Here is a 72,089-nt window from a genome sequence, read left to right on the forward strand (position 1 = left end):
AAAATTATAACTACCATCGAGTCAACCCAAACACTTTCGGTATTTTGCAAATCCCCAACTTTACCCAATAGCTTGCACGATATTTGACCGTCACAATTACTTACGAAATAATTGCTCTTAATCTCACAAAGTAGTACACAAAATCTTACCCCTTAACGAATAAGCGTCCCTTTAGGGCCCAACTATTGCACACGCAAGGGACACCACTATGTACCAGCGACATGAAGACCAAAGCCCAAGATTGAATATAAAAATATATTTCCGACTAAATTAGGAAATCTTGTGGCTGACTTCTAAATTAAACGAGGAAAGTGGTTTTCTTGTTTTGTTAGGAATAGTCTTGGACTCTTTTAGCATGTCACGTACGAGAGTTGCACATCAGGTCGTATTTTCGCGCACTAATAGATCAGCTTTCATTCAATGGCTCAAATTCAATATATATTTTAACAATCTCTACATTGGTTCAATGTTTATGTCAAGTCATAATCGTTTCGCTGAAATCTAATAAGTGCTACTCTCCCACAGCCCCTCATGAGCTCAACTGCCATAGATATCTTCCAAGTCCAAGACAGTTGAATTTTACTGTAACTGTGGATTTTATGAAGACACCAACTCTACTTGCAACATTAACCACCGCACAAGAATTCATGGACACAACCACCATTGTATCAATAGCCATCAAAAGATCAAAAGAAGAAAAGAAGAAATAATCTAGTCAAACCGTTTCCTCCGTCCATACCTTCCCCACATCACGCACAGTTGGTTTCTTTCCATATATTCCAAGAACATCATCTCCATAAACTTCATACTCTTTAAGGACCTGAGAATTGGATAATTGTGAGGAGGGGAATGCTCGAAGCAAACAGAAGGCAGTGACTAAGCAGGTAATAATCATCCAGCCACATGTACAACTATACCTGACGGCGTGTGACACCACTGCTTGGAACATCATAAACAGCACTGTCTACATACACCAAAGTCTGCCATGGGCTGTTAACATTTACAATCAGTTTCATCAAATTTTGCAACCATGAAGTGAGCACCGCTCAACTTAGCTAATGATCTATTAAAGTATGATCTATATCATTGCATTTTATATCGTAAAACAAAGCAATACCTTTCTTCAATACTATAAAACATTCCCTTGGATTATTCATCCTGTCGCAGTATGGCCCTCAAATTTCAAAGATAAATGGCGAAGCTAACTGAAGAAATTAATGCAGAACTGGGAGCACCAATACATAAGAATTCGATAAAGCCCTAGCTGCTCATTACGTGAAGACATGGATGTACTTATTGTACGCAGCACGTCCAACCATTACACCATGACCTCCTTCCCTGAAAAATTGGTGAGTCACGATTGTCATTTCAAATGATGGTGCTAAAAAGTCTTACCAATCAGATGATTACACAAACTCAAAACAAAATGGCAGTTTCCCCATCCTAAGTATCACCAAATCAAGATCTCAATCTATCCATGAGCTACTCAAGCTCAGCTTAATTAGTTCGATTTCGATCGAGTTTGAACTGCTAGATAATTAAGTTGAGTCAGCTTGAGTTCAATTTTTGAACTCCAGTTAGCTCTTGAGCCTAATCTTGTAATTAAACTTTTTTTTTTCATTGCAAGACATTTAAACACAACAAATTATCAATTACATTGTAGATATAAAACTTAGAGTTTGAGCTCAAAAACTCGTGTTTGGGCTTAACTGAGCCGAGACTCATATTTCATAAGACAATTGACCGAGTCTCTATTATTCAATGCGAATTGAATAATATTAACAGTTTGTGTCAACTCAACTTCGGCTCCATTACACCTTAGATACAAACATGAATGAAAACACAAATACAAGTCGAACTTTCCATGGAGAATGTGAAGTGCGTAAACCAATAATCAGCAAGACGGCCGGCTGAGATTGTTCAGCTCGTTGCAACGCTGTTCCAATGGGTGTCTTCTCCGACAATCGAGCCCATGATTGATTCTTCAACTAAGAAGCAATGTAATTGCTCGGTGGCGGTAGCGATTTCGATAGGCTGGACGGAATAGTTGGGGAAGGGAGGAGGAGGAGGAGGAGGGGGAGGAGGGGGAGCGTGCAATGGATATCTAGTGATCTAAGATTTCTCAATGGGCCTCATAAATGAAAATCAGAAGATCTTATATATTAGGAAAATTTTTAAATAAAGGCCTGAAGTGAACTTTGTATCAAATAATAGCCTAAAGTGACATGTCAGTCTCAAATAAAGGCCTAAAATGGCCATGAGAGTTTCAAATAAGAGCTTGACCTGATAAAATATTCCGGCCAGTCAAGAGTATTTTCGTACAAAGATAATTTTAATTTTAAATTATTATTTTTTTCCTTTCCTTTTTCTGAGTTTCTCTTTGTTCTTTGCTAGTGGCATCGAGGGCAATCGCCTTGCCAGCTGCTGGCGAGAGATAGCCTCACTTCACTGAGGTGACCCTTGCCTTGGGCAAGGTCAAGCAAGGCTGGCCCTCGCCTGTGGCTTTCGAGGGCGGCCTCATCGGCAGCTGGCGAGGTGACCCTCGCTTAGCCCTTCCTAGGCTTCAACCGGCCATGGGTAAAGAATAAAGAGAAACCAGAAAAAGGAAAAAAGGAAAGAAAAAAGGAAAAAAAAGAAAAAAAAGGAAAAAAGAAAGAAAAAAGGGAAAAAATTTCAAAAAAGTTAAAAGACGAAAATGTATTTACCATTCTTAAAGTCGGGCCCTTCTTTGAAATAGACATAACCACTTTAGGCCCTTATTTGAATAAAATCCACTTCAAATCCTTATTTGAAAAAATGAGGGCACTTCAAGCCCTTATTTAGAATTTTCCCTATATATTATTTTGGCTGAAAAATTAATTTCGATAAAATTTACGACGGAAATATGAAAATCTGACACTTCATAAAACAAAATTTTGTAATATCCCGTCAGGGAAATCTTCCATGAACCTCCTCCTTTTTTTTAACCATGGCTAAAATAAAAAATGTTCCTTTTGCCTTTCAAACCAAATCAACAGATAACAATTCAATTTCCAATTGCTAATCTTTTCTATGAAATGATAATTGGTAAGGCGAATACGGTCAAATAATCCCAGCATCGCTAATGAAACATAATAAATTGTTCACATCTCCTCTGAATCAACAAGGAAGTTCTGTTGTAAATTGTGATTACACCCAAAAATGACCAATTTTTGGTTATTATCGATAAGTGATGGGCTTAGTCAATAAGATCAGAGTTTGCGGTCCTTTCTCAGAAATTTTAGTTTTGCGCCAGTTTGGGAATAAAGATCATAACTTTGTCGATACTGATCGAATTTACCTGATTATAAATCCAATAGAACAAAGACTCCTGGATCTACAACTTTTATGTTTTGAGTTTTCTGAGAAAATTACTGTAGAGTTGTCGATGTTGCAAGGAAGTGGACGGTCGTGACTGGTGAGGATGTGGAAATTTCAGTTCTGTACTAGTTCGAGAAAATGGTCATAATTTCGTCGATATAGATTGGATTGACCTGATTCTAAAGGCAAAAGAATGAAGACTCCTGGATCTACAACTTTTATGTTTTGAGTTTTCTCAGAAAAGTACTGTAGAGTTTTCGATGTTGGAAGTAAGTGGACGGCTGTGACTGGCCAAGATGCGGAAATTTCAGTTATATGCTAGTTCGGGAAAATGGTCATAACGTTGTCGATACAGATCAGATTGATCTCATTTTAAAGCCAAAAGAACGAAGGCTCTTGGATCTACAACTTTTATGTTTTGAATTTTCTCAAAAAAGCATTGTAGAATTGTCGATTTTGGAAGGAGTAGACGGTTGTGACTGATCAGGATGCGAAAAAAGCATAAGAAATTCAGTGAAGAATCGCCAACTTGGAGGAATCGACAAAATGTGGAGTCGACAATCTCGAATACAACTGTCGAAGAAGTAATCGTCAATGTAGTAGAGTGAGTTGAGAGTTAAAGTAGGACAGATAAAAAAAAAATGTAGTGGAGTCAAAGCAACTGCCAACGTAGTGGAGTCGAATAAACTGTCAAGGTAGTGGACTCAATACAAGTGTTGGAAACCGCTAAGGGGTATGCATGTATATTTTGAGAAAACAGTTACTTGGAAACATGATCATGAGGCAGTTATCACTTATAGACAAGATCGTGGGACAGTTATATTGAAAGCAAGATCATGGCATGACATGGACATGATGACAAGATTTTCCGAATGGAAGAACATGGGCACAATCGTTGGAAACCGCTAAGGAGCAGTTACCACACGACCATTATAAATATCACCGGCCATTTATTGGAGACCCCCCTCTCGACAAATCAATCAACATGTTATCTTTCAATTATTTTTACTTTCCCGTACCGCACACTACAAAAAAGCATGTTCTTTGAGACGAAAAAATCGCAAAAATCCGTCGCAAATCGATTTTGCGACGAATTTAGCGACGGAAAAAATTCCGTCGGTACTAGGTCATCGCAAATATTTGCGATGGAAAAAAAATTCGTCACAAATAATTCGTCGCAAAATTCGCGGCAAAATTCGCAGCAAAATTCGTCGCAAAATTCGTCGCAAATTTCATCGCAAAATTCGTCGCAAATTTCGTCGCAAAATTCGTCGCAAAATGTATTGGACGGAAATTAGGCACGAACTTGATTCGTCGCTACTTATTCGTCGCAAATTAGCCACGAACTGTAATGGTCGCAAAATTCGTATGTAAATTTTCGTCGCAAATTTACAGCATTTCGGCCGTCAAATCTTGTCCATATCAATTGCTACTCATTATTGAACATCATGTAATACATTGAAAACAGTCAAAGGACACGAGAAAACCGTAGATTCCGCTTCAGAAACATAAAACAAACAAACCAGACACAAAGCCATATAATTGAAAAATGTAACTGAAGGAAAGATGCTAGTCCGCAAAAAATAATGATATATGTCAAGTTGCAAAGCCTGACACGATGATATTTGATATCCAATCTTATAATACATTCGAAACATTCATAGGAGGCGGGACAACCATAGAGATGCTTAGAAAACGAAAAATCGACAAACCAGACACAAGATTGGGCAGCTGTGCTACTCGGCAGGACACCAAAAGCAGTCACTTTTGTGGACACCTGATGAAATGTGGATACATAAATAAAGATATTCAGTAAGTACAGAATATAAAAGAAGTGCTTATGCATGGATGTGGAACTAGGTATAAAAAAACAAGTAAGAGGGTTAACAAAAAAACGTTTCAGGACGAACATCAATGTTCTTACATATGAGTATGAGTAAACTTTGACATCCACTGTAGTTTTTTCACCCTTGTAAACCGTATTTCTGTCACATAGGAAAAATTAGATCCTTGAACCTAGTTGTGAGAAAGTTGTGCACAAAAAGTAATTGTAGGGCAGGAACAAATTGGGTGAAACTGCACTTATGTCATAAAAGAGTGTGAAGCAAGCTTACCCTCGATTTTGGCAATTTCAACTAGAAAGGACCGAGAAAATCATCAGCATCATCATCAATGTCGGCATCATTGTGCTCATCACCTATTGGATTAGCAGGAGGTACAGGAGGAACCTGACCGCGATTGATGTTGAGGTGTTGCATAACGATTTGCATTTGCTGTTTCAAGTCATTTATTTCTTTGTCCCTCTCTACAATTATATTTTTCAGGTGGTTCACTTCTTGGGTCAATTACTCATCATGTCGTGTCCTCCTTCGACCAGTCGCATTGGATGATGAAGTTCCAACTTGATTCAGCACGAACATCCTTGAAAAGGATCCCATCCCAAATATTTTTCCTTTTTTCACCCCACCCGTTGCCTCCACCCATAATGCCATACTGTCAGCTGATGGCTCAGACGCACTTGCAGAACCATCACTACCACTAGCATTGCCCATTAAAAGTTCATCATATTTTTCCTACATTAACAATATAGATGAAAATAAAATAACTTCATATATCTCTACCATAAATATTAAAAGCATTCACGGTTTTCATTCTAGTTTCCATAAAGCCCAAAGTATAACCTTACATACCTTAACAGCTTTTGCTCGATCGCCAATCCATGTCTTATCTTTCTTTTGAAATGTGCATTCAAATGTAGCTGCAAATGTCGGTTCTGTCCCCAATTCTTGTGCCTACAAAATGTAAACATGAGTAATTGAATTAAATTAACTTATAACTTATTTAACAGACTTACCAGTCGTTTGCGATGCTCCCCAATGTTGATACAGCCCCCAGCATATGTGGCAGACCCTTCACTAGAACTAGAAGATCGATTTTTTTTATTTTGGTCACTGATTTGCTGACTCTTCTCAGTTTCCCAAATTCTGTTAATTTCCGCCCAATTGTCAGCTGTAATGAAAGCCGGCTTCACTCTCCTGCTCTTCGCTCTATTCATCACATTTCGTATGTGATCACTGACTTTCTTCTGAAAAATTCTTCTCACTTCATTCTCGAGCTGGTCATCCCACCTGAACTTCCGCTGCAATCAATACAAGCAAAACTGAAAGTTATTATGATGGTCACATATCCATTACCATGCACCAGACAATTCGGCGATAGACTTTGTTAAGTTCATCTCGGGGAAAATATTCTTTCCCCTTTAGTACCAAAAACTAAAGAGCTGTTCTGGTCCCTTTATATCATTCTTGACCATCAATATACTACACCGAACTTAGTTAGTAAGAAAATAGAATATCTAAAACTTACCTTGAACTCATTCCACCACAAATCTTTCACCTCTTGTGGAACACTTCTATAATTAACATACTCCCCCATCCAATAGTTTTTTATTATTTTATTCAGTTCCCTCACAACAAACGTAGCATCCGTGAATCTGCAAACATACGGATATTGTGCAACATCGACAATTCAGTTGACATCCATATCGAAAGCCATAAATATTACATATACTAAAAGAAATTTGAAGTACTTACGAATCTCCAAATGGGCATATCAGGATTCGGTTATCTTCTTGACCTTCGTTTCCGTCATTATGCGAATGTTGCGCTGAATAATAAGGTGGAACGGAAGGAGAGAGAGCCAAAGGTGATTGAACTAGAGGAGATTGAGTTGGCATGTGGCCAAGTCCCATAACATGTTCTTGAGCGTTGGAGGAAGGACCAACGTGTCCATATTGTCCATCAGCATATCGTGATTGCGGGTTAGATGAAAGGACAAGAGACGAGGAAAGGGCGGGGGACGAGGACGCTGAAGAGGCTGGTCTTCTATGCACATGACCTCCACGTTTAAATTGACAAGTAGGAAGGTTAGACAAATATGTAAAAAAATATGAACACGTATTACGGAGACATAATGACGTACATGACGAAGCTTACCATTTTGATAGGCTGCAGAAAATGTTCCCTCTTAATTAGCCAATGCCGAGTGTTTATGACGTGCAATTTCCTACGAACAAATATACTATGAATCGCACTCATTTTGATATCAAACATCAATATATGAGCACGATATGCCATGCTAAGCCGACATTAGCCATAATTAACCACACGATCCACTTTCAAACCACACGATAATTCATCAAGTACAAGAACAACCATGAAATATCAATTTCAGCCACATGATCTTCGTTCTCGGCCACACGATCATCAATCAAAGTGGCTGGCCACAGGCATTATAAGCCTTTAATTTTTTGGGCATCTAAAAAAATTTAAATTTCACTCAAAGTGGGTGGCCACATGTATTATAAGCAATTCTGAGAAGTTTTCAAATTTTTTACATATTAATTTTTTTTTGGCCACCTAAAAAAATTTATTTTTCACTCAAAGTCGATGGCCACGTGTATTCTAAGCCATTCTGTGAAGTTTTGAAATTTTTTATTTTATTATTAATTTTACATTGTGCACCTAAAAAATTTACAATTTCTCTCAAAATGGTTGGCCACAAGTATTTTAAGCAATTTTATAATATTTTGAAAATTTTGAATTTTTTATTATTATTCTTTTTTCGGGCACCTAAAAAAAATTAAATTTCACTCAAAGTGGGTGGCTACAGTTATTTTTTGCCATTTTGTGATATTTTGAAATTTTGATTTTTTTAATTAAAAAAACATTCACCAAATTTAATATTTTCCCAAAATATGACTTTTTTTAAATTTTCACGAAATTTTTCGGAATTTTTCTAGAATTGTTCAATTTTAATGCATTTTCAGAATAAACGTTTAATCAATCACCCGATGATCATTAAACGGTTAATCAATGATATAATGAACAAATTAACCAGTCGAACATCAATCAAAGCCACATGCAATCCTCAAATCGACTCCTAACTTAGCCAACCAATCAGACACTAAACAATCCCTAAACAAGTCCGATTAATACTCATTATAATAGGTAGCATTTAGAGAGTGGCTTACTTGGTTCAAGGCCAAGAAAAACCCAACAATAATTAGATTTTGCTGGGCAGCAACGGTTGGGCGGCGGCTGGGCGGCGACGGCGAGCTCGGCGAGGCTGGTCGACGACGGCTTCAGGCGGCTGCGAGGCGGGCCGGCGAGGTGCACGGGCGAGCGAGGAGGCGACGAGCAGAGACCCCACGCTCGGGCAGACGACAACGGGGACGACGGAGAGGGCGACGGCGACGGCGGATGCAGCGATGGAGCAAAGAGACGAAGAAGACGGCGGCGACGGCGACGGTAGTGCACTCGGCGAAGAAGACGAAGAAGACGAAGAAGAAAAATAAGAGGCGAAAAACAACAAAAAAAGTCAGAGAGGAAAAACTGACCGGGGCACGTGCGCGTTCAGGCGGGAGAGCGAGATTGCGATGGACGGTTTCGTCCGTCACAAATTTGCGACGGACCACTCTCGTCCGTCGCAAATTTGCGACGGACATTTTTCGTCCGTCACAAATTTGAGTGGGAATTTTTTTCCCGTCCCAAATTTACGACGGACAAGAGTGGTTCGTAACAAATTTGCGACGGACCACTCTCGTCCGTCGCAAATTTGCGACGGATGTTTCGTCCGTCGCCAATTTGCAACGGACTCAAATTTCCGGGCAATCCGTCGCAAATTTGCGACGGACTATTTTGTCCATCGCAAAATTTGTGACGAAAGACTCTCGTCTGTAGCAAATTTCCGACGGACCAAACAGTTCGTCGCAATTTTGCGACGGACTGTTTTGTCTATCGCAAAAGTTGCGACGGACGACTCTCGTCTGTAGCAAATTTTCGGTAAGTCCGTCGCAAATTTGCAACGGACATTTTCGTCAGTCGCAAATTTGCGACGAACTATTTTTTTCGTCGCAAATTTGCGACGGACAAAACAGTCCGTCGCAAATTTGCGAGGGAATTTTTTGGTCCCAAATTTGCGACGGACATGTTTTGGTCCGTCGCAAATTTGCGACGGACATTTTTATCCGACGCAAATTTGCGACGGACATTTTTATCCGACGCAAATTCTTTTTCTCCGTCGCAAATTTGCGGGAATTTTTCCCGTCCCAATTTGCGACGGACTTTTTTTGTCCGTCGCAAATTTGGGAGGGAATTTTTTTTTCGCTTCCAAAATTTACGATGGACTTGTTTTTGTCCGTCGCAAATTTGCGACGGACATGTTTTGGTCCATCGCAAATTTGCGACAGAATTTTGTTGTGTTCCGTCGCAAATTTGCGACGAACATTATTTTGGTCCGTTGCAAATTTGCGACAGACATTATGTTCGTCCGTCGCAAATTTGCGACGGACTTTGTTATGTCTTGCAACGGAATGTTAGTTCGTCGCAAATTTGCGACGGACGGAATTATTTTCCATCGCAAATTTGCGACGGACATTATGATCGTCCGTCGCAAATTTGCGACGAACATAAAAAAGTCCGTCGCAAATTTGCGACCCATTTTTTTCCATCCACAATTTTGCGACAGACAATATTTTTCCGTCGCAAATTTCGACGGATTTATTTCGGATTCCAAAAATAAAAGACATTTTTGAATCCATCGCAAATTTTGTGACGGATTCGAACAATTGCCGTGAATTTGCAAATCCGTCAATAATTATTCGATGAACAGTAGCCACGAATAAGTTGTTATCGTAAAATGAGCAACGAATTTAGCGACGATCCAAATCCATTGAAAAATATAATATCGCAAATGTCATCGCACGAATAATATTTGACTTGTCGTCATTTAGCGACAAATTTTCCGACGATCAATTAAATTAAGAAGAATAAGCGACAACAACAGTAATAACAACAACAATAATGTTAATAACAATATCAATAATAACAAGAACAATAATAATAATTATGACAACCAAAATAACACTTGTCGCAATAATAATTACACATCATTAGTGTTTTGTCACAAAAATTTTAATCTTCGTCTTCGTCTTCGTCTTCGTCTGCGTCTTCGTCTTCGTCTGCGTCTTCGTCTTCGTCTTCCAATTCGTCTTCTTCTTGCTCTTCGTCTTCATCATCTGTCTCAAAATCAGATTCTGAACAGTCTTGTACATTTAATTCGCAAATTTCTGTTGGATCCACATCTATCATAGCTCCACATGGATCTCGTAAAGTTGGAATGTTATATTCCTCAATTTCAACCGTGTTAGAAACTTCCTCTTGTTGATAAGCTCTGTCCTTCTAGTGTTCCTCGATTTTTCTCTATACTTTGATTTTACATACAGCCCACCAATCAGCTTTATCACGTTTTAAACTAGGATATGATGCATAACATACTTGAATTGCTTGTTGTGCCAAGACAAATGGTTCATATTTCATATACATTTTCTTGTGATTTATTTCAACCAAATTAAACTTCGTATGCACCTTCATTCCTTTGACGGGGTCGAACCGCTTGCACTTAAATAACACAACCCGCATCATTAATGGTCTAGGGTACTCTATCTCTATGATTTCATCCAACAATCCATAAAAATCATCTTTTGAACTGCCACCATTGGATGACCGAACAGACACACCACTATTTATTGTGGCTTTTCCCATTCCATATTCTTGAGTGTGAAAATTATATCCATTTATGAAATATGCTGGCCAACTCCGCACTCTTAACTGTGGACCCCATGACAGATAATATAGCAATCCTTGCTCTCCAAGTTCATCATGATTATTGTGAACCTAAGGTTACACACGCAAAGTCAATAATATATATTTCAATAAATGATGTATAAAATTTTAATAAGGCAAGTGAACGGTCCATAGGCAACTTACATATGTTTTAAACCATGCTGCAAATTGTTCGTCGCACATACGGTCAAACTCATTTTGTGGTAGTCCATACATTGAAGTTTGGAAAATCCTAGTAATAAATACCATTTATATATTAGCAAATATTTGACACACTATACATATATTTGCAAATTTACACTTACTCGAAGTATGGCTCGACTTCTGGGCACTTCAGTAAAATGTATGTATGGGCTGCACGCAATTCTTCGCCTGTTAGGTAACGAGACTGACATGCGCCGCTTGGTCGATCCAGATAATTGAAAATAGAGAATGCTTTGCAATTGGGATCAATGGGGCCCTCAACATTTCTGCCTGCTCTCCACCTCTTGCACTGCACGTGCGGCTCAAAATAGTACGATGCAAATGTTGTCACTTCTTCCACAATATATGCATTACAAATTGAAGCTTCAACACGTGCCTTATTCTTCACTTTTTTTTTCAAATGATATAAGAATCTAGTTGCAATAGAAAGAAGTTTATCGGAACATAATATATAATAAAGTAATTTGAACTTTATTTAAAAAAAAAATTTACCTCTCAAATGGATACATCCATCGAAATTGTACGGGATCTGCAACTTTGACCTCATAAGGCAAGTGAACTAAGAGATGCTCCATCGAATCAAAAAATGATGGAGGAAATATCCTTTCTAAGTTGCAAAGAATAATTGGAATATCTCTCTCTAGTTTGTCCATATGCGATGCTTTTAACACTGTCGAGCAAATATCATGCAGGAAATTGCTTAACTCTGTAATGGAGCCCCAAACAAAATTCGGTAGAATTTCCTTGAAAGCTATTGGAATTAGTCTTTCCATCAATATGTGACAATCATGACTCTTCAAACCTGTCAACTTGCATTCCTTCAAATCAACACATCTTCCGAGGTTCGAAGCATATCCATCAGGAAACCGAACAGATTTCAACCATTGACAAACAACTCGCCTCTGCTCCTTATCCAATGTATAAACTACTTTTGGTTTTGGTCCTATGCTGCTTGCATCCACATCTAGTGTTGGTCGATCACAAATATCTCTCATATCTTTTCTTGCGTTCAAGTTGTCTTTTGTTTTTCCGGTGACATCCATCACAGTATTTATGACATTGTCGAAAACATTCTTTTCTATGTGCATGACGTCAAGATTATGATGAATAAGATGGGCCTTCCAATACAGTAGATCCCAAAATATACTGCGTTTTGTCCACTTATATCTACTTCCGTACGCAAAAGTCATACCGTGAGGGTTCTGAACAACAGTTGGAAAGTCCTGCACCCGCTCCCAAATTTGATCGCCGGTCAACCTCAATGGTGGACGTGTTCTTTCAGTCCTATTCTTGATGAACTCTTTTTTATTCCTTCTGAAGGTATGATTTATCGGTAAAAATTGTCTGTGACAGTCAAAATAGCTGGGCTTCTTTCCATGTTGTAATCTAAATGACTTTAATCTCTCCAAACATATCGGACATCCTAAGATCCCAGCCGTACTCCATCCAGATAACATTCCGTAAGCTGGAAAGTCATTTATCGTCCAAAGAAGAGCAGCCTTCATTACAAATGTTTGATCGGTAGAAACATCATATGTAAGGACACCTTCCTCCCATAGCCGTTGTAACTCTTCAATCAATGGTTGCATATAAACATCTATTAACTTTTTCGGATTTTGCGGGCCAGGCATGATCAATGTCAAAAACATATAAGGTGTCTTCATGCACATACCAGGTGGAAGATTGTACTGCGTTAAGATAACTGACCAACATGAATAACTTTTTCCTGATTTCCCAAATGGGGCAAATCCATCAGAGCAGAGACCTACCCTGATGTTTTGAGGCTCTATCGCAAACTCAGGGTACGTTCTATCAAAATGCTTCCATGCCTCTGCATCTGAAGGATGACACATTAGATCCTCTTCTGTTTCATGATTTGCGTGCCAAGTCATGTGTTCAGCTGTGGCTGGAGACGCATAAAGCCTTTGCAATCTGGGGATTAAGGGCAGATAAAACATTTGCTTGCATGATCTACGCTTTTGATTACGACCCTGCCTCCTGTTAATCTTGTACCTAGGTTGGCTACAGAATTTGCAAGATTCTGCATTTTCATCATCTCTCCAATATAACATACAACTCCTACTACATACATCAATCCTTACAACCGGAAGACCTAAGTTATCCACTAGCTTTTTCATATCGTAACAATCATTTGGCATGTTGTTATCACGAGGCATTGTTTCTCGCATTACTTCAACAAAAAAGTTGAAGCAATCTTGCGACACATTATGCTCTGCCTTGATATTTAACAGTCTTGCTGTCACAGATAACTTAGTATGGTTGTCACAACCTGGTCATAAAGGTTCATCTGCTGCTTTCAACACTTCCCTGAATTGATTATATGAAAAAGCTCCATTACACACATTCTCATCAAAACCCGTTACTCCCATGTCTTCCAATTGTGATGCATGACTAGTACCCACTTGTCCATGTGTAGGAGTAAAACTAGTACTTGCATGGTTCGAATCTGAAACAAAATTCTGACCAGCTGCATCAATCACTATCCTCTCGTATGGGTTCAATTGGTCATAATAACTACATTCTTCCCCTCCTAAAAATTGGTCACTTCTTCGATATCCTTCATCAGATATAAATGGTTCACCAAGGTAAGTCCAATTATAATAATTTGGAGTAAATCCAAATCTACAAAGATGTTCTCTAACTGTATTACACACATGAAATTTACCATTACTGCACTTTCTACACGGACACCCTAACTTAATTTTTGAACTCAAGTAGCTCCTGAGCCTAATTTCGTAATTAAACTTTTGTTTCGTTTTCATCGCAAGACATTTAAACATAACAAATTATCAATTATGAGCTCAAGCTCAAGTTTTGGCTTGACAGAGCGGAGACTCATCTTTCATAAGATAATTGATCGAGTCTCTGTTATTCAATACGAGTTGAATTAAATTAATAGTCTGTGTCAACTCAACTCAGCTCCACTACGCCTTAGATACAACCGTGCAAAGAAACACAATTGCAAACCATACTTTCCATTGGGAATGTGAAGTACGTAAACCAATTTCCACGTTCATAACAAATTGCTTAGCAGTTGCATTATATGATAAGCTGAACATACTGTACTGTTTCCCAAGCACCATAATTAAACCATTTAAGAAAATTCTCGGAACGAAAATAACAAACAACATTAAAAAAGAAGAAGAAAGAAACAAGAAAACAAAGAACTTTGGAATCCGACGATTGTTAGCAGGGCTGATGCCATCGAGTAGTGCCTTACGAGAATGTATAATCAAATGTCTTGTTGGCGAGAGAGAAGAAACCTTATAAATAAAATCACCTGTAGAGTAATCAAGCACCATAAAGATAAACATAAAAGCATCAGGACAGCTCATTTAAAGGTTATGATTTTACTGAAAACTATAGTGCAAAGAACTTATACAGCAGTTAGTCATCTTTGGTGAAATGCCCTTGAAAACAACTGAACCTAGTCCAAAAAGGAGGCAAACGATTGAAGTCGAGAAACTGTAAATAATTAAATATTTGTGCAATTAATATTGCTTTTGGTCCGTAAAAGCAGCCCTTTTGCAATAGTTCACACTCGTAATGGATAAAGCCATCATAGCCCCAGCCTAGAAAAAGCTAGTGCTTCGTAGTGGCGCTCCCTCTACCTTAACTCTAATCCTATAAGGAAGGCTCGATGCAAAGCAGTCGTAATTCAAATTAAACATCGAATTTCCTCTAAGTGACCTATACAATGCCCATAGCTGAAACATCAGCGATAAATGGCCTACACGTCTGGATATTAAATTTTTCCAATAATGTTCTTCGATGCCTCCAATTCCAGGCTCGGCCTCGCGCAAGCAGTGTTCATCTTGATTTTTCAAATTTCTCTTAGTTGTTGATCAGGTTTAGTGCAGAAGGTTAGGGACCGGATTTGCATTGCATCGAATCTGTGCTTTGTTTTGGTATTCTGTTCGCTCGCCATCTGAAGTTCTGAACTAGTGTTCGATTTTCTTTCATGCAATTCATTTGCACATTTGTCGTGAAGGAATGAAGCTACTACATTGAGGTTTGATCATGTTCTGAACTGTATTAACTCTGTCCATCGTGTGATGCTTTAAGATATATGATGTCCTTGCCTAAAAAGTAGTTGTGAGGCCTCTTGTTAGTTGTAAGACTTGGCTATTTCTCTTATTGATCAGGAAAGAATAGAACCTGCAAGACAATGAAAAAGAGAGAAATGTGAATGAGGCTAAAGCTAAAATTGGAATCAAACAACGTTAAAGCTCAAAGGCAAGAAGCACTAGATGACAAAAGAACTCTCCCTCTCTCTCGATCTCGACTTAAATGGCAGATCATCAGGGATGCTAGACAGTGACGGGTGCGATGACGATGCTTGAATGAGAAGAAAGGTTAATGACAAAGAAGAAAGGCCAAAGTGTGATAAAGAATAGAATGTACATACATCCCTGACAACAGCCAAAGTGCTCGAGTTTTCATGCCTTTAATTTACAAATTTCTATTTGTTGTTGATTAGGTTTAGTGCATAAGGTTAGGGATTGGAATTGCATTGCATCCAATTTGTGCTTTGGTTTGGTATCCTGGTTGCTCGTCATATGAAGTTTTGAACTAATGTTCGATTTTCTTTCATGCGACTAATTTGTGTAAAAGTTTTTCTAATGTGGGTTACGTTAATTTATATTGTAATTTACTGTTTTATGGAGTTGGTCTAATAAGGTAAGATATAAAGTTTCTTAAATAGTCTAATATGGGACTGGCTAGTGTGAGCTGAGTACGACTCGACTCGTGATGAGAGGACCTGGCTTAAAACTCTATAAATAGAGCTTAAGTCCCTCCCCTAACCCTAACACACATTATCTCACATAAGGAGCAAACGCTACTTGCACGTGGCAGTCTCATTGAGCTAGTGATACAGAGGGTAATAGAAAAGGATAGTCGCTATTCCGCATCAAGAATGATGGATTCCTAATCAGGTGCGCTAATCTCTTCCACTCGATGAATGTGTTCTAGATTCTACCAACGATGATCTTGGGTGTCGTTTTTTTTTCAACCAACAATTTGCACATATGTCGTGAATGAATGCAGCTACTACATTGAGGTTGGATGATGTTCTGAACTGTCTTAACTCTATCCATCGTGTAATGATTTAAGATAACAAGTTGTCAATGTCTGAAGAGTGGTTGTGAGGCCTCTTATTTTTTGTAAGACTTGGCTTTAGCTCTTATTCATCAGGAAAGAATAGAACCTGCAAGACAATGAAAAAGAGAGAAATGTGAATGAGGCTAAAGTTAAAATTGGAAACAAACAGCTTCAAAGCTCGAAGCAAGAAGCCCCAAATGACAAAAGACGACTCTCTCTCTCTCTGTCTAACTTCAAACTGGTAGATCATCTCCTGAGGGATGCTGGGCAGTGACAGGTGCTATGACGATGCTTAAATGAGAAGAGAGGCTAAAGAAAAAGAAGAAACGCTAAAGTGTGATAAAGAATAGACTGTACATCACTAACATCACCCAAAGAGATCTGGTCCTATATATATATATATATATATATACACGCGCAATCTCCACTTTGAATTGAGAGCAGCAGACAAATCGTGAGAGATGTGCAGGGGTCTAAATCGGTACTCTCTGCTGTTGCCTCGTAAAATTAGGATTTAACCAGCATCAGAAAAGAAGCACGAAGGAGAAAACTAAAACCGTGATTGTCCTCAACAGTGGATATCTCATTTAAGAAAGTCCAGCCACCTCTTCCTTTGACATGCTGACAACATTCCTTCCCATTGCTTTCTGCTCATTTCCTTTTTTTCAAAGTTAAAAAGCTGCATCCTATTCCCAAATTTCGAGAAGGAGAGGAGTTTTAGGAGCTGAGCCAGCCACGCCATCATCGACGGGATAAAGAGGCGATTCGACGGTCACCGATATTGGAGAAAATATCTCTTGACACCAAAGCAATTCCAAAAATTGTTCTCAATTAAATCAAGACCAGTCAAGCAATTCTTGTGTTATTGGCAAGTGCTATGAGAGTTTCCGAAGATGACAAATTCATTTTATCTTTCTTTGTATAGAGGATTTTATCTCTCTATTATATTACAGTTATTCTAGCTTGTGTCTTTCCATATACAATCAGCTACTTGTACTTTAAATACATGTAAGAAATAATAGTAAAACAATATCTTGTCCAATTCTTTAACCGAATTGGCAAGACGGCCGGCTGAGATTGTAACAGTCTGAATTTTCGATCCTTTTCCCGGGATTCATGAAATGAATATTTTGGCCAATGCACTTATAGTGAGATCTCACCCGGAAATGCGCATTCACGGGATGCTAACCTTAGGGGTAGGGCTATTACGGGATTGAGTTCGCACGACCAAAGAACTCGACCTAGGTTCGATCTTCGACCATATCGATTGACGAGGGAATGTTTTGAGCCAATCAAGGCCGATCTATTTGATTGATCGTGTCCAAAGGGCACTAGTGACAGACCCTCGCAATTATATGACAACCGAGGTCGTCCTGGGTAGAGTAAACTTAAACGTGATTTGACTTAGTGTCGGTCACGGGTCGAGAGCGCGTAATTCCAGAGAGCCACCCGTTAGCCAGAGATAAGCTAAAGTTGCGATTGCTCGATTTTAGTCATTTCTTGGAATTCGGGCCCGGGAATCGAGAATTTTGAAAGTGACAATTTTGGACGGCCGATGACGTTTTTGGCTTGGCCAACCTTGGGGCCAACCATTTCTGCAAAAAAAAAAATGGATTTCGGTTCGGGACCGGAAAAATTATGGTTTTGCCCCTGTGGACACCGATGTTGGATTTTGAGGCCGTTTGAGGTTATTTTTCGAGGCCGATGCCGTTTTTGGGTGGCCACGCATATCTGGAGTGGTTTCGGACGAAAATTGGAATTTTGGCTCGGAAGTGAAAAATAATATTATTTTATTCCCGGAACTTTGCAGTCGATTTTCGAGGGCTTAAGAAGCTAATTTCGCGATTCCGACGCCATATTATGTTGGCCACGCACCTATGGAACACGTATGTGCAAAAATTGGAATTTCGGTTCGGGATCGAAAAATTACGAAAATGCCCCTAGGCCATTTTTGAGTAATTCCGAAAATCGGTTAATTTTTGGGGTTTAACCAAGGCTGGTTAAGGCTAAACCAGGTCTGGTCAGCTTGGGTTAAGGACAAATGACCATTTTACCCCTAAATTATTGGATGAGAATGAAGGATAGCCCTTGGATCAAGGGCAAAAGTGTCAATTGGCCCATGATTTGGACACTTGGACTCCACTAATCTACCTTTGACCCCTTTGACCAGACATATCTCTCTCTCTCCTCCCTCTTCTGGCCAGAACCCCTCCCCCTTCCACGATCAGTTTCTCTCTCTCTCTCTTTCTCTCTCTCTCTCTCTCACTCTCTTCATCTTCTTTTCCTTCCATCACAGCTGCTGCTGCTGCTGCTGTTCCGCCGTTTCAGCCACCGTTCCAGCCCCGTTCTGTCTCACTTTTTAGGTAAGTGACCTCCCCAAATGTCGCCTAGGACCTCGGGTATTGTTAGGCTTGTTTAGGGCTCGGTTTAGGGTGAGTTTAGTGGCTGGTTTGCTCGGTGGTGTGTGTTGGCTGATTTCCAGTTAGGTTGCTGCTGCATCGCTGGTTTTTGTTATTTTTACTGTGACTTGTGTAGCCCGAATTTGAGAAATTGTTCTTCATGAAAGTTGTTCATAGCATCTTGAAGTATAAAATATTTTAATTTGGTAATTTTTAGAAATCATTTGATGCCATTCGGAAGTCCATCTTTGGACCGAAATAAAACTGCCCGATTTACTGTTCAACCGACCTTCGGGTCTGTTCGAATTTTTATAAATTTTTCCAGGCCTATTTTCAAAATACTTCCTTCACAAAAATTGTTGGGGACATTTGTGGCTATAACATATAAAAATTTAAAGGTTTTCCAAAATGATTTGGGTGCCGAATGAGTTGTATTTTGATGGCCTGAGGGGCTGTCCGAGCGAACCGAATTTCGTCTGACTTTGAGTGTCAAAACGAGGTATTTACGGTTAGAACTGGGTTTCGAGTTCTGCATGGAAAATGTTCATAAAGATGTTTGGTACAACATATCCAAATTTCAGAATTTTTGGAATTGATTTACTATTTATTTCAAATGGATTTCTGTCACGGTGTAACTGCCCAGTTTGGACCCGATTTTGTTCACTCTCGGTTTTTATCTCTCTCGGACTGATCAGGCGATGAAATTTTGAGGTTTAGGGAGCTTGGATTAGGGCTGTGATGTTGGGGTTTGATCGGAATTAATTTGTGCGATTAATTAATGGGATTGTGCCTTGAATGGAAATTTGTGCGTGGTTGTGTGATTGTGCTTGTTGGTTGGCTTGGAAATCATTGTGGGCTGATTTGGTTTGTGCATTGGGCTGAATGTGGTGTGGTGGCGTGCCGTGTTTGTGTAGCCGTGAAGTGTGGTGATATGGTGATGTGAATGTGCATTGAATTCGCGTGCCAAGAGCGTGTGGTTAAGTGGTGCGTGTTCGTGTGACGAGAATGCGAAATTATGGAATGTGTGTGAAGTGTGTATGTTTGGCAGTGTGTTTGTGTGGTGGCGTGGTACGTGTGGAGAGTGTGGAACGAAGGTTTGGAAATGTGGGATTGGTTGGAAAGGATCCGTCCTGAGGCGTGTTCGTTTACGCGGGACGATGCCGTCCCTGACGAGGTGACGATGCCCGGCCTGACGAGGTGTCGATGCCTGACGTGGTCAGAAGACCGTTGGCCTGATGCGTTTTACGCGGGCATGGTAGAAGGAAAGTGTGTGTAGGATTCCGTCCTGAGGCGTGTACGTTTACGCGGGACGATGCCGTCCCTGACGAGGTGACGATGCCCGGCCCGACGGGGTGACGATGCCTGACGAGGTCAGAAGACCGTTGGCCTGATGCGTTTTACGCGGGCGCGGTAGTGGTGGAAGGGTTGAGAATGAGTGAATTTGGCAAGACGAGTGAGAGGATTGTGAAAGGTGACGTGTGGTGTGAGTTCGTGTTGAGTGTGTTTGTATCGCGTGGTGTGATGCTCGATTATGGGGTAAAAACTGCTAGGCATGGTATGGGACGTGCCCAAGTGGGTTTGCTCTATAATCGGAGACACTGTAGCGGGTGATGTATTTACGTGGCATACTTGGTGTGTGGTTGACTAACGTGCGGGGACGTGCGTGAGGAATTTCAGGTAGGGTCGCGTGTGATTGTTAGTTTGGTTGATAGAATGTGTGTTATGCGTGTTTTCGTCTGGCGGTACGTGAGTGCCTACGTGGGGTTTGGGGTTGTACACTTATTGAGATTCGTCTCACGGTTGTATAACCGCCACTTTCAGACCCCCAGCCTTAGACCCGAGAAGTTTGCCTCCTCTTTTTGGAAGTTCGAGGAACCGCCTTTGGTGCCTGGTGGAATTGCAGGTGAGTGTCCAGAGGCTCAAACCCGAAGAATCAGAAGCAGAGCGGAAGGGCGACCAGTAGGCTTTCCCTAGGATATTTTAGGGGTTGTGTAAATCGAGTTGACCCATAGGGAAGTTAAGTTAACCAGACCTTGATCTTTTGTTAAAACGGTGGCGGAGTATGTTCGTCTGTATTTATGTCTGTAATATGATGTTTGTATATTTGGTATTGTATGAATATGTGGTTGCTGGATTGTTCTGTTGTTCTACCCCGTTGTCGTCATTATTTGTCCGGGGTTTTGTTATTCGCTTCCGCATGTGGCTCTGATGTTTGGGTTGGGTCGGCGACGTTCCTGGGACGTCGCAATATTTCGACCGGAGCGGGATGTCGCGAGCTCGTTGGGGTTCGGGGCGTGACAGAGATGGTCTAGCTGGTCACCGCGACACCGTTCCAATCGGTGTCTTCTCCGACGACAATGGATCCCATGGTTGATTCTTCAAACTGGGAAGCGATGGAAATCACTCGGTGGCGGTCACGATTTCAATCAATCTGGTAAAATTTACTATGGAAAAATCTTCCACGAACCTCCTCATTTTATTTTATTTTACCATAGTTAATCCAGTAAATTTAATTAAACTGCTCTTTTTCCTTCAAACCAATCCAATAGATAACGATTACAATTTCCAATTTCTTATCTTTTCAAATAATCCCAGCATCTCTAATGGAAACCCAATAAATTGTTCACATCTCTCCTGAATCAGCAAGATGGCCAATGTGTAGAAATATATTTACACTGACGAGAGACCTAACAATAACCACTACTAGTTTTTTTTATAAGGAATTTCTATATTTCTTTTTTGGTCAGAAGGAAGGAATGTCTAATTAATTTGCTAGAATAACTCTGAAGAGTAGTTGTGAGGCCTCTTGTTTGTTGTAAGACTTGGCATTTGCTCTTATTGATCAGGAAAGAATAGAACTTGCAAGACAATGAAAAAGAGAGAAATGTGAATGAGGCTAAAGCTAAAATTGGAATCAAACAGCATTAAAGCTCAAAGGCAAGAAGCACCAGATGACAAAAGAACTCCCTCTCTCTCTCTCTCTCTCTCTCTCTCTCTCTCTCTCTCTCTCTCTCTCTCTCTCGATCTCGACTTCAAACTGGTAGATCATCAGGGATGCTGGAGAGTGACGGGTGCGATGACAATGCTGAATGAGAAGAGAGGTTAAAGATAAAGAAGAAAGGCCAAAGTGTGATAAAGAATAGAATGTACATCAGTAACAAGGGCCCAAGCGCTCTGGTTTTCATGCTTATAATATACATTCCACGAATTTCTCGCCGAGTCTTCCTGCTCAATACTGACCTTAGCTTAAGTCCTCTCGCTTCTAACTCCTTTATAACTGCACATTGCTCGACACTTGAAGCATGAAGCAAGACGTCCATTCCTATCTGATCGTAAATAAATTTCAAGGTATTATCGACTCTTTGCCCTCAATAGTCACCTTTTCTGTTATTATATTCTCCGGCTTGCATATCTATTCAATCATTATTGCCTTATTGTAATACTCTAAGTAGCACCAACACACGACATGACACAACAATTGACACGTCATTTATCAAAAAATAGAAAATTCCGACACGTTGTAACACGTTGTATATCAAATGTATATTTTTATATATACATGATAAATTATCACTTTTATGGTTATTTCAATTAAATTAATTTGATTCGAATTCACAAATAAATTAATAAGCCTAGAATGAATTTACGTTTTGATCCCTAATTTATGGAAAATGTTTAAAATTGACCCCGGCATGTCGGGATGCTGGACTCGCGTATCGTTGGCGTGTCTGGAGCGTTGACCATGTGTTGGATGTCTGACACATGTTGACCACGTGTCGGTTGCGCGTGGACGCGCGTCCGACACCGACACAAAGGCCTATGGAGAGTGTTCGTGCTTCCTAGGAGGTAATACTCATGCTGACTAAAAGATTTCCTTCCAGGATCTGGGGAGAGAGTGAGGATCAAATGGGAAACACGAAAATTCTTGCAGAAGCCAAGAATTTATGGATGAAACTCAATCTCCGAGGGGCAATCCTTACGAGCCTATCTCTGCAAGTCTTTCTCATCTTTTTTGCACCCATGCGAAAGAGGTGGTCAAACAGGTGGTTCACGATTCTCATGTGGTCGGCTTACTTGGTTGCCGACTCGGTCGCTGTATATGCCTTTGGACTCATTGCCAAAGTCCAAATCGTTGGTGGTGGTACTTCAGATTCCGAGGTCGATGCATATGGCGACCTTCTGGCATTTTGGGCTCCATTTCTGCTGCTACACCTCGGAGGACCCGACACCATAACCGCTTTTGCGCTCGAGGATAATGAGCTGTGGCGGAGGCACTTGCTTAATCTCTTATTCCAGCTAGGCACTGCATGCTATGTGTTTTACCAATACCTCCCCAGCAACAAGCTAACTGTCCCGACCGTCCTTGTGTTTATTGGAGGAACCATAAAATATATAGAGCGAACACGTGCTCTGTATCTTGCCAGCTTCAGTAAATTCCGTGGTTCCCTGCTTCCGTCTGTTGGTTTTGACCGGGATAGCCATGCTCCGATAGAGATGATGCAGGAGCCCAATATCGAATCCCGAGATGCTGGAGAGCAAAATAAAACCGATTTGGACGACAGAGAAGTGATAATAACCGCATTTTTTCACTTCACAACCTTCAAAGGCATCCTTGTGGAACTCCCCCTCCACTTGAGTCAAATGAACGAAAGCTTCGAATTTTTCGGGAGGATGATAACTGCAAAGGATGCTTTTCGGGTCATTGAGGCTGAGCTCAACTTCTTTTATGATGTTCTTTATACCAAGGCTGCCGTGGTTCAAAGTCCAACAGGGTACCTTTTCCGAGCTATCTCAATTGGTTCCGTCGTTACTGCTTTTGCACTTTTCTATGTCCTGAACAAGCATGGTTTTCACGAATATGATGTACGGATTACATACACCTTGCTCCTTGGAGCTGTTGGCCTGGAATTTGTAGCTCTTGGTAGGCTCATTTGCTCTGACTGGACAATTGCACTTTTAGGGAGATTCAAAAAACATCGTATAGGAAGCACCTTCGAGAAGTTCCTCCTCAAATTCAAATCCGAAAGGTCACCATTTGCATTGCATATACTACATGCTAGGTGGTCTAGATCAATCTTCCAGTACAATTTGATAGATTCTTCGCTGAGAAGGTCGCCGAGAAGGCCACCAACACGGATTGAGAAACTCCTTGGTCTCATCCCTCTGGGCGCATTGTTTGATGACTTGAAGCCTGGACGAGTAGAACCATACAGTGACAAATTACGTGAACTGATTTTTGATGAGCTGAAACGGAAGCAATTGGTTGCAAGAAATTTCGAAAGCAAAATGGAGATATGTGCTGCTCGAGGTGAATGGGCTCTGGAGCATTCTGAAACAGAGCAAGATTGCACAAACTTGCTTCCATTCGTCTGTGATGTCGATTATGATGAAAGCCTTTTACTGTGGCACGTTGCCACTGAGCTCTGTTACAATACTGACCCTGATGAAACTAGGAACGATCGTGTAAACAGTAAGGTCTTGTCGGATTATATGCTTCATCTTATGATCAAACGACCAGATATGATGTCTGCAGTGGGTGGGTATGGCGAAATAAGGTTCCGGTACACTTGTGATGAGATGGACGAGTTCATCAGCAAAAATCCCTCTGATGGGAGCAAAACAAAGATATCGAAGGAAAGAGCATGCCAAAGTCTCCTCTCTGGTTTTTCAAAAGTGGAGCCACGTCTACAGGAAGGAAAGATAATCAGATCTGTGCTTGCTAAAGCGTGTGCTCTCGCTAGGGTATTGCAGAATATTGAGAAGGAAAAGAGGTGGAAGATCACGAGTGAAGTGTGGGTGGAATTGCTGGGGTACGCTGCGATCCATTGCCGACCTTACAATTATGCTCAACAACTGAGTAAAGGAGGAGAACTTGTCACCTTGGTTTGGCTATTGATGGCACAGCTTGGCTTCTATCGACATTTGCGAGTAGCCGTGTCTCCAGAGACGGACCGATTGCTCGAAAATACTTGAGGGTAAAGTTGCCGAGCTAGCAAAGGATGAGAGCTCCTACCCGCAAATTCCGCTGAAAATTCTAATTGCTGGGGGATCTCACCTCGCCTTTTTTACCACCTTTTGTTTCGCTTCTTCTTGTACTAATAAGCGTGCTGCTGATTTGCTCTTGACTGCACATTGTCGTTAAAAGTGTCCCTTCCCTGTAAACTCATCCAGCTGTTCGATTTCCATAAGATCCTGCGATTCCGTGCACTTCCGGGAACCAAATGAGAGAAGCTCGTGCGGATTACATCCGAGTGCTCTGATTTAAAACTCGGATCGCAAGTTTAATATTGTACCGTTAATAGAAAGTAACATTTCTAAGTAAGAAATTATTGAATGTCGGTCACCTCGTCGAATAAAGATATATTGCGACTAAGCTGAATTTACTATAGCGGCAAAATGTGTCGAACAACACGCGATCAAATAATAAAATAAACACAAAAAAGAAATAAATCGGACGTTGGATTTACGTTATTCGGTCGACACAACCTACTCCACGGAAAGAATAGCACGGAATTCCAACAAAAATCAAGCGATACGATGGAGATTATAACTATCCTTGAGTCAACCCAAACACTTTCGGTATTTCCCAAACCCTCAACTTTACCCAATAGCTCGTATGATATTTGGCCGTCACAATTACTTGCGAAATAATCTCTCTCAATCTCACAAAGTAGTACACAAAATCTTACCCCTTCAATGCCGTCGAATTGATTCAAGGTGTAATTCACGAATAAGCGTACCTTTAGGGCCCAACTATTGCACACGCAAGGCACACCACTATGTACCGGCGACATGAAGACCAGAGCCCAAGATTGAACATAAAAATGGATTTCCAACTAAATTAGGAAATCTTGTGGCTGACTTCTAAATTAAACGAGGAAAGTGGTTTTCTTGTTTTGTTAGCAAAATTAGTCTTGGACTCTTTTAGCATGTCACGTACGAGAGTCGCACAACAGGTCGAATTTTCGCGCACTATTAGATCATGTTTCATTGAAGGGCTCAAATTCAATATATATTTTAACAATCTCGACCTTGACTCAATATTTAAGTCAAGTCACAATCGCTTCGCTGGAACCTGATAACTGCTACTCTCCCACGGCCCCTCATGGGCTCAAGTGCCATAGAGATCTTCCAAGTCCAAGCTACACTTGAATTTGACTGTAACCGTGGACTTTATCAAGACACCAACTCTACCTACAACAGTAACCGCCACACAAGAATTTGCGGACACAACCACCGTTGTGTCAATAGCCATCAAAAGATTAAACTTTGATCTTGTCAATCTGGCGAGGCCCACACCAGATCTGGGCGAGGGTCGCCTCACCCTTGATTGTCCGGAATATTTAGCCGGAATAAAAAAATAATTTAAAATTAAAATTGTCTTTGGACGAAAATGCTCTTAACCGGTTGGAATATTTAGTTGGCTAACGACTGGCAAAGTCATGCCATGATTTGAACTGTTGTGGCCACTTTAGGCCCTTTTTTAACAACTTCAAGCCCTTATTTGAGAGAGTGAATGCATTTCAGATCATTATTTGGAATTTTCCCAAAGAATGATTATGCATATATCGCCTCTTGTTCTCTTTCCTTTTATGGAGGAGGCAGCACATCTCGTATATTAGCGAAAGGGTTTTCTGAACTCGACGGAACCTTCACAATAGGCGCGTCCAACACAGAGTCAAGAATTGCATCGAGCCTCTCCTCAAAGGAAGACTTCGTCTTCTACAAGTTAGAGAGACCGCCTTAAAGTTAATCATTTGGTCAGACTATAAAACACGATATAACCGAAACGAGCAGCCTAATATACAAACAGAAAGCTGCATCAGCTTTTCGCTTCCACAAACCATTTCCAGGCTCCGAATGGAAAAGACCAAGCAAAGGCTGCAGCATGTTAAAAAATAAAATTTATGGAAAAAAGCTTCATATTGGTCAAACAAGAAACAGATGATCTATCACACCCGGCAACATTCCGAAAGCAGAGAAGCAGGAAATCTGCTTCCAAATGCTAATAATGGGAGATTTTGAAGATATCCATTGCAGATCCTCTCGGTGCTGGACTACTCTCCGCCAAGGTGTCACACTCAGATAAGTGACCTTTACAATGCCCATAGCTTAAACATCAAGCTACACACGGCCTAGACTAATGGACCTTAAATTTTTCCAACAGTCGCATTGTAAAGCAAAGGCCGCTAAAATCCATCCCCAGAACACTACAGAAGAAGAGACCATCTAGTTAAATCATTTCTTCCCATCCATACCTTCGTCACATCACGCACAGTTGGTTTCTTTCCATATATTCCAAGAACGGCATCTCCATAAACTTCATCCTCTTTTAAGGACCTGAGAATTGGATAATTGCGTGGAGGGGAATACTCGAAGCAAACAGGAGGCAGGGACTAAGCAAATAATAATATCCAGCCACATGTACAACTATACCTGATGGCGCGTGACACCACTGCTTGGAACACCATAAACAGCGCTATCTGCGTACGCCAAAGTCTGCCATGGGCTGTTAAAATTTACAACCAATTTCAAATCACTGAACAAATTTTGCAACCATAAGGCGGGCACTGCTCGGCTTAGCTAAAGATCTAATCAAGTTTGATCTACATCGTTGCATTTTATATCGTAAAAGAAAATAATACCTTTCTTCAATACCATCAACATTCCCTTGGATTATTCATCCTGTTGCTGTATCGCCCTCAAATTTCAAAGATAGATGGCGAAACTAACAGAAGCAATTAATGCAGAACTGGAAGCACCAATACATAAGAATTTGATAAAGCCGTAGCTGCTAACTATGCGGAGGCATGGATGGACCTATAAAAGTTACAGACAGCAGCGCGTCCAGCAATTACACCGTGAGCTCCTTCCAGCAATGCCGCCTTCACCTGTATACACAAATATCCATGAAAAATTGGTGAGTCACGAATGTCATGTCAAATGATGGTGCTAAAAAGTTTTACCAATAAGATGATTACACAAACTCAAGACAAAATGGCAGTTTCCCCAGCCAAAGTATCACCAAATCAAGATCTCAATCTATCCATGAGCTACTCAAGGACAGCTTAATTAGTTCGATTTCGATTAAGTTTGAACTGCGAGATAATTACGTTGAGTCAGCTTGAGTTCAATTTTTGAACTCAAGTAGCTCCTGAGCCTAATTTCGTAATTAATCTTTTGTTTTGATTTCATCGCAAGACATTTAAACATAACAAATTATCAATTATATTGTATTTATAAAACTTTAGTTTGAGCTCAAGCTCGTGTACGGGCTTGACTGAGCGGAGACTCATCTTTCATAAGATAATTGATCGAGTCTCTATTATTCAATACGAGTTGAATTAAATTAATAGTCTGTGTCAACTCAACTCAGCTCCACTACGCCTTAGATTCAGACGTGCATAGAAACACAATTACAAATCAAACTTTCCATTGGGAATGTGAAGTACATAAACCAATTTCCACGTTCATAACAGATTGATTAGCAGTTGGATTATATGATAAGCTAAACATACTGTACTGTTTCCCAAGCACCATAATTAAACCATTTAAGAAAATTCACGGAACGAAAAATAACAAACACATTAAAAAAGAAGAAGAAAGAAACAAGAAAACAAAGAACTTTGGAATCCGACGATTGTTAGCAGGGCTGATGCCATCGAGTAGTGCCTTACGAGAATGTATAATGAAATGTCTCGTTGGTGAGAGAGAAGAAACCTCATAGATAAAACCAGCTGTAGAGTAATCAAGCACCATAAAGTTAGACATAAAGGCATCAGGACAGCTCACTTAAAGGTTATGATTTTACTGAAAACTATAGTGCAAAGAACTTTCGGGTTGTAATGTGGCCAAATGAGCAAAATCAGACTTTATGAAACTTATACAGCAGTTAGTCATCTTTGGTGAAATGCCCTTGAAAACAAGTGAACCGTTTCCAAAAAGAAGGCAAACAATTGTAGTCGAGAAACTGTAAATAATTAAATATTTGTGCAATTAATATTGCTTTTGGTCCGTAAAAGCACCCCTTTTGCAATAGTTCACACTCGTATTGGATAAAGCCATCATAGCCCCAGCCTAGCAAAGCTAGTGCTTCGTAGTGGCGCTCCCTCAACCTTAACTCTAATCCTATAAGGAAGGCTCGATGCAGAGCAGTCGTAATTCAAATTAAACATCGAATTTCCTCTACGTGACCTATACAATGCCCATAGCTGAAACATCAGCGATAAATGGCCTACACGTATGGATATTAAATTTTTCCAATAATGTTCGTCGATGGCTCCAATTCCAGGCCAAGTGTAATGCGTGAACAGTGTCCGTTGTGATTTTTCAAATTTCTGTTTGTTGTTGATCAGGTTTAGTGCAGAAGGTTGGGGACCGGATTTGCATTGCATCGAATTTGTGCTGCGGTTGGTATCCTGGTTGCTCGCTGTCTAAAGTTCTGAACTAGTGTTCGATTTTGTTTCATGCGATTAATTTGCACATTTGTTGCGAAGGAATGAAGCTACTACATTGAGGTTTGATCCTGTTCTGAACTGTATTAACTCTGTCCACCGTGTGATGCTTTAAGATAATATGTTGTCCTTGCCTAAAAGTAGTTGTGAGGCCTCTTGTTAGTTGGAAGACTTGGCTTTTGCTCTTATTGATCAGGAAAGAATAGAACCTGCAAGACAATGAAAAAGAGAGAAATGTGAATGAGGCTAAAGCTAAAATTGGAACCAAACAGCGTTAAAGCATGAAGGCAAGAAGCACTAGATGACAAAAGAACTCTCCCTCTGTCTCGATCTCGACTTCAAAATGGTAGATCATCAGGGATGCTAGACAGTGACGGGTGCGACGACAATGCTTGAATGAGAAGAAAGGTTAAAGATAAAGAAGAAAGGCCAAAGTGTGATAATTAAAGAATAGAACATACATACATCCCTGACAACAGCCAAAGTGCTCGAGTTTTCATGCCTTTAATTTACAAATTTCTATTTGTTGTTGATCATGTTTAGTGCAGAAGGTTAGGGATCGGATTTGCATTGCATCGAATTTGTGCTTTGGTTTGGTATCCTAGTTGGTCGCCGTATGAAGTTTTGAACTAGTGTTCGATTTTCTTTCATGCGACTAATTTGTGTAATAGTTTTTCTAATATGAGTTACATTAATTGATATTGTAATTTATTGTTTTACGGAGTTGGTCTAATAAGGTAAGATATAAAGTTTCTTAAATAGTCTAATATGGGACTGGCTAGTGTGAGCTACCCGGCTCGTGATGAGAGGACCTGGCAACATTCCTTCCTTTGTTTTGTGCTCATTTCGAGTTTCAAATTTAAAGCTGCATCCTATTTCCAAATTTGGATCCATTAACAATCTAATAAGCACCCCAAGCACCTTCAGGTCCTACCTATGTCTTGCCTACCGTGCAACGTAACAACCGTGAATTACCTTGAGGTCTGGTCTCAACAAATACGACACACACACTCATAGCTCAGAATCAACTATAGGATACGAGACGATAAAATAAGGAAAGGAAAGGAAGCTACATCTACATACGCAAGAGAGCGAGTCTATTACCATTTTGATAGAGGACTTCAAAGATGTAGCGACATTTGTATTAGTTTCAAGTGAAGTACTGGGCGCCTTCACTTCAACCCAATCGTCTTCACCAGCATTCAAATTAATCTCATTTTTGGATCTTTCTACGGCAAACTCATCCATAGAGTCCCCACGAGAAGCGAGATTAGCTGCTTGAGGAACATCCCCGCCAGAAACTTCGTCCCTAACGAAACGACAATGCCGCATCGAACCGTACAGAGATACTCATTGCCCGCCCGCTGCTTGGGGGCGTAGTATATCTCGTAAACTCGAGCAGTGCTTCGGACATAAACTTGGCGCACATCCTGTGGCTGAGCGAAACTAACTGCAGCAGACGAATTCTTTGTCACTCATAACCGCAACTAAGGCACTGAAACAATTCTTCTTCGAGGCTTAAGCAAGTAATGATCGGGCGGTTGAGGTGAAAAGGACACATAAACCACCACTACATCACATTAACACGAATCGTTCGAAAGCTACTGAAGCCACTAGCTAATCGATGGTCTGACTCGTGTGCTTCAAATCAAGGACAAAAAGAATATAATTCAAACGCAATAAAAGATGAAACTTGGAGAAACACCGCGACCGAGCGACTGCATCTCGCCTCATAGTCGTGACTAATTACTAATTCACTACGCGAAAACGATAGAACCCACACACCAGCACTCGGGAAGCGATGAGTGAGCCGGAAAGGGCTTACCAGTGATCTCGCAGGGGCTGCGATCGGGTGAGGGAGGGCGCAGGAGGAGAGGAGCTCTCGGAGCTGAGCCGACCGCGCCGTCATCGATCGGAGAAAGAGGCGACTCGACGGTTACCGAGTCGGCGAGACGGCCCGCTGAGACGGTCCAGCTCGTCGCGACGCCGCTCCAATCGGTGTCTTCTCCTCCGGCGACGATCGAGCCCATGATTGATGGATTCTTCAAACTGGGAAGCGATGGAAATCGCTCGGCGGCGGTCGCGATTTCGATGGAAATCTGGACGGAAGGAGGCGGAGGCGGAGGCGGAGGCGGAGGCGGAGGAGGATGGGAGCGTGCGATCGACGTCTAGCGATCTCAGATTTCTCAATGGGCCCCGTATATGAAAATCGGAAGATCTTATATATTTATATATATATATTATTTGGGCTGAAAAATTAATTTACTTTAAAAAATTGAGATGGAAATGTGAAAATCCGACACTTCAGGAAAAAAAAAAAAGAAGAAAAAAAGAGTCGTAATATCCCCTCGGGAAAAATCTTCCATGAACCTCCTTTTTTATTTTTTATTTTTTACCATAGTTAATCCAGTAAGTTAATTTAAAATGTTCCTTTTTTCCTTTCAAACCAATTCAACAAATAACAATTTCAATTTCCAATTGCTCATCTTATCCATGAAAAGGTGAAACGAACATGTTCAAATAATCTCTGCATCATTAATGAAACCCAATAAATTGCTCACATCCCCCCTTGAATCAACAAGAAAGTACGATGGCGAATGTGTAAAGGCATTTTTATGATGGACGATAGACCTAACAATAATCGCTAGTATTTTTTTTGTAAGGAATTTCTAATTAATTTGCTCGATTAACTTTGGTCAACAAAAATAGGTTAGATGATAGAGATTAGCGGGTTTGCTTGTGAATGATATTCCATCGATTAGTTATCTCAAATCGCTAGCGCTTTTCAATCTTAAGTATAAACTTTTCTTATTTTCGTCAAGGTGAATCTCTCTTATTTTACAAAAACTAAGTAGATCCAATTTCTTTTTTTTTTTTTAAGGGACACGTCTTTTTTTTTTGAATTTATAGATTTTTTTTTCCTACCGGCAAAGTGTGTGATCTTTTCCTTGCAGAAAGAAGATAAATGATTTTCCACAAGATGCATCTTATCTAATGAACCCGATTTGCCACGTTTTCCCTGGTACGTATGTTTTTCCTTCATTTCTTCTATTTATGGAATGCAAGCGTGACTCCTATTTTGTAAATAATTCATGTGTGATGTCATAATCGTGCTATACTTCTAACGATAGTCGATCTAATCCCCATTTGAAAAGTGACGGTGATTAGAGGACGTATGTTCATCCACCAGTTGCCTCCACATGTCTAGAAAGTTCAATGGTAACTATTTTCGGTTCAAATCAAAATTATGCATTGGATCAAACAAACAAGTCAACTGCCTTTCCACTTCTCTAATGAAAGGCATGCAATAGATATCCTTCTTAGCTTCTCCCTATGGTCCATCTTTTATCTTTTGATTCTATTCGGACGCCCTGCATCGTCTGCGATAGCACCGAAAAAGAAAGGGAACGATATCGACCGGCTTCGTCGGCTGATCACATTAGGTTAAGGCCCATCGGCTTATTTGATTGATAGCGTGATGAAGTTTGAAGTCGCTAATGACTTCTTTAGGATGATACTTCTTTTGTCTCGCTAACTAACCGAAAGAGAGGATGGTTTTTGGGAATTCAGATGCCCTCACACAGCCTCTACTGAATAATATCTCCACGGCTAAACATAATCACAGCTGCTACGTTGACCTCCTTTTGGCAAGTGTGGGGAGCAGATGAGGCTAATTGTCTCAAGAACCTCATCATTACTTTCAGAAACTACAAAACCAATTTGAAAATTGCAAACACCAGGTGATGCAGACAAGATAACCATGACCGCTTGTCTGATTATACAGTAATTGATCACAAATGGGATAGCAGATGACAGTGCAGACGGACCACCTTCCAAAACAGTGGCAACAGATGACCTATCCAACTAATCTCTCTCCTTTTCCTATCGACTTTGGTATTAGAAGATATCTGAGGGAGCTGTTGCACAAACAAAGGAATGATGATTATGCATATAACGCCTCTTGTTCTCTTTCCTTGTATGGAGGAGGCAGCACATCTTTTTATGTTAGCGAAAGGGTTTTCTGAACCGGACGGAACCTCCGCAACAGGTGCCTCCAGCATAGAGTCGGAAATTGCATCGTGCGTCTCCTCAAAGAAAGACTTCATCGTCTACAAGGTACCAAGACTGCATTAGAATTAATCAAATGGTCAGAATAAAGGACACAAAAGTTTGATATCATCTAAAGGAATAGCCTAATGTACATACGTACAGTGCAATGCTGGAAAGCTGCATCAGCTTCCGCTTCCGCAAACCATTTCCAGGCTCTGAATGGAAAAGACCAAGCAAAGGCCGCAACATGTTAACAATAGAATTATTGATAAAGCTTCGTCTTGGCCATATAAGAAACAGATGATCTATCACGCCCGGCAACATTCCAACAGCAAAGAAGCAGGAAATCTACTTCCAAATGCTAATGATAGCTTTGCAGCAATAAATACTATACGCAAGAATTTAGTTTATCCGCGACAGATCCTCTCGGTGCTGGACTACTCTCGACAAGGTAACTCACATAAGTGACCCATACAATGCCCATAGCTGAAACATCAGCTATAAATGGCCTAGCCTAATGGATCTTAGATTTTTCCAACGGTGTTCTTCTATGCCTCCAATTCCAGGCTCGGCATCACACGCACACAGTGTTCATCGTGATTTTTCAAATTTCTCTTTTTTGTTGATTAGGTTTAGTGCAGAAGGTTAGGGACTGGATTTGCTTTGCATCGAATTTGTGCTTTGGTTTGGTATTCTGGTTGCTCGCTGTCTGAAGTTCTGAGCTAGTGTTCGATTTGCTTTGATGCGATTAATTTGCACATTTGTCGCAAAGGAATGAAGCTACTACATTGAGGTTGGATCATGTTCTGAACTGTACTAACTCTATCCATCGTGTAATGCTTTAAGATAATATGTTTTCCTTGTCTGAAGAGTAGTTAAGACTTGGTGTTTGCTCTTATTGATCAGGAAAGAATAGAACCTGCAAGACAATGAAAAAGAGAGAAATGTGAATGAGGCTAAAGCTAAAATTGGAATCAAACAGCGTTAAAGCTCGAAGGCAAGAAGCACCAGGTGACAAAAGATGACTCTCTCTCGATCTCGACTACTAACTGGTAGATCATCAGGGATGCTGGACAGTGACGTGTGCGATGACGATGCTTGAATGAGAAGAGAGGTTAAAGACAAAAGAAGAAAGGCCAAAGTGTGATAAAGAATAGAATGTACATCAGTAACAAGAGCCCAAGCGCTCTGGTTTTCATGCCTTTAATTTACATTCCACGAGTTTCTCGCCCACTCCTCCTGTTCCATACTGACATCAGCTTAAGTCCTGTTGCTTCATACTGACATCAGCAGACGAATCGTGAGAGATGTGCAGGGGGTCTGAATCGATAATCTCTGCTGTTGCCTAGTAAAATTAGGATTTAACCAGCATCAGAAAAGAAGCGCAAAGGAGAAAAATAAAGCCGTGATTGTCCTCTACACTAGATATCTAATTTAAGAAAGTCGAGCCAACTCTTGCTTATACAAGCTGACAACATTCCTTCCATTGCTTTCTGCTCATTTCCTTTTTTCGAAGTTAAGAAGCTGCATCCTATTCCTATTCCCAAATTTCGAGAAGGAGAGGAGTTTTAGGAGCTGAGCCGACCACGCCATCATCGACGGGAGAAAGAGGCGATTCGACGGTCACCGATATTGGAGAAAATATCTCTCGACACCAAAGCAATTCCAAAAATTGTTCTCAATCAAATTAAGACCATTCAAGCAATTCTTGTATTATTGGTAAGTGCTGTGAAAGTTTTCAAAAATGACAAATTCATTTTATCTTTCTTTGTATAGAGGATTTTATCTTTCCATGTGTAAAGATTGTAGGTAGGAAAGTTATTGTATTACAGTTATTTTAGCTTATATACAGAATCAGCTACTTGTACTTTAAATACATGTAAGAAATGATAGTAAAACAGTATCTTGTCCAATTCTTTAACCAAGTTGGCGAGACGGCCGGCCGAGATGGTCCAGGTTGGTCGCCGCAGGTGCCGTTCCAATCGGTGTCTTCTCCGACAACGATGGATCCCATGGTTGATTCTTCAAACTGGGAAGCGATGGAAATCACTCGGTGGCGGTCGCGATTTCGATCAATCTGGATGGAATAGTCGGGGAAGGAAGATGGAAGGAAGGGGGCAGGAAGGGAGCGTGCAATGGATGTCTGGCTTTCTCAGATTTTTCAGTGGACGCCATATATGAAAATCATAAATTTCGGTAAAATTTACGATGGAAAAATCTTCCATGAACCTCCTCATTTTATTTTATGACACCATAGTTAATCCAGTAAATTTAATTAAACTGTTCCTTTTCCTTCAAACCAATCCAATAGATAACGATTACAATTTCCAATTTCTTATCTTTTCAAATAATCCCAGCATCTCTAATGGAAACCCAATAAATTGTTCACATCTCTCCTGAATCAGCAAGATGGCCAATGTGTAGAAATATATTTACACTGACGAGAGACCTAACAATAACCACTACTATTTTTTTTTTTAAAGGAATTTCTATGTTTCTTTTTTGGTCATGAGGAAGTAATTTCTAATTAATTTGCTCGAATAACTCTGAAGAGTAGTTGTGGCCTCTTGTTTGTTGTAAGACTTGGCTTTTGCTCTTATCGATCAGGAAAGAATAGAACATGCAAGACAATGAAAAAGAGAGAAATGTGAATGAGGCTAAAGTTAAAATTGGAATCAAACAGCGTCAAAGCTCGAAGGCAAGAAGCACCAGATGACAAAAGAACTCTCTCTCTCTCTCGATCTCGACACTTCAAACTGGTAGATCATCTCCTGAGGGATGCTGGACAGTGATGGGTGCAATGACGATGCTTGAATGAGAAGAGAAGTTAAAGATAAAAGAAGAAATGCCAAAGTGTGATAAAGAATAGAATGTACGTCACTAACAAGGGCCAAAGCGCACTGGTTTTCATGCTTTTAGCATGCGTTCTCCACAAGTTTCTCGCCGAGTCCTCCTGCTACATACTGACCTCAGCTCGAGTCCTGTCTCTTCTAACTCCTTTATAACTACGCATTGCTCGACACTCGTAGCGTGAAGCAAGACATCCATTCCTATTGGATCGTAAATAAATTTCAAGGTATTATCGACTCTCTGCCCTCAATAGTCACCTTTTCTGTTATTGTATCCTCCGGCTTGCATATCTATTCAATCATTGTTGCCTTATTGTAATACTCTAAGTAGCACCGACACCACGACATGACACGACACGTTGACACGTCATTTCTCAAAAAAAATAGAGAATTCCGACACGTCGGGACACGTTATATATCAAATGTATATTTTTATATATACATGATAAATTATCACTTTTATAGTTATTTCAATTAAATTAATTTGATTTGAATCCACAAATAAATCAATAATTAAAAAAAGAGCCCATGATGAATTTACATTTTGATCCCTAATTTATTGGAGATGTTTAAAATTGACCCGGGCGTGTCGGGATGCTGGACTCGCGTGTCGCTGGCTTGTCCAGAGCATTGACCACGTGTCGGTTGCATGTGGACGCACGTCCGACAACGACACGAAGGCCCACGGAGAGTGTTCGTGCTTCCTAGGTAATAATACTCATGCTGACTAAAAGATTTCCTTCCAGGATCTGGGGAGAAAGTGAGGATCAAATGGGAAGTACGAACATTCTCGCAGAAGTCCAGAAGTTATGGATGAAACTCAATCTCCGAGGGGCAACCCTTACGAGCCTATCTCTGCAAGTCTTTCTCATCTTTTTTGCACCCATGCGAAAGAGGTGGTCAAACAGGTGGTTCACGATTCTCATGTGGTCGGCTTACTTGGTTGCCGACTCAGTCGCCTTCTATGCCTTCGGACTCATTGCCAAAGTCCAAATCGTTGGTGGTACTTCAGATTCCAAGGCCGATACATATGGCGACCTTTTGGCATTTTGGGCTCCATTTCTGCTGCTACACCTCGGAGGACCCGACACCATAACCGCTTTTGCGCTCGAGGATAATGAGCTGTGGCGGAGGCACTTGCTTAATCTCTTATTCCAGCTAGGCACCGCATGCTTTGTGTTTTACCAGTCCCTCCCCAGCAACAAGCTAACTGTCCCGACCATCCTCGTGTTTATTGGAGGAACCATAAAATATATAGAGCGAACACGTGCTCTGTATCTTGCCAGCTTCAGTAAACTTCGTGGTTCCCTGCTCCCGTCTATTGATATTGTGCCGGAGAACGATCCCTCAATAGAGATGATGCGAAATAAAACCGATTTGGACGACAGAGAAGTGATAAAAGCCGCATTTGTTTACTTCACAACCTTCAAAGGCATCCTTGTGGAACTCCCCTTCTTCGGTCAAATGAGCCAGAGCTTCACATTTTTCAACAGGATGATAACCGCAAAGGATGCTTTTCGGTTCATTGAGGCTGAGCTCAACTTCTTTTATGATGTTCTTTATACCAAGGCTGCCGTGGTTCACTGTCGAACAGGGTACCTTTTCCGAGCTATCTCAATTGGTTCCGTCGTTACTGCTTTTGCACTTTTCTATGTCCTGAACAAGCATGGTTTTCACGAATATGATGTACGGATTACTTACACCTTGCTCCTTGGAGCTGTTGGCCTGGAATTTGTAGCTCTTGGTAGGCTCATTTGCTCTGACTGGACAATTGCACTTTCAGGGAGACTTGAAGAAAGCACCTTCGAGAAGTTCCTCCTCAAATTCAAATCCGAAAGGTCACCATTTGCATTGCATATACTACATGATAGGTGGTCTAGATCAATCTTCCAGTACAATTTGATAGATTCTCGGCTGAGAAGGTGGCCAAAATGGATTGAGAAATTCCTTGATTGCATGTCTCTCGGGAATTGTTTGATGACTTGAAGTATGGACGACGAAAATCATACAGCGACAAATTAGGTGAACTGATTTTTAAGGAGATGAAACGGAAGGTGTTGGTTTTAACTGATTCCAGTGAATTCAAGGACATATGTGCTGCTCGAGGTAGATGGGCTCTGGAATATTCTGAAACAGAGCAAGATTGCACAAACTTGCTTCCATTCGTCAGTGATGTCGACTATGATGAGAGCCTTTTAGTGTGGCACGTTGCCACCGAGCTCTGTTACAATACCGACACAGATGAAAGTACCAACTTTAACATTGATCGTCGAAACAGTAAGGTCTTGTCGGATTACATGCTTCATCTTATGATCAAACAACCTGATATGATGTCTGCAGTGGGTGGGTATGGCGAAATAAGGTTCCGGTACACTTGTAATGAGATGGACACCTTCATCAGCAAAAATCTCTCTGATGGGAGCAAAACGAAGATAACGAAGGAAAGTGTGTCCCAAAGTCTCCTCTCTGTTGATTCAAAAGTGGAGCCAGATCCACGGAGTAAAGAGACAATCAAATCTGTGCTTACTGATGCGCGTGCTCTCGCTAGGGTATTGCGGGATATTGAGAAGGAAAAGAGGTGGAAGATCATGAGTAAAGTGTGGGTGGAATTGCTGGGGTATGCTGCGATCCATTGCCGACCTTACAATTATGCTCAACAACTGAGTAAAGGAGGAGAACTTGTCACCTTGGTTTGGCTATTGATGGCACAGCTTGGCCTCTATCGACATTTTCGATACGTCGACCCTCCACAGGAACACCGATTTATTGGAAATAATTGAGGGTAAGTTGCCAAGTCCGCAAACGATGAGGGCTTCTACCCGCAAATTCCGCTGAAAATCTAATTGCTGGGGGATCTCACCACACCTTTTTTAGTCCTTTGTTTAGCTTCTTCTTGTACTAGTAAGCGTGCTTCTGATTTGCTCTGCCTGCACATCGTCCTTCCTGAAAAAAAAATAAAAAGAATCTTACCCTCCCGATCTTCTAATAGCTCGCACGATATTTGGTTGTCACAATTACTTGCAAAATAATCCCTCCCGATCTCACATAGTAGTACACAAAATCTTACCCCTTCAACGCCCTCAAATTGATTCAAGGTGTAGCTCACGAATAAGCCGTACATTTAGGGCCCAACTATTGCACCCGCAAGGCACACCACCATGTATCAGCGATCTAAGTAGCACCGACACACGACACAACACGATATGACACAATACATCAACACGTCATTTCTCAAAAAATAGAGAAATCCAATACGATGGGACACGTTATATATTTAATTTATATTTTTATATATACATAAAAAATGATGATTTTTATGATTATTTCAATCAAATTAATTTAATTTAAATTCATAAAAAAATAAATAATAAAAAAAGAGTGTCGGTGTCCGACTCGTGTTCGACACGACACGGTAATCCCCCACACCAGCACTCGGGAAGCGAAGAGTGAGCCGGAAAGGGCTTACCAGTGATCTCGCAGGGGCTGCGATCGGGCGAGGGAGGGCGCAGGAGGAGAGGAGCTCTCGGAGCTGAGCCGACCGCGCCGTCATCGATCGGAGAAAGAGGCGACTCGACGGTCATGGAGTCGGCGAGACGGCCGGCTGAGACGGTCCAGCTCGTCGCGACGCCGCTCCAATCGGTGTCTTCTCCTCCGGCGACGATCGAGCCCATGATTGATGGGTTCTTCAAACTGGGAAGCGATGGGAAATCGCTCGGCGGCGGTCGCGACTTCGATGGAAATCTGGACGGAAGGAGGCGGAGGCGGAGGAGGATGGGAGCGTGCGATCGACGTCTAGCGATCTCAGATTTCTCAATGGGCCCCGTATATGAAAATCGGAAGATTTTATATATATTTGTATATATATTATTTCGGTTGAAAAATTAATTTACCTTAAAAAATTAAGATGGAAATATGAAAATCCGACACTTCAAGAAAAAAAGAAGAAAAAAAGAGTCGTAATATCCCCTCGGGAAAAATCTTCCATGAACCTCCTTTTTAATTTTTTATTTTTTACTATAGTTAATCCAGTAAGTTAATTTAAAATGTTCCTTTTTTCCTTTCAAACCAATTCAACAAATAACAATTTCAATTTCCAATTGCTCATATTATCCAAGAAACGGTGACACGGACATGTTCAAATAATGCCTGCATCATTAATGAAACCCAATAAATTGCTCGCATCCCCCCTTGAATCAACAAGAAAGTACGATGGCGAATGTGTAAAGGCATTTTTATGATGGGCGATAGACCTAACAATAATCGCTAGTATTTTTTTTGTAAGGAATTTCTAATTAATTTGCTCGATTAACTTTGGTCAACAAAAATAGGTTAGATGATAGAGATTAGCGGGTTTGCTTGTGAATGATATTCCATCGATTAGTTATCTCAAATCGCTAGCGCTTTTCAATCTTAAGTATAAACTTTTCTTATTTTCGTCAAGGTGAATCTCTCTTATTTTACAAAAACTAAGTAGATCCAATTTCTTTTTTTTTTTTAAGGGACACGTCTATTTTTCTGAATTTATAGATTTTTTTTTCCTACCGGCAAAGTGTGTGATCTTTTCCTTGCAGAAAGAAGATAAATGATTTTCCACAAGATGCATCTTATCTAATGAACCCGATTTGCCACGTTTTCCCTAGTACGTATGTTTTTCCTTCATTTCTTCTATTTATGGAATGCAAGCGTGACTCCTATTTTGTAAATAATTCATGTGTGATGTCATAATCGTGCTATACTTCTAACGATAGTCGATCTAATCCCCATTTGAAAAGTGACGGTGATTAGAGGACGTATGTTCATCCACCAGTTGCCTCCACATGTCTAGAAAGTTCAATGGTAACTATTTTCGGTTCAAATCAAAATTATGCATTGGATCAAACAAACAAGTCAACTGCCTTTCCACTTCTCTAATGAAAGGCATGCAATAGATATCCTTCTTAGCTTCTCCCTATGGTCCATCTTTTATCTTTTGATTCTATTCGGACGCCCTGCATCGCCCTGCGATAGCACCGAAAAAGAAAGGGAACGATATCGACCGGCTTCGTCGGCTGATCACATTAGGTTAAGGCCCATCGGCTTATTTGATTGATAGCGTGATGAAGTTTGAAGTCGCTAATGACTTCTTTAGGATGATACTTCTTTTGTCTCGCTAACTAACCGAAAGAGAGGATGGTTTTTGGGAATTCAGATGCCCTCACACAGCCTCTACTGAATAATATCTCCACGGCTAAACATAATCACAGCTGCTACGTTGACCTCCTTTTGGCAAGTGTGGGGAGCAGATGAGGCTAATTGTCTCAAGAACCTCATCATTACTTTCAGAAACTACAAAACCAATTTGAAAATTGCAAACACCAGGTGATGCAGACAAGATAACCATGACCGCTTGTCTGATTATACAGTAATTGATCACAAATGGGATAGCAGATGACAGTGCAGACGGACCACCTTCCAAAACAGTGGCAACAGATGACCTATCCAACTAATCTCTCTCCTTTTCCTATCGACTTTGGTATTAGAAGATATCTGAGGGAGCTGTTGCACAAACAAAGGAATGATGATTATGCATATAACGCCTCTTGTTCTCTTTCCTTGTATGGAGGAGGCAGCACATCTTTTTATGTTAGCGAAAGGGTTTTCTGAACCGGACGGAACCTCCGCAACAGGTGCCTCCAAGCATAGAGTCGGAAATTGCATCGTGCGTCTCCTCAAAGAAAGACTTCATCGTCTACAAGGTACCAAGACTGCATTAGAATTAATCAAATGGTCAGAATAAAGGACACAAAAGTTTGATATCATCTAAAGGAATAGCCTAATGTACATACGTACAGTGCAATGCTGGAAAGCTGCATCAGCTTCCGCTTCCGCAAACCATTTCCAGGCTCTGAATGGAAAAGACCAAGCAAAGGCCGCAACATGTTAACAATAGAATTATTGATAAAGCTTCGTCTTGGCCATATAAGAAACAGATGATCTATCACGCCCGGCAACATTCCAACAGCAAAGAAGCAGGAAATCTACTTCCAAATGCTAATGATAGCTTTGCAGCAATAAATACTATACGCAAGAATTTAGTTTATCCGCGACAGATCCTCTCGGTGCTGGACTACTCTCGACAAGGTAACTCACATAAGTGACCCATACAATGCCCATAGCTGAAACATCAGCTATAAATGGCCTAGCCTAATGGATCTTAGATTTTTCCAACGGTGTTCTTCTATGCCTCCAATTCCAGGCTCGGCATCACACGCACACAGTGTTCATCGTGATTTTTCAAATTTCTCTTTTTTGTTGATTAGGTTTAGTGCAGAAGGTTAGGGACTGGATTTGCTTTGCATCGAATTTGTGCTTTGGTTTGGTATTCTGGTTGCTCGCTGTCTGAAGTTCTGAGCTAGTGTTCGATTTGCTTTGATGCGATTAATTTGCACATTTGTCGCAAAGGAATGAAGCTACTACATTGAGGTTGGATCATGTTCTGAACTGTACTAACTCTATCCATCGTGTAATGCTTTAAGATAATATGTTTTCCTTGTCTGAAGAGTAGTTAAGACTTGGTGTTTGCTCTTATTGATCAGGAAAGAATAGAACCTGCAAGACAATGAAAAAGAGAGAAATGTGAATGAGGCTAAAGCTAAAATTGGAATCAAACAGCGTTAAAGCTCGAAGGCAAGAAGCACCAGGTGACAAAAGATGACTCTCTCTCGATCTCGACTACTAACTGGTAGATCATCAGGGATGCTGGACAGTGACGTGTGCGATGACGATGCTTGAATGAGAAGAGAGGTTAAAGACAAAAGAAGAAAGGCCAAAGTGTGATAAAGAATAGAATGTACATCAGTAACAAGAGCCCAAGCGCTCTGGTTTTCATGCCTTTAATTTACATTCCACGAGTTTCTCGCCCACTCCTCCTGTTCCATACTGACATCAGCTTAAGTCCTGTTGCTTCATACTGACATCAGCAGACGAATCGTGAGAGATGTGCAGGGGTCTGAATCGATAATCTCTGCTGTTGCCTAGTAAAATTAGGATTTAACCAGCATCAGAAAAGAAGCGCAAAGGAGAAAAATAAAGCCGTGATTGTCCTCTACACTAGATATCTAATTTAAGAAAGTCGAGCCAACTCTTGCTTATACAAGCTGACAACATTCCTTCCATTGCTTTCTGCTCATTTCCTTTTTTCGAAGTTAAGAAGCTGCATCCTATTCCTATTCCCAAATTTCGAGAAGGAGAGGAGTTTTAGGAGCTGAGCCGACCACGCCATCATCGACGGGAGAAAGAGGCGATTCGACGGTCACCGATATTGGAGAAAATATCTCTCGACACCAAAGCAATTCCAAAAATTGTTCTCAATCAAATTAAGACCATTCAAGCAATTCTTGTATTATTGGTAAGTGCTGTGAAAGTTTTCAAAAATGACAAATTCATTTTATCTTTCTTTGTATAGAGGATTTTATCTTTCCATGTGTAAAGATTGTAGGTAGGAAAGTTATTGTATTACAGTTATTTTAGCTTATATACAGAATCAGCTACTTGTACTTTAAATACATGTAAGAAATGATAGTAAAACAGTATCTTGTCCAATTCTTTAACCAAGTTGGCGAGACGGCCGGCTGAGATGGTCCAGTTGGTCGCCGCAGTGCCGTTCCAATCGGTGTCTTCTCCGACAACGATGGATCCCATGGTTGATTCTTCAAACTGGGAAGCGATGGAAATCACTCGGTGGCGGTCGCGATTTCGATCAATCTGGATGGAATAGTCGGGGAAGGAAGACGGAAGGAAGGGGGCAGGAAGGGAGCGTGCAATGGATGTCTGGCTTTCTCAGATTTTTCAGTGGACGCCATATATGAAAATCATAAATTTCGGTAAAATTTACGATGGAAAAATCTTCCATGAACCTCCTCATTTTATTTTATGACACCATAGTTAATCCAGTAAATTTAATTAAACTGTTCCTTTTCCTTCAAACCAATCCAATAGATAACGATTACAATTTCCAATTTCTTATCTTTTCAAATAATCCCAGCATCTCTAATGGAAACCCAATAAATTGTTCACATCTCTCCTGAATCAGCAAGATGGCCAATGTGTAGAAATATATTTACACTGACGAGAGACCTAACAATAACCACTACTATTTTTTTTTTTAAAGGAATTTCTATGTTTCTTTTTTGGTCATGAGGAAGTAATTTCTAATTAATTTGCTCGAATAACTCTGAAGAGTAGTTGTGGCCTCTTGTTTGTTGTAAGACTTGGCTTTTGCTCTTATCGATCAGGAAAGAATAGAACATGCAAGACAATGAAAAAGAGAGAAATGTGAATGAGGCTAAAGTTAAAATTGGAATCAAACAGCGTCAAAGCTCGAAGGCAAGAAGCACCAGATGACAAAAGAACTCTCTCTCTCTCTCGATCTCGACACTTCAAACTGGTAGATCATCTCCTGAGGGATGCTGGACAGTGATGGGTGCAATGACGATGCTTGAATGAGAAGAGAAGTTAAAGATAAAAGAAGAAATGCCAAAGTGTGATAAAGAATAGAATGTACGTCACTAACAAGGGCCAAAGCGCACTGGTTTTCATGCTTTTAGCATGCGTTCTCCACAAGTTTCTCGCCGAGTCCTCCTGCTACATACTGACCTCAGCTCGAGTCCTGTCTCTTCTAACTCCTTTATAACTACGCATTGCTCGACACTCGTAGCGTGAAGCAAGACATCCATTCCTATTGGATCGTAAATAAATTTCAAGGTATTATCGACTCTCTGCCCTCAATAGTCACCTTTTCTGTTATTGTATCCTCCGGCTTGCATATCTATTCAATCATTGTTGCCTTATTGTAATACTCTAAGTAGCACCGACACCACGACATGACACGACACGTTGACACGTCATTTCTCAAAAAAAATAGAGAATTCCGACACGTCGGGACACGTTATATATCAAATGTATATTTTTATATATACATGATAAATTATCACTTTTATAGTTATTTCAATTAAATTAATTTGATTTGAATCCACAAATAAATCAATAATTAAAAAAAGAGCCCATGATGAATTTACATTTTGATCCCTAATTTATTGGAGATGTTTAAAATTGACCCGGGCGTGTCGGGATGCTGGACTCGCGTGTCGCTGGCTTGTCCAGAGCATTGACCACGTGTCGGTTGCATGTGGACGCACGTCCGACAACGACACGAAGGCCCACGGAGAGTGTTCGTGCTTCCTAGGTAATAATACTCATGCTGACTAAAAGATTTCCTTCCAGGATCTGGGGAGAAAGTGAGGATCAAATGGGAAGTACGAACATTCTCGCAGAAGTCCAGAAGTTATGGATGAAACTCAATCTCCGAGGGGCAACCCTTACGAGCCTATCTCTGCAAGTCTTTCTCATCTTTTTTGCACCCATGCGAAAGAGGTGGTCAAACAGGTGGTTCACGATTCTCATGTGGTCGGCTTACTTGGTTGCCGACTCAGTCGCCTTCTATGCCTTCGGACTCATTGCCAAAGTCCAAATCGTTGGTGGTACTTCAGATTCCAAGGCCGATACATATGGCGACCTTTTGGCATTTTGGGCTCCATTTCTGCTGCTACACCTCGGAGGACCCGACACCATAACCGCTTTTGCGCTCGAGGATAATGAGCTGTGGCGGAGGCACTTGCTTAATCTCTTATTCCAGCTAGGCACCGCATGCTTTGTGTTTTACCAGTCCCTCCCCAGCAACAAGCTAACTGTCCCGACCATCCTCGTGTTTATTGGAGGAACCATAAAATATATAGAGCGAACACGTGCTCTGTATCTTGCCAGCTTCAGTAAACTTCGTGGTTCCCTGCTCCCGTCTATTGATATTGTGCCGGAGAACGATCCCTCAATAGAGATGATGCGAAATAAAACCGATTTGGACGACAGAGAAGTGATAAAAGCCGCATTTGTTTACTTCACAACCTTCAAAGGCATCCTTGTGGAACTCCCCTTCTTCGGTCAAATGAGCCAGAGCTTCACATTTTTCAACAGGATGATAACCGCAAAGGATGCTTTTCGGTTCATTGAGGCTGAGCTCAACTTCTTTTATGATGTTCTTTATACCAAGGCTGCCGTGGTTCACTGTCGAACAGGGTACCTTTTCCGAGCTATCTCAATTGGTTCCGTCGTTACTGCTTTTGCACTTTTCTATGTCCTGAACAAGCATGGTTTTCACGAATATGATGTACGGATTACTTACACCTTGCTCCTTGGAGCTGTTGGCCTGGAATTTGTAGCTCTTGGTAGGCTCATTTGCTCTGACTGGACAATTGCACTTTCAGGGAGACTTGAAGAAAGCACCTTCGAGAAGTTCCTCCTCAAATTCAAATCCGAAAGGTCACCATTTGCATTGCATATACTACATGATAGGTGGTCTAGATCAATCTTCCAGTACAATTTGATAGATTCTCGGCTGAGAAGGTGGCCAAAATGGATTGAGAAATTCCTTGATTGCATGTCTCTCGGGGAATTGTTTGATGACTTGAAGTATGGACGACGAAAATCATACAGCGACAAATTAGGTGAACTGATTTTTAAGGAGATGAAACGGAAGGTGTTGGTTTTAACTGATTCCAGTGAATTCAAGGACATATGTGCTGCTCGAGGTAGATGGGCTCTGGAATATTCTGAAACAGAGCAAGATTGCACAAACTTGCTTCCATTCGTCAGTGATGTCGACTATGATGAGAGCCTTTTAGTGTGGCACGTTGCCACCGAGCTCTGTTACAATACCGACACAGATGAAAGTACCAACTTTAACATTGATCGTCGAAACAGTAAGGTCTTGTCGGATTACATGCTTCATCTTATGATCAAACAACCTGATATGATGTCTGCAGTGGGTGGGTATGGCGAAATAAGGTTCCGGTACACTTGTAATGAGATGGACACCTTCATCAGCAAAAATCTCTCTGATGGGAGCAAAACGAAGATAACGAAGGAAAGTGTGTCCCAAAGTCTCCTCTCTGTTGATTCAAAAGTGGAGCCAGATCCACGGAGTAAAGAGACAATCAAATCTGTGCTTACTGATGCGCGTGCTCTCGCTAGGGTATTGCGGGATATTGAGAAGGAAAAGAGGTGGAAGATCATGAGTAAAGTGTGGGTGGAATTGCTGGGGTATGCTGCGATCCATTGCCGACCTTACAATTATGCTCAACAATTGAGTAAAGGAGGAGAACTTGTCACCTTGGTTTGGCTATTGATGGCACAGCTTGGCCTCTATCGACATTTTCGATACGTCGACCCTCCACAGGAACACCGATTTATTGGAAATAATTGAGGGTAAGTTGCCAAGTCCGCAAACGATGAGGGCTTCTACCCGCAAATTCCGCTGAAAATCTAATTGCTGGGGGATCTCACCACACCTTTTTTAGTCCTTTGTTTAGCTTCTTCTTGTACTAGTAAGCGTGCTTCTGATTTGCTCTGCCTGCACATCGTCCTTCCTGACAAAAAAAATAAAAAGAATCTTACCCTCCCGATCTTCTAATAGCTCGCACGATATTTGGTTGTCACAATTACTTGCAAAATAATCCCTCCCGATCTCACATAGTAGTACACAAAATCTTACCCCTTCAACGCCCTCAAATTGATTCAAGGTGTAGCTCACGAATAAGCCGTACATTTAGGGCCCAACTATTGCACCCGCAAGGCACACCACCATGTATCAGCGATCTAAGTAGCACCGACACACGACACAACACGATATGACACAATACATCAACACGTCATTTCTCAAAAAATAGAGAAATCCAATACGATGGGACACGTTATATATTTAATTTATATTTTTATATATACATAAAAAATGATGATTTTTATGATTATTTCAATCAAATTAATTTAATTTAAATTCATAAAAAAATAAATAATAAAAAAAGAGTGTCGGTGTCCGACTCGTGTTCGACACGACACGGTAATCCCCCACACCAGCACTCGGGAAGCGAAGAGTGAGCCGGAAAGGGCTTACCAGTGATCTCGCAGGGGCTGCGATCGGGCGAGGGAGGGCGCAGGAGGAGAGGAGCTCTCGGAGCTGAGCCGACCGCGCCGTCATCGATCGGAGAAAGAGGCGACTCGACGGTCATGGAGTCGGCGAGACGGCCGGCTGAGACGGTCCAGCTCGTCGCGACGCCGCTCCAATCGGTGTCTTCTCCTCCGGCGACGATCGAGCCCATGATTGATGGGTTCTTCAAACTGGGAAGCGATGGGAAATCGCTCGGCGGCGGTCGCGACTTCGATGGAAATCTGGACGGAAGGAGGCGGAGGCGGAGGCGGAGGCGGAGGCGGAGGAGGATGGGAGCGTGCGATCGACGTCTAGCGATCTCAGATTTCTCAATGGGCCCCGTATATGAAAATCGGAAGATTTTATATATATTTGTATATATATTATTTCGGTTGAAAAATTAATTTACCTTAAAAAATTAAGATGGAAATATGAAAATCCGACACTTCAAGAAAAAAAGAAGAAAAAAAGAGTCGTAATATCCCCTCGGGAAAAATCTTCCATGAACCTCCTTTTTAATTTTTTATTTTTTACTATAGTTAATCCAGTAAGTTAATTTAAAATGTTCCTTTTTTCCTTTCAAACCAATTCAACAAATAACAATTTCAATTTCCAATTGCTCATATTATCCAAGAAACGGTGACACGGACATGTTCAAATAATCCCTGCATCATTAATGAAACCCAATAAATTGCTCGCATCCCCCCTTGAATCAACAAGAAAGTACGATGGCGAATGTGTAAAGGCATTTTTATGATGGGCGATAGACCTAACAATAATCGCTAGTATTTTTTTTGTAAGGAATTTCTAATTAATTTGCTCGATTAACTTTGGTCAACAAAAATAGGTTAGATGATAGAGATTAGCGGGTTTGCTTGTGAATGATATTCCATCGATTAGTTATCTCAAATCGCTAGCGCTTTTCAATCTTAAGTATAAACTTTTCTTATTTTCGTCAAGGTGAATCTCTCTTATTTTACAAAAACTAAGTAGATCCAATTTCTTTTTTTTTTTTAAGGGACACGTCTATTTTTCTGAATTTATAGATTTTTTTTTCCTACCGGCAAAGTGTGTGATCTTTTCCTTGCAGAAAGAAGATAAATGATTTTCCACAAGATGCATCTTATCTAATGAACCCGATTTGCCACGTTTTCCCTAGTACGTATGTTTTTCCTTCATTTCTTCTATTTATGGAATGCAAGCGTGACTCCTATTTTGTAAATAATTCATGTGTGATGTCATAATCGTGCTATACTTCTAACGATAGTCGATCTAATCCCCATTTGAAAAGTGACGGTGATTAGAGGACGTATGTTCATCCACCAGTTGCCTCCACATGTCTAGAAAGTTCAATGGTAACTATTTTCGGTTCAAATCAAAATTATGCATTGGATCAAACAAACAAGTCAACTGCCTTTCCACTTCTCTAATGAAAGGCATGCAATAGATATCCTTCTTAGCTTCTCCCTATGGTCCATCTTTTATCTTTTGATTCTATTCGGACGCCCTACATCGTCTGCGATAGCACCGAAAAAGAAAGGGAACGATATCGACCGGCTTCGTCGGCTGATCGCATTAGGTTAAGGCCCATCGGCTTATTTGATTGATAGCGTGATGAAGTTTGAAGTCGCTAATGACTTCTTTAGGATGATACTTCTTTTGTCTCGCTAACTAACCGAAAGAGAGGATGGTTTTTGGGAATTCAGTTGCCCTCACACAGCCTCTACTGAATAATATCTCCACGGCTAAACATAATCACAGCTGCTACGTTGACCTCCTTTTGGCAAGTGCGGGGAGCAGATGAGGCTAATTGTCTCAAGAACCTCATCATTACTTTCAGAAACTACAAAACCAATTTGAAAATTGCAAACACCAGGTGATACAGACAAGATAACCATGACCGCTTGTCTGATTATACAGTAATTGATCACAAATGGGACAGCAGATGACAGTGCAGACAGACCACCTTCCAAAACAGTGGCAACAGATGACCTATCCAACTAATCTCTCTCCTTTTCCTATCGACTTTGGTATTAGAAGATATCTGAGGGAGCTGTTGCACAAACAAAGGAATGATGATTATGCATATAACGCCTCTTGTTGTCTTTCCTTGTATGGAGGAGGCAGCACATCTTTTTATGTTAGCGAAAGGGTTTTCTGAACTGGACGGAACCTCCGCAATAGGTGCGTCCAGCACAGAGTCGGAAATTGCATCGTGCGTCTCCTCAAAGAAAGACTTCATCGTCTACAAGGTACCAAGACTGCATTAGAATTAATCAAATGGTGAGAATAAAGGACACAAAAGTTTGATATCATCTAAAGGAATAGCCTAATGTGCATACGTACAGTGCAATGCTGGAAAGCTGCATCAGCTTCTGCGTCCACAAACCATTTCCAGGCTCTGAATGGAAAAGACCAAGCAAAGGCTGCAACATGTTAACAATAGAATTATTGATAAAGCTTCGTCTTGGCCATATAAGAAACAGATGATCTATCACGCCCGGCAACATTCCAATAGCAGAGAAGCAGGAAATCTGCTTCCAAATGCTAATGATAGCTTTGCAGCAATAAATACTATACGCAAGAATTTAGTTTATCCGTGACAGATCGTCTCGGTGCTGGACTACTCTCGACAAGGTAACGCTCACATAAGTGACCCATACAATGACCATAGCTGAAACATCAGCTATAAATGGCCTAGCCTAATGGATCTTAGATTTTTCCAACGGTGTTCTTCTACGCCTCCAATTCCAGGCTCGGCATCACGCGCACACAGTGTTCATCGTGATTTTTCAAATTTCTCTTTGTTGTTGATTAGGTTTAGCGCAGAAGGTTAGGGACTGGATTTGCATTGCATCGAATTTGTGCTTTGGTTTGGTATTCTGGTTGCTCGCTGTCTGAAGTTCTGAGCTAGTGTTCGATTTGCTTTGATGCGATTGATTTGCACATTTGTCGCAAAGGCAAGAAGCACCAGATGCCAAAAGATGACTCTTTTTCTCTCTCGATCTCGATTTCTAACTGGTAGATCATCAGGAATGCTGGACATTGACGTGTGCGGTGTGCGATGACGATGCTTGAATGAGAAGAGAGGTTAAAGATAAAAGAAGAAATGCCAAAGTGTGATGAAGAATAGAACGTACATACATCCTTGACAACAGCAAATGCGCTATGGTTTTCATGCCTTTAATTTAGATTCCACGAGTTTCTCGCCCACTCCTCCTGTTCCATTCTAACATCAGCTTGAGTCCTGTTGCTTCTAACTCCTTTATAACTTCGCATTGCTTGACACTCGGTTGCATGAAGCAAGATGTTCATTCCTATCGAATCGTATATAGATTTCAAGGTATTATTGACTCTCTGCCCTCAATAGTCACATTTTTCTGCTATTATATTTTCCGGCTTGCATATCTATTCAATCATTGCTGCCTTATCATTATACTCTAAATAGCATCGACACTGACATGCGATACGTTGACACGTCATTTCTAAAAAAATAGAGAATTCCGACACGTTGTATATCAAATATATATTTTTATATATACATGATAAATTATCACTCTTATGGTTATTTCAATTAAATTAATTTGATTCGAATCCACAAATAAATCAATAATTAAAAAAAGAGCCCATAATGAATTAACATTTTGATCCCTAATTTGTTGGAAATGTTTAAAATTGACCCGAGCGTGTCGGGATGCTAAACTTGCGTGTCCGGAGCATTGACCACGTGTCGGTTGCGCGTGGACGCGCGTCCGACACCGACACAAAGGCCTATGGAGAGTGTCCGTGCTTCCTAGGAGGTAATACTCATGCTGACTAAAAGATTTCCTTCCAGGATCTGGGGGGAGAGTGAGGATCGAATGGGAAATACGAAAATTCTTGCGGAGGCCAAGAATTTATGGATGAAACTCAATCTCCGAGGGGCGATACTCACGAGCCTATCTCTGCAAGTCTTTCTCATCTTTTTTGCACCCATGCGAAAGAGGTGGTCAAGTTGGTGGTTCACGACTCTCATGTGGTCAGCTTACTTGGTTGCCGACTCAGTCGCTGTCTATGCCTTTGGACTCATTGCCAAAGTCCAAATCGTTGGTGGTACTTCAGATTCCGAGGCCGATGCATATGGTGACCTTCTGGCATTTTGGGCTCCATTTCTGCTGCTACACCTCGGAGGACCCGACACCATAACCGCTTTCGCGCTCGAGGATAATGAGCTGTGGCGGAGGCACTTGCTTAATCTCTTATTCCAGCTGGGCACCGCATGCTATGTGTTTTACCAATCCCTCCCCAGCAACAAGCTAATTGTCCCAACCATCCTCGTGTTTATTGGAGGAACCATAAAATATATAGAGCGAACACGTGCTCTGTATCTTGCCAGCTTCAGTAAATTCCGTGGTTCCTTGCTACCGTCTCTTCGTGCTGCGCAAGCTCCCATACCTCCAATAGATATGGAGCTGGAATTCACTATCGAATCCCGAGATGTTGGAGAGCAAAATAAAACCAATTTGGACGACAGACAAGTGATATCAGCCGCATTTTATTGCTTCACAGCCTTCAAAGGCCTCCTTGTGGAACTCCCCATCAACTTCCTTCAAATGGACATTACCTGGCCATTTTTCAGTAGGATAACCGCAAAGGATGCTTTTCGGGTCATTGAGGCTGAGCTCAACTTCTTTTATGATGTTCTTTATACCAAGGCTGCCGTGGCTCACTGTCCAACAGGGTACCTTTTCCGAGCTATCTCAATTGGCTCCGTCGTTACTGCTTTTGCACTTTTCTATGTCCTGAACAAGCATGGTTTTCACGAATATGATGTACGGATTACTTACACCTTGCTCCTTGGAGCTGTTGGCCTGGAATTTGTAGCTCTTGGTAGGCTCATTTGCTCTGACTGGACAATTGCACGTTTGGGGAGATTTGAAAAACATCCTATAGGAAGAACCTTCATGATGTTCCTCCTCAAATTCAAATCCGAAAGGTCACCATTTGCATTGCATATACTACATGCTAGGTGGTCTAGATCAATCTTCCAGTACAATTTGATAGATTCTCGGCTGAGAAGGTGGCCAAAATGGATTGAGAAACTCCTTGATTGCATCTCTCTCGGGGAATTGTTTGATGACTTGAAGTCTGGACGACGAAAACCATACAGCGACAAATTAGGTGAACTGATTTTTAAGGAGCTGAAACGGAAGTTTCCGCTTGTAACTGATTTCAGACACGTCGAGGACATATATGCTGCTCGAGGTCAATGGGCTCTGGAATATTCCGAAACAGAGCAAGATTGCACAAACTTGCTTCCATTCGTCAGTGATGTTGATTATGATGAGAGCCTTTTACTGTGGCACGTTGCCACCGAGCTCTGTTACAATACCGACACTGGTGAAAGTACCAACTTTAACATTGATCGTGCAAACAGTAAGGTCTTGTCGGATTATATGCTTCATCTTATGATCAAACAACCTGATATGATGTCTGCAGTGGGTGGGTATGGCGAAATAAGGTTCCGGTACACATGTAATGACATGGATGGGTTCATCAGCAAAAATCTCTCTGATGGGAGCAAAACGAAGATAACGAAGGAAAGTGCGTGCCAAAGTCTCCTCCCTTCTACAAAACAGAGAGTAGGTCTAGAGAGAGGAAAGGTAATCAGATCTGTGCTTTCTGATGCGTGTGTTCTCGCTGAAGTATTGCGGGGTATTCAAAAGGAAAAGAGGTGGAAGATCATGAGTGAAGTGTGGGTGGAATTGCTACAGTATGCGGCGTTCCATTGCCGGCCTTACAATTATGCTCAACAACTGAGTAAAGGAGGAGAACTTGTCACCTTGGTTTGGCTATTGATGGCACAGCTTGGCTTCTATCGACATTTGCGAGTGGCCGCGTCTCCGGAGGAAGAAGACCGATTCATTCATCGAAAATAATTGAAGGTAAAGTTGCCGAGTCGGCAAAGGATGAGGGCTCCTACCCGCAAATTCCGCTGAAAATTCTAATTGCTGGGGGATCTCACCTCGCCTTTTTTACCACCTTTTGTTTAGCTTCTTCTTGTACTAATAAGCGTGCTGCTGATTTGCTCTTGACTGCACATTGTCGTTAAAAGTGTCCCTTCCCTGTAAACTCCTCCAGCTGTTCGATTTCCATAAGATCCTGCGATTCCGTGCACTTCCGGGAACCAAATGAGAGAAACTCGTGCGGATTACATCCGAGTGCTCTAATTTAAAATTCGGATCGCAAGTTTAATATTGTACCGTTCGTTAATAGAAAGTAACATTTCTAAGTAAGAAATTATTGAATGTCGGTCACCTCGTCGACTAAAGATATATTGCGATTAAGCTGAATTTACTATAGCGGCAAAATGTGTCGAAAAACACGCGATCAAATAATAAAATAAACACAAAAAAGAAATAAATCGGACATTGAATTTACGTTATTCGGTCGACACAACCTACTCCACGGAAAGAATAGTACGGAATTCCAACAAAAATCAAGCGATACGATGGAAATTATAACTATCCTTGAGTCAACCCAAACACTTTCAGTATTTCCCAAACCCTCAACTTTACCCAATAGCTCGTATGATATTTGGCCGTCACAATTACTTGCGAAATAATTTCTCTCAATCTCACAAAGTAGTACACAAAATCTTACCCCTTCAATGCCCTCGAATTGATTCAAGGTGTAATTCACGAATAAGCGTACCTTTAGGGCCCAACTATTGCACACGCAAGGCACACCACTCTGTACCAGCGACATGAAGACCAGAGCCCAAGATTGAACATAAAAATGGATTTCCAACTAAATTAGGAAATCTTGTGGCTGGCTTCTAAATTAAACGAGGAAAGTGGTTTTCTTGTTTTGTTAGCAAAATTAGTCTTGGACTCTTTTAGCATGTCATGTACGAGAGTCGCACAACAGGTCGCATTTTCGCGCACTCATGTTTCATTCAAGGGCTCAAATTCAATATATATTCTAACAATCTCGACCTTGACTCAATAGTTAAGTCAAGTCACAATCGCTTCGCTAGAACCAGATAACTGCTACTCTCCCACGGCCCCTCATGGGCTCAAGTGCCATAGAGATCTTCCAAGTCCAAGCTACACTTGAATTTGACTGTAACCGTGGACTTTATCAAGACACCAACTCTACCTACAACAGTAACCGCCACACAAGAATTTGCGGACACAACCACCGTTGTGTCAATAGCCATCAAAAGATTAAACTTCGATCTTGTCAATCTGGCGAGGCCCACACCAGATCTGGGCGAGGGTCGCCTCACCCTTGATTGTCCGGAATATTTAGCCGGAATAAAAATAATTTAAAATTAAAATTGCCTTTGGACGAAAATGCTCTTAACTGGTTGGAATATTTAATTGGCTAACGACTGGCAAAGTCATGCCATGATTTGAACTGTTGTGGCCACTTTAGGCCCTTTTTTAATAACTTCAAGCCCTTATTTGAGAGAATGAATGCATTTCATATCCTTATTTGGAATTTCCCCAAAGAATGATTATGCATATATCGCCTCTTGTTCTCTTTCCTTTTATGGAGGAGGCAGCACATCTCGTATATTAGCGAAAGGGTTTTCTGAACTCGACGGAACCTTCACAATAGGTGCGTCCAACATAGAGTCAAGAATTGCATCGAGCCTCTCCTCAAAGGAAGACTTCGTCTTCTACAAGTTAGAAAGACCGCCTTAAAGTTAATCATTTGGTCAGACTATAAAACACGATATAATCGAAACGAGCAGCCTAATATACAAACAGAAAGCTGCATCAGCTTTTCGCTTCCACAAACCATTTCCAGGCTCAGAATGGAAAAGACCAAGCAAAGGCTGCAGCATGTTAAAAAATAAAATTTATGGAAAAAAGCTTCATATTGGCCAAACAAGAAACAGATGATCTATCACACCCGGCAACATTCCGAAAGCAGAGAAGCAGGAAATCTGCGTCCAAATGCTAATAATGGGAGATTTTGAAGATATCCATTGCAGATCCTCTCGGTGCTGGACTACTCTCAGTCCCCGCCAAGGTCACCCTCAGATAAGTGACCTTTACAGTGCCCATAGCTGAAACATCAAGCTACACACGGCCAAGACTAATGGATCTTAAATTTTTCCTAACAGTCGCATAGTAAAGCAAATGCCGCTAAAATCCATCCCCAGAACACTACAAAAGAAGAGACCATCTAGTTAAGCCATTTCTTCCCATCCATAGCTTCGCCACATCACGCACAGTCGGTTTCTTTCCATATATTCCAAGAACGGCATCTCCATAAACTTCATCCTCTTTTAAGGACCTGAGAATTGGATAATTGCGTGGAGGGGAATACTCGAAGCAAACAGGAGGCAGGCACTAAGCAAATAATTAATAATATCCAGCCACATGTACAACTATACCTGATGGCGCGTGACACCACTGCTTGGAACACCATAAACAGCGCTATCTGCGTACGCCAAAGTCTGCCATGGGCTGTTAAAATATACAACCAATTTCAAATCTCTGAACAAATTTTGCAACCATAAGGCGGGCACTGCTCGGCTTAGCTAAAGATCTAATCAAGTTTGATCTACATCGTTGCATTTTATATCGTAAAAGAAAATAATACCTTTCTTCAATACCATCAACATTCCCTTGGATTATTCATCCTGTTGCTGTATCGCCCTCAAATTTCAAAGATAGATGGCGAAACTAACAGAAGCAATTAATGCAGAACTGGAAGCACCAATACATAAGAATTTGATAAAGCCGTAGCTGCTAACTATGCGGAGGCATGGATGGACCTATAAAAGTTACAGACAGCAGCGCGTCCAGCAATTACACCGTGAGCTCCTTCCAGCAATGCCGCCTTCACCTGTATAGACAAATATCCATGAAAAATTGGTGAGTCACGAATGTCATGTCAAATGATGGTGCTAAAAAGTTTTACCAATAAGATGATTACACAAACTCAAGACAAAATGGCAGTTTCCCCAGCCAAAGTATCACCAAATCAAGATCTCATTCTATCCATGAGCTACTCAAGGTCAGCTTAATTAGTTCGATTTCGATTAAGTTTGAACTGCGAGATAATTACGTTGAGTCAGCTTGAGTTCAATTTTTGAACTCAAGTAGCTCCTGAGCCTAATTTCGTAATTAATCTTTTGTTTTGATTTCGTCGCAAGACATTTAAACATAACAAATTATCAATTATATTGTATTTATAAAACTTTAGTTTGAGCTCAAGCTTGTGTTTTGGCTTGACTGAGCGGAGACTCATCTTTCATAAGATAATTGACCGAGTCTCTATTATTCAATACGAGTTGAATTAAATTAATAGTCTGTGTCAACTCAACTCAGCTCCACTACGCCTTAGATACAGACGTGCATAGAAACACAATTGCAAATCAAACTTTTCATTGGGAATGTGAAGTACGTGAACCAATTTCCACGTTCATAACAGATTGCGTAGCAGTTGGATTATATGATAAGCTGAACATAGTGTACTGTTTCCCAAGCACCATAATTAAACCATTTAAGAAAATTCACGGAACGAAAAATAACAAACACATTAAAAAAGAAGAAGAAAGAAACAAGAAAACAAATAACTTTGGAATCCGACGATTGTTAGCAGGGCTGATGCCATCGAGTAGTGCCTTACGAGAATGTATAATGAAATGTCTCGTTGGTGAGAGAGAAGAAACCTCATAGATAAAACCAGCTGTAGAGTAATCAAGCACCATAAAGTTAGACATAAAGGCATCAGGACAGCTCACTTAAAGGTTATGATTTTACTGAAAACTATAGTGCAAAGAACTTTCGGGTTGTAATGTGGCCAAATGAGCAAAATCAGACTTTATGAAACTTATACAGCAGTTAGTCATCTTTGGTGAAATGCCCTTGAAAACAAGTGAACCGTTTCCAAAAAGAAGGCAAACAATTGTAGTCGAGAAACTGTTAATAATTAAATATTTGTGCAATTAATATTGCTTTTGGTCCGTAAAAGCAACCCTTTTGCAATAGTTCACACTCGTATTGGATAAAGCCATCATAGGCCCAGCCTAGCAAAGCTAGTGCTTCGTAGTGGCGCTCCCTCAACCTTAACTCTAATCCTATAAGGAAGGCTCGATGCAGAGCAGTCGTAATTCAAATTAAACATCGAATTTCCTCTACGTGACCTATACAATGCCCATAGCTGAAACATCAGCGATAAATGGCCTACACGTATGGATATTAAATTTTTCCAATAATGTTCGTCGATGGCTCCAATTCCAGGCCAAGTGTAATGCGTGAACAGTGTTCATTGTGATTTTTCAAATTTCTGTTTGTTTTTTATCAGGTTTAGTGCAGAAGGTTGGGGACCGGATTTGCATTGCATCGAATTTGTGCTGTGGTTGGTATCCTAGTTGCTCGCCGTCTGAAGTTTTGAACTAGTGTTCGATTTTCTTTCATGCGATTAATTTGCACATCTGTCGCGAAGGAATGAAGCTACTACATTGAGATTTGATCATGTTCTGAACTGTATTAACTCTGTCCATCGTGTGATGCTTTAAGATAATATGTTGTCCTTGTCTAAAGAGTAGTTGTGAGGCCTCTTGTTAGTTGTAAGACTTGGCTTTTGCTCTTATTGATCAGGAAAGAACAGAACCTGCAAGACAATGAAAAAGAGAGAAATGTGAATGAGGCTAAAGCTAAAATTGGAATCAAACAGCGTTAAAGCTCGAAGGCAAGAGGCACCATATGACAAAAGAACTCTCTCTCTCTCTCTCTCTCTCTCGATCTCGACTTCAAATTGGTATATCATCAGGGATGCTGGACAGTGATGGGGTGCGATGACGATGCTTGAATGAGAAGAGAGGTTAAAGATAAAGAAGAAAGGCCGAAGTGTGATAAAGAATAGAACGTACATACATCCCTAACAACAGCCAAAGTGCTCTGGTTTTCATGCCTTTAATTTACAAATTTCTGTTTGTTGTTGATCAGGTTTAGTGCAGAATGTTAGGGACCGGATTTGCATTGCATCGAATTTGTGCTTTGATTTGGTATCCTGGTTGCTCGCCGTTTGAAGTTCTAAACTAGTGTTCGATTTTCTTTCATGCGACTAATTTGGGTAAGAGTTTTTCTAATGTGGGCTACATTAATTGACATTATAATTTACTGTTTTACGGAGTTGGTCTAATAAGGTAAGATATAAAGTTTCTTAAATAGTCTAATATGGGACTGACTAGTGTGGGTCGAGTAGGACCCAACCCATGATGAGAGGGCCTGACTTAAAAATTTATAAATAGAGCTCAATTCCCTCCTCTAACCCTAACACACATTATCTCACATAGGAAGCAAATGCTATATGTGAGTGGCAGTCTTATTGAGCCAATGATACAAAGGGTAATAGAGAGGATCATCGCTATTCCGCATCAAGAACGATAAATTCCAAATCAGATGTGCAAATCTCTTTCACTCGATGAATGTGTTCTAGATTCTAGCTATGATGATCATGGGTGTTGTTTTTTTTTCGGCCAACAATTTGCACATTTGTCGTGAAGGAATGAAGCTACTGCATTGAGGTTGGATGATGTTCTGAACTGTCTTAATTCTATCCATCGTGTGATGATTTAAGTTAACGAGTTGTCAATGTCTGAAGAGTAGTTGTGAGGCCTCTTGTTTGTCGTAAGACTTGGCTTTAGCTCTTTTTCGTCAGGAAAGAATAGAACCTGCAAGACAATGAAAAAGAGAGAAATGTGAACAAGGATAAAGCTAAAATTGGAAACAAACAGCTTTAAAGCTCGAAAGCAAGAAGCCCCAGATGACAAAAGACGACTCTCTCTCTTTCTAACTTCAAACTGGTAGATCATCTCCTGAGGGATGCTGGGCAGTGACAGGTGCTATGACAATGCTTGAATGAGAAGAGAGGTTAAAGATAAAGAAGAAACGCTAAAGTAGGCTAAAGAATAGACTGTACATTACTAACATCACCCAAAGAGATCTGGTCCTATATACATATATATATACACGCAATCTCCACTTTGAATTGAGAGCAGCAGACAAATCGTGAGAGATGTGCAGGGGTCGAAATCGGTAATCTCTGCTGTTGCCTCGTAAAATTAGGATTTAACCAGCATCAGAAAAGAAGCACAAAGGAGAAAACTAAAACCGTGATTGTCCTCAACAGTGGATATCTAATTTAAGAAAGTCGAGCCGCCTCTTCCTTTGACATGCTGACAACATTCCTTCCATTGCTTTCTGCTCATTTCCTTTTTTTCAAAGTTAAAAAGCTACATCCTATTCCCAAATTTTGAGAAGGAGAGGAGTTTTAGGAGCTGACCCGACCAAACCATCATCGATGGGATAAACAGGCGATTCGACGGTCACCGATATTGGAGAAAATATCTCTCGACACCAAAGCAATTCCAAAAATTGTTCTCAATTAAATCAAGACCAGTCAAACAATTCTCATGTTATTGGCAAGTGCTATGAGAGTTTCCAAAGATGACATTCATTTTATCTTTCTTTGTATAGAGGATTTTATCTCTCTATTATATTACAGTTATTCTAGCTTGTGTCTTTCCATATACAATCAGCTACTTGTACTTTAAATACATGTAAGAAATAATAGTAAAACAATATCTTGTCCAATTCTTTAACCGAATTGGCAAGACGGCCGGCTGAGATGGTCTAGCTGGTCACCGCGACACCGTTCCAATCGGTGTCTTCTCCGACGACAATGGATCCCATGGTTGATTCTTCAAACTGGGAAGCGATGGAAATCACTCGGTGGCGGTCACGATTTCAATCAATCTGGTAAAATTTACTATGGAAAAATCTTCCACGAACCTCCTCATTTTATTTTATTTTACCATAGTTAATCCAGTAAATTTAATTAAACTGCTCTTTTTCCTTCAAACCAATCCAATAGATAACGATTACAATTTCCAATTTCTTATCTTTTCAAATAATCCCAGCATCTGTAATGGAAACCCAATAAATTGTTCACATCTCTCCTGAATCAGCAAGATGGCCAATGTGTAGAAATATATTTACACTGACGAGAGACCTAACAATAACCACTACTAGTTTTTTTTATAAGGAATTTCTATATTTCTTTTTTGGTCAGAAGGAAGGAATGTCTAATTAATTTGCTAGAATAACTCTGAAGAGTAGTTGTGAGGCCTCTTGTTTGTTGTAAGACTTGGCATTTGCTCTTATTGATCAGGAAAGAATAGAACTTGCAAGACAATGAAAAAGAGAGAAATGTGAATGAGGCTAAAGCTAAAATTGGAATCAAACAGCATTAAAGCTCAAAGGCAAGAAGCACCAGATGACAAAAGAACTCTCTCTCTCTCTCTCTCTCTCTCTCTCTCTCTCTCTCTCTCTCTCTCTCTCTCTCGACTTCAAACTGGTAGATCATCAGGGATGCTGGAGAGTGACGGGTGCGATGACAATGCTGAATGAGAAGAGAGGTTAAAGATAAAGAAGAAAGGCCAAAGTGTGATAAAGAATAGAATGTACATCAGTAACAAGTGCCCAAGCGCTCTGGTTTTCATGCTTATAATATACATTCCACGAATTTCTCGCCGAGTCTTCCTGCTCAATACTGACCTTAGCTTAAGTCCTCTCGCTTCTAACTCCTTTATAACTGCACATTGCTCGACACTTGAAGCATGAAGCAAGACGTCCATTCCTATCTGATCGTAAATAAATTTCAAGGTATTATCGACTCTTTGCCCTCAATAGTCACCTTTTCTGTTATTATATTCTCCGGCTTGCGTATCTATTCAATCATTATTGCCTTATTGTAATACTCTAAGTAGCACCAACACACGACATGACACAACAATTGACACGCCATTTCTCAAAAAATAGAAAATTCCGACACGTTGTAACACGTTGTATATCAAATGTATATTTTTATATATACATGATAAATTATCACTTTTATGGTTATTTCAATTAAATTAATTTGATTCGAATTCACAAATAAATTAATAAGCCTAGAATGAATTTACGTTTTGATCCCTAATTTATGGAAAATGTTTAAAATTGACCCCGGCATGTCGGGATGCTGGACTCGCGTATCGTTGGCGTGTCCGGAGCGTTGACCATGTGTTGGATGTCTGACACATGTTGACCACGTGTCGGTTGCGCGTGGACGCGCGTCCGACACCGACACAAAGGCCTATGGAGAGTGTTCGTGCTTCCTAGGAGGTAATACTCATGCTGACTAAAAGATTTCCTTCCAGGATCTGGGGAGAGAGTGAGGATCAAATGGGAAACACAAAAATTCTTGCAGAAGCCAAGAATTTATGGATGAAACTCAATCTCCGAGGGGCAATCCTTACGAGCCTATCTCTGCAAGTCTTTCTCATCTTTTTTGCACCCATGCGAAAGAGGTGGTCAAACTGGTGGTTCGCGACTCTCATGTGGTTAGCTTACTTGGTTGCCGACTCAGTCGCTGTCTATGCCTTTGGACTCATTGCCAAAGTCCAAATCGTTGGTGGTGGTACTTCAGATTCCGAGGTCGATGCATATGGCGACCTTCTGGCATTTTGGGCTCCATTTCTGCTGCTACACCTCGGAGGACCCGACACCATAACCGCTTTTGCGCTCGAGGATAATGAGCTGTGGCTGAGGCACTTGCTTAATCTCTTATTCCAGCTAGGCACTGCATGCTATGTGTTTTACCAATACCTCCCCAGCAACAAGCTAACTGTCCCGACCGTCCTCGTGTTTATTGGAGGAACCATAAAATATATAGAGCGAACACGTGCTCTGTATCTTGCCAGCTTCAGTAAATTCCGTGGTTCCCTGCTTCCGTCTGTTGGTTTTGACCGGGATAGCCATGCTCCGATAGAGATGATGCAGGAGCCCAATATCGAATCCCGAGATGCTGGAGAGCAAAATAAAACCGATTTGGACGACAGAGAAGTGATAATAACCGCATTTTTTTACTTCACAACCTTCAAAGGCATCCTTGTGGAACTCCCCCTCCACTTGAGTCAAATGAACGAAAGTTTCGAATTTTTCGGGAGGATGATAACTGCAAAGGATGCTTTTCGGGTCATTGAGGCTGAGCTCAACTTCTTTTATGATGTTCTTTATACCAAGGCTGCCGTGGTTCAAAGTCCAACAGGGTACCTTTTCCGAGCTATCTCAATTGGTTCCGTCGTTACTGCTTTTGCACTTTTCTATGTCCTGAACAAGCATGGTTTTCACGAATATGATGTACGGATTACATACACCTTGCTCCTTGGAGCTGTTGGCCTGGAATTTGTAGCTCTTGGTAGGCTCATTTGCTCTGACTGGACAATTGCACTTTTAGGGAGATTCAAAAAACATCGTATAGGAAGCACCTTCGAGAAGTTCCTCCTCAAATTCAAATCCGAAAGGTCACCATTTGCATTGCATATACTACATGCTAGGTGGTCTAGATCAATCTTCCAGTACAATTTGATAGATTCTTCGCTGAGAAGGTCGCCGAGAAGGCCACCAACACGGATTGAGAAACTCCTTGGTCTCATCCCTCTGGGCGCATTGTTTGATGACTTGAAGCCTGGACGAGTAGAACCATACAGTGACAAATTACGTGAACTGATTTTTGATGAGCTGAAACGGAAGCAATTGGTTGCAAGAAATTTCGAAAGCAAAATGGAGATATGTGCTGCTCGAGGTGAATGGGCTCTGGAGCATTCTGAAACAGAGCAAGATTGCACAAACTTGCTTCCATTCGTCTGTGATGTCGATTATGATGAAAGCCTTTTACTGTGGCACGTTGCCACTGAGCTCTGTTACAATACTGACCCTGATGAAACTAGGAACGATCGTGTAAACAGTAAGGTCTTGTCGGATTATATGCTTCATCTTATGATCAAACGACCTGATATGATGTCTGCAGTGGGTGGGTATGGCGAAATAAGGTTCCGGTACACTTGTGATGAGATGGACGAGTTCATCAGCAAAAATCCCTCTGATGGGAGCAAAACAAAGATATCGAAGGAAAGAGCATGCCAAAGTCTCCTCTCTGGTTTTTCAAAAGTGGAGCCACGTCTACAGGAAGGAAAGATAATCAGATCTGTGCTTGCTAAAGCGTGTGCTCTCGCTAGGGTATTGCAGAATATTGAGAAGGAAAAGAGGTGGAAGATCACGAGTGAAGTGTGGGTGGAATTGCTGGGGTACGCTGCGATCCATTGCCGACCTTACAATTATGCTCAACAACTGAGTAAAGGAGGAGAACTTGTCACCTTGGTTTGGCTATTGATGGCACAGCTTGGCTTCTATCGACATTTGCGAGTAGCCGTGTCTCCAGAGACGGACCGATTGCTCGAAAATACTTGAGGGTAAAGTTGCCGAATCGGCAAAGGATGAGGGCTCCTACCCGCAAATTCCGCTGAAAATTCTAATTGCTGGGGGATCTCACCTCGCCTTTTTTACCACCTTTTGTTTAGCTTCTTCTTGTACTAATAAGCGTGCTGCTGATTTGCTCTTGACTGCACATTGTCGTTAAAAGTGTCCCTTCCCTGTAAACTCCTCCAGCTGTTCGATTTCCATAAGATCCTGCGATTCCGTGCACTTCCGGGAACCAAATGAGAGAAGCTCGTGTGGATTACATCCGAGTGCTCTGATTTAAAACTCGGATCGCAAGTTTAATATTGTACCGTTAATAGAAAGTAACATTTCTAAGTAAGAAATTATTGAATGTCGGTCACCTCGTCGAATAAAGATATATTGCGACTAAGCTGAATTTACTATAGCGGCAAAATGTGTCGAACAACACGCGATCAAATAATAAAATAAACACAAAAAAGAAATAAATCGGACGTTGAATTTACGTTATTCGGTCGACACAACCTACTCCACGGAAAGAATAGCACGGAATTCCAACAAAAATCAAGCGATACGATGGAGATTATAACTATCCTTGAGTCAACCCAAACACTTTCGGTATTTCCCAAACCCTCAACTTTACCCAATAGCTCGTATGATATTTGGCCGTCACAATTACTTGCGAAATAATCTCTCTCAATCTCACAAAGTAGTACACAAAATCTTACCCCTTCAATGCCGTCGAATTGATTCAAGGTGTAATTCACGAATAAGCGTACCTTTAGGGCCCAACTATTGCACACGCAAGGCACACCACTATGTACCAGCGACATGAAGACCAGAGCCCAAGATTGAACATAAAAATGGATTTCCAACTAAATTAGGAAATCTTGTGGCTGACTTCTAAATTAAACGAGGAAAGTGGTTTTCTTGTTTTGTTAGCAAAATTAGTCTTGGACTCTTTTAGCATGTCACGTACGAGAGTCGCACAACAGGTCGAATTTTCGCGCACTATTAGATCATGTTTCATTGAAGGGCTCAAATTCAATATATATTTTAACAATCTCGACCTTGACTCAATATTTAAGTCAAGTCACAATCGCTTCGCTGGAACCTGATAACTGCTACTCTCCCACGGCCCCTCATGGGCTCAAGTGCCATAGAGATCTTCCAAGTCCAAGCTACACTTGAATTTGACTGTAACCGTGGACTTTATCAAGACACCAACTCTACCTACAACAGTAACCGCCACACAAGAATTTGCGGACACAACCACCGTTGTGTCAATAGCCATCAAAAGATTAAACTTTGATCTTGTCAATCTGGCGAGGCCCACACCAGATCTGGGCGAGGGTCGCCTCACCCTTGATTGTCCGGAATATTTAGCCGGAATAAAAAAATAATTTAAAATTAAAATTGTCTTTGGACGAAAATGCTCTTAATCGGTTGGAATATTTAGTTGATTAACAACCGGCAAGGTCAGGCCCTGATTTGAACTGTTGTGGCCACTTTAGGCCTTTATTTAACAACTTCAAGTCCATATTTGAGAGAATGGGAGCATTTCAGGTCTTTATTTGGAATTTCCCCAAAGAATGAATATGCATATAACACCTCTTGTTCTCTTTCCTTTTATGGAGGAGTCAGGACGTCTCGTATATTAGCGAAAGGGTTCTCTTTCCTTTTATATGGTTCATTCTGTCACCATTGCGATGTAGACACTATCTTGCAAAAGGTTAAAAATAAGAAGAAAAAAAAAATAAAGAAAAAGAGTGGTTGGACCGTCTTGAATGAGTTGAACATCTAAATGATTCATTAATTGGAATAGTGAAATCCATGTCCCACAATTTTGGTGCTAATATTATTTAATCGATATCGTGAACTTGATAATTAGGTGAAGCATCCCTCGATGGGCTTCTATCATGAAAGGTGTGTAAGAACTTCTTTGCGAAAGATGGCTCTTTTGTTTGTTGGGAGTGTAAATTTTCTAACCCAAGCTAGATTTTATGGCCATTTATTTATAATGTTAGCTAATGAGTAAAAGCATCACTAACCCCATTAAAGAATGATGGAGGTGGCTTATGATTATGAATAAAAACAGTTACTTAGCCTGTGTACTAAAGGTTAATCATTTGTGTTAACAAAATCTCCTTTTTCAGATTGTAAATTTTGGAGAAAGATCCGATGTGCTCCCTCCAAAATCTTCGGCTAATTGTTTAGGACGCGAGGACATGAGCGATTCGGGGGCTAGTTTCTACAGGGGCGACTCTAACTTATTAGGTTAAGTTTCAAGAAAATAGTTTCTTCGTCCCATTTGGTATAAACAATATGAAGCAATTTTTGTTTATTGGTCAAGCAATAACCGAAACGATATAACCGAAACGAGCAGCCTAATATACAAACAGAAAGCTGCATCAGCTTTTCGCTTCCACAAACCATTTCCAGGCTCAGAATGGAAAAGACCAAGCAAAGGCTGCAGCATGTTAAAAAATAAAATTTATGGAAAAAAGCTTCATATTGGTCAAGCAAGAAACAGATGATCTGTCACACCCGGCAACATTCCGAAAGCAGAGAAGCAGGAAATCTGCGTCCAAATGCTAATAATGGGAGATTTTGAAGATATCCATTGCAGATCCTCTCGGTGCTGGACTACTCTCAGTCCTCGCCAAGGTCACCCTCAGATAAGTGACCTTTACAGTGCCCATAGCTGAAACATCAAGCTACACACGGCCAAGACTAATGGATCTTAAATTTTTCCTAACAGTCGCATAGTAAAGCAAATGCCGCTAAAATCCATCCCCAGAACACTACAAAAGAAGAGACCATCTAGTTAAGCCATTTCTTCCCATCCATAGCTTCGCCACATCACGCACAGTCGGTTTCTTTCCATATATTCCAAGAACGGCATCTCCATAAACTTCATCCTCTTTTAAGGACCTGAGAATTGGATAATTGCGTGGAGGGGAATACTCGAAGCAAACAGGAGGCAGGCACTAAGCAAATAATTAATAATATCCAGCCACATGTACAACTATACCTGATGGCGCGTGACACCACTGCTTGGAACACCATAAACAGCGCTATCTGCGTACGCCAAAGTCTGCCATGGGCTGTTAAAATATACAACCAATTTCAAATCTCTGAACAAATTTTGCAACCATAAGGCGGGCACTGCTCGGCTTAGCTAAAGATCTAATCAAGTTTGATCTACATCGTTGCATTTTATATCGTAAAAGAAAATAATACCTTTCTTCAATACCATCAACATTCCCTTGGATTATTCATCCTGTTGCTGTATCGCCCTCAAATTTCAAAGATAGATGGCGAAACTAACAGAAGCAATTAATGCAGAACTGGAAGCACCAATGCATAAGAATTTGATAAAGCCGTAGCTGCTAACTATGCGGAGGCATGGATGGACCTATAAAAGTTACAGACAGCAGCGCGTCCAGCAATTACACCGTGAGCTCCTTCCAGCAATGCCGCCTTCACCTGTATACACAAATATCCATGAAAAATTGGTGAGTCACGAATGTCATGTCAAATGATGGTGCTAAAAAGTTTTACCAATAAGATGATTACACAAACTCAAGACAAAATGGCAGTTTCCCCAGCCAAAGTATTTCCAAATCAAGATCTCAATCTATCCATGAGCTACTCAAGGACAGCTTAATTAGTTCGATTTCGATTAAGTTTGAACTGCGAGATAATTACGTTGAGTCAGCTTGAGTTCAATTTTTGAACTCAAGTAGCTCCTGAGCCTAATTTCGTAATTAATCTTTTGTTTTGATTTCATCGCAAGACATTTAAACATAACAAATTATCAATTATATTGTATTTATAAAATTTTAGTTTGAGCTCAAGCTCGTGTACGGGCTTGACTGAGCGGAGACTCATCTTTCATAAGATAATTGATCGAGTCTCTATTATTCAATACGAGTTGAATTAAATTAATAGTCTGTGTCAACTCAACTCAGCTCCACTACGTCTTAGATTCAGACGTGCATAGAAACACAATTACAAATCAAACTTTCCATTGGGAATGTGAAGTACATAAACCAATTTCCACGTTCATAACAGATTGATTAGCAGTTGGATTATATGATAAGCTGAACATACTGTACTGTTTCCCAAGCACCATAATTAAACCATTTAAGAAAATTCACGGAACGAAAAATAACAAACACATTAAAAAAGAAGAAGAAAGAAACAAGAAAACAAAGAACTTTGGAATCCGACGATTGTTAGCAGGGCTGATGCCATCGAGTAGTGCCTTACGAGAATGTATAATGAAATGTCTCGTTGGTGAGAGAGAAGAAACCTCATAAATAAAACCAGCTGTAGAGTAATCAAGCACCATAAAGTTAGACATAAAGGCATCAGGACAGCTCACTTAAAAGGTTATGATTTTACTGAAAACTATAGTGCAAAGAATGGGGTTGTAATGTGGCCAAATGAGCAAAATCAGACTTTATGAAACTTATACAGCAGTTAGTCATCTTTGGTGAAATGCCCTTGAAAACAAGTGAACCGTTTCCAAAAAGAAGGCAAACAATTGTAGTCGAGAAACTGTTAATAATTAAATATTTGTGCAATTAATATTGCTTTTGGTCCGTAAAAGCAACCCTTTTGCAATAGTTCACACTCGTATTGGATAAAGCCATCATAGGCCCAGCCTAGCAAAGCTAGTGCTTCGTAGTGGCGCTCCCTCAACCTTAACTCTAATCCTATAAGGAAGGCTCGATGCAGAGCAGTCGTAATTCAAATTAAACATCGAATTTCCTCTACGTGACCTATACAATGCCCATAGCTGAAACATCAGCGATAAATGGCCTACACGTATGGATATTAAATTTTTCCAATAATGTTCGTCGATGCCTCCAATTCCAGGCCAAGTGTAATGCGTGAACAGTGTCCGTTGTGATTTTTCAAATTTCTGTTTGTTGTTGATCAGGTTTAGTGCAGAAGGTTGGGGACCGGATTTGCATTGCATCGAATTTGTGCTGCGGTTGGTATCCTGGTTGCTCGCTGTCTAAAGTTCTGAACTAGTGTTCGATTTTGTTTCATGCGATTAATTTGCACATTTGTTGCGAAGGAATGAAGCTACTACATTGAGGTTTGATCCTGTTCTGAACTGTATTAACTCTGTCCACCGTGTGATGCTTTAAGATAATATGTTGTCCTTGCCTAAAAGTAGTTGTGAGGCCTCTTGTTAGTTGGAAGACTTGGCTTTTGCTCTTATTGATCAGGAAAGAATAGAACCTGTAAGACAATGAAAAAGAGAGAAATGTGAATGAGGCTAAAGCTAAAATTGGAACCAAACAGCGTTAAAGCATGAAGGCAAGAAGCACTAGATGACAAAAGAACTCTCCCCCTGTCTCGATCTCGACTTCAAAATGGTAGATCATCAGGGATGCTAGACGGTGACGGGTGCGACGACAATGCTTGAATGAGAAGAAAGGTTAAAGATAAAGAAGAAAGGCCAAAGTGTGATAATTAAAGAATAGAACATACATACATCCCTGACAACAGCCAAAGTGCTCGAGTTTTCATGCCTTTAATTTACAAATTTCTATTTGTTGTTGATCATGTTTAGTGCAGAAGGTTAGGGATCGGATTTGCATTGCATCGAATTTGTGCTTTGGTTTGGTATCCTAGTTGGTCGCCGTATGAAGTTTTGAACTAGTGTTCGATTTTCTTTCATGTGACTAATTTGTGTAATAGTTTTTCTAATATGAGTTACATTAATTGATATTGTAATTTATTGTTTTACGGAGTTGGTCTAATAAGGTAAGATATAAAGTTTCTTAAATAGTCTAATATGGGACTGGCTAGTGTGAGCTGAGTACGACCCGGCTCGTGATGAGAGGACCTGGCAACATTCCTTCCTTTGTTTTGTGCTCATTTCCAGTTTCAAATTTAAAGCTGCATCCTATTTCCAAATTTGGATCCATTTACAATCTAATAAGCACCCCAAGCACCTTCAGGTCCTACCTATGTCTTGCCTACCGTGCAACGTAACAACCGTGAATTACCTTGAGGTCTGGTCTCAACAAATACGACACACTCATAGCTCAGAATCAACTATAGGATACGAGACGATAAAATAAGGAAAGGAAAGGAAGCTACATCTACATACGCAAGAGAGCGAGTCTATTACCATTTTGATAGAGGACTTCAAAGATGTAGCGACATTTGTATTAGTTTCAAGTGAAGTACTGGGCGCCTTCACTTCAACCCAATCGTCTTCACCAGCATTCAAATTAATCTCATTTTTGGATCTTTCTACGGCAAACTCATCCATAGAGTCCCCACGAGAAGCGAGATTAGCTGCTTGAGGAACATCCCCGCCAGAAACTTCGTCCCTGACGACAATGCCGCATCGAACCGTACAGAGATACTCATTGCCCGCCCGCTGCTTGGGGGCGTAGTATATCTCGTAAACTCGAGCAGTGCTTCGGACATAAACTTGGCCCACATCGTGTCGCTGAGCGAAACTAACTGCAGCAAACGAATCCTTTGTCACTCATAACCGCAACTAAGGCACTGAAACAATTCTTCTTCGAGGCTTAAGCAAGTAATGATCGGGCGGTCGAGGTGAAAAGTACACATAAACCACCACTACATCACATTAACACGAATCGTTCGAAAGCTACTGAAGCCGCTAATCGATGGTCTGACTCGTGTGCTTCAAATCAAGGACAAAAAGAATATAATTCAAACGCAATAAAAGATGAAACTTGGAGAAACCCCGCGACCGAGCGACTGCATCTCGCCTCATAGTCGTGACTAATTACTAATTCACTACGCGAAAACGATAGAACCCACACACCAGCACTCGGGAAGCGAAGAGTGAGCCGGAAAGGGCTTACCAGTGATCTCGCAGGGGCTGTGATCCGGCGAGGGAGGGCGCAGGAGGAGAGGAGCTCTCGGAGCTGAGCCGACCGCGCCGTCATCGATCGGAGAAAGAGGCGACTCGACGGTCATGGAGTCGGCCAGACGGCCGGCTGAGACGATCCAGCTCGTCGCGACGCCGCTCCAATCGGTGTCTTCTCCTCCGGCGACGATCGAGCCCATGATTGATGGATTCTTCAAACTGGGAAGCGATGGAAATCGCTCGGCGGCGGTCGCGATTTCGATGGAAATCTGGACGGAAGGAGGCGGAGGCGGAGGAGGTTGGGAGCGTGCGATCGACGTCTAGCGATCTCAGATTTCTCAATGGGCCCCGTATATGAAAATCGGAAGATCTTATATATATATATATATATATATATATATATATATGAAAAATTAATTTACTTTACAAAATTGAGATGGAAATGTGAAAATCCGACACTTCAGGAAAAAAAAAAAGAAGAAAAAAAGAGTCGTAATATCCCCTCGGGAAAAATCTTCCATGAACCTCCTTTTTTATTTTTTATTTTTTACCATAGTTAATCCAGTAAGTTAATTTAAAATGTTCCTTTTTTCCTTTCAAACCAATTCAACAAATAACAATTTCAATTTCCAATTGCTCACCTTATCCAAGAAACGGTGACACGGACATGTTCAAATAATCCCTGCATCATTAATGAAACCCAATAAATTGCTCACATCCCCCCTTGAATCAACAAGAAAGTACAATGGCGAATGTGTAAAGGCATTTTTATGATGGACGATAGGCCTAACAATAATCGCTAGTATTTT

General features: G+C 40.8%; 6 protein-coding genes and 2 pseudogenes across 6 annotated transcripts; 5 read left to right on the forward strand and 3 right to left on the reverse strand.

Annotated features, from left to right (window-relative positions):
* The first annotated feature begins 22,657 nt into the window (after window positions 1-22,657).
* Window positions 22,658-24,724, forward strand: LOC130138589 (uncharacterized). The gene has a single exon (XM_056313053.1). The coding sequence runs from the start codon at window positions 22,658-22,660 to the stop codon at window positions 24,722-24,724; it is 2,067 nt and encodes a 688-aa protein (XP_056169028.1).
* A 1,584-nt stretch (window positions 24,725-26,308) lies between these two features.
* LOC130138590 (uncharacterized) lies at window positions 26,309-27,648 on the reverse strand (annotated as a pseudogene).
* Window positions 27,649-30,292: 2,644 nt separating this feature from the next.
* On the reverse strand, window positions 30,293-31,359 carry LOC130138675 (uncharacterized). The gene is made up of 2 exons (XM_056313480.1): window positions 31,031-31,359; window positions 30,293-30,655 (listed from the first exon to the last, which is right to left on the reverse strand). Exons 1-2 carry the CDS (start codon window positions 31,233-31,235, stop codon window positions 30,435-30,437), a joined length of 426 nt encoding a protein of 141 aa, XP_056169455.1. The 5' UTR covers window positions 31,236-31,359; the 3' UTR covers window positions 30,293-30,434.
* A 5,516-nt stretch (window positions 31,360-36,875) lies between these two features.
* On the forward strand, window positions 36,876-38,884 carry LOC130138591 (uncharacterized; annotated as a pseudogene).
* A 6,506-nt stretch (window positions 38,885-45,390) lies between these two features.
* On the forward strand, window positions 45,391-47,400 carry LOC130138592 (uncharacterized). Its single transcript, XM_056313054.1, has one exon. The coding sequence runs from the start codon at window positions 45,391-45,393 to the stop codon at window positions 47,398-47,400; it is 2,010 nt and encodes a 669-aa protein (XP_056169029.1).
* A 4,580-nt stretch (window positions 47,401-51,980) lies between these two features.
* Window positions 51,981-54,038, forward strand: LOC115669669 (uncharacterized). Its single transcript, XM_030590819.2, has one exon. The coding sequence runs from the start codon at window positions 51,981-51,983 to the stop codon at window positions 54,036-54,038; it is 2,058 nt and encodes a 685-aa protein (XP_030446679.2).
* An 8,313-nt stretch (window positions 54,039-62,351) lies between these two features.
* On the forward strand, window positions 62,352-64,418 carry LOC130138593 (uncharacterized). The gene has a single exon (XM_056313056.1). It carries the CDS (start codon window positions 62,352-62,354, stop codon window positions 64,416-64,418), a length of 2,067 nt encoding a protein of 688 aa, XP_056169031.1.
* A 5,889-nt stretch (window positions 64,419-70,307) lies between these two features.
* LOC130138683 (uncharacterized) lies at window positions 70,308-71,622 on the reverse strand. The gene is made up of 2 exons (XM_056313530.1): window positions 71,276-71,622; window positions 70,308-70,904 (listed from the first exon to the last, which is right to left on the reverse strand). Exons 1-2 carry the CDS (start codon window positions 71,478-71,480, stop codon window positions 70,471-70,473), a joined length of 639 nt encoding a protein of 212 aa, XP_056169505.1. The 5' UTR covers window positions 71,481-71,622; the 3' UTR covers window positions 70,308-70,470.
* Window positions 71,623-72,089: the final 467 nt, after the last annotated feature.

This window comes from Syzygium oleosum, unplaced genomic scaffold (assembly GCF_021117445.2).
Source record: "Syzygium oleosum isolate NSW1041296 unplaced genomic scaffold, Sole_v2.1 Sole_v2.07, whole genome shotgun sequence".
NCBI lineage: Eukaryota > Viridiplantae > Streptophyta > Magnoliopsida > Myrtales > Myrtaceae > Syzygium > Syzygium oleosum.

Bases quoted from the DNA above. Each gene is read 5' to 3' on its own strand.
- LOC130138589 (XM_056313053.1), top strand. From the start codon at position 22,658: ATGGGAAACACGAAAATTCTTGCAGAAGCCAAGAATTTATGGATGAAA.
- LOC130138675 (XM_056313480.1), bottom strand. From the start codon at position 31,235: ATGGGCTCGATCGTCGCCGGAGGAGAAGACACCGATTGGAGCGGCGTC. The intron at 30,656-31,030 runs GTAAGCCCTTTC...CGTCTGCTGCAG, and splicing joins CAGCCCCTGCGAGATCACTG to TTAGTTTCGCTCAGCCACAG.
- LOC130138592 (XM_056313054.1), top strand. From the start codon at position 45,391: ATGGGAAGTACGAACATTCTCGCAGAAGTCCAGAAGTTATGGATGAAA.
- LOC115669669 (XM_030590819.2), top strand. From the start codon at position 51,981: ATGGGAAATACGAAAATTCTTGCGGAGGCCAAGAATTTATGGATGAAA.
- LOC130138593 (XM_056313056.1), top strand. From the start codon at position 62,352: ATGGGAAACACAAAAATTCTTGCAGAAGCCAAGAATTTATGGATGAAA.
- LOC130138683 (XM_056313530.1), bottom strand. From the start codon at position 71,480: ATGGGCTCGATCGTCGCCGGAGGAGAAGACACCGATTGGAGCGGCGTC. The intron at 70,905-71,275 runs GTAAGCCCTTTC...CGTTTGCTGCAG, and splicing joins CAGCCCCTGCGAGATCACTG to TTAGTTTCGCTCAGCGACAC.